General features: G+C 32.2%; 1 protein-coding gene across 1 annotated transcript; it reads left to right on the forward strand.

The window, feature by feature from the left end:
- The first annotated feature begins 23,317 nt into the window (after window positions 1-23,317).
- On the forward strand, window positions 23,318-37,855 carry LOC123659989 (cysteine and histidine-rich protein 1). The gene is made up of 7 exons (XM_045595140.1): window positions 23,318-23,509; window positions 30,660-30,826; window positions 32,042-32,210; window positions 34,104-34,304; window positions 36,476-36,581; window positions 37,171-37,295; window positions 37,586-37,855. Exons 1-7 carry the CDS (start codon window positions 23,476-23,478, stop codon window positions 37,669-37,671), a joined length of 888 nt encoding a protein of 295 aa, XP_045451096.1. The 5' UTR covers window positions 23,318-23,475; the 3' UTR covers window positions 37,672-37,855.
- Window positions 37,856-72,089: the final 34,234 nt, after the last annotated feature.

A 72,089-nucleotide genomic window follows, 5' to 3' on the forward strand; every position in this document is an offset into this window, starting at 1 on the left:
CACTAAATTAGCAATCTAACCTTTTCTATTTTTAAAATCAGTATCTTTGTATTATATATACATTATCAAATTTATACATACCAAACAATTTATAATCGTTTCAAATCTACTGACATCAAGTAATGTACATAGAAAGTAAAATGTTACTTTATAGTAAAGACGATAACTTAAAAAATATCAAATTCATATGTCAATACCATAATTTAATTCCATTCTTTCGTAACTTAAACCTTACCCTGTATCGAGGCTTTTATTATTGTCTGCTGCGTTTCCTAAGTTCTTTTTTTTTTTGTCTGCTTTAACCGTAGTTCATTTTTTTTCGAATAATGAAACCGTTTCAGTAACGAGATCGTCAAAACAGGACACAATGTATGACACAAAAAATGTGAGTTATTACGATGCATGTCGTTATGGACATTAGTGTTGTTGGCTCCACGTCCTCTTTAGTGTGATAAACGACAGTTTATGTACCATAGCGATTCATATTTTAGTAACGTTTCATTGTAATATTTTTTTTTATGTTGTTTATGGTTACAATAACTTTTACGTAAGTAATCTTAAATTTTAGACGAATATTCCTGCGTACTTACATGTGTGCAGTGCTTGCGTGTGTATCTAATTTTAAAACAATAATTTTTCTCTTTACACCCTTTTATTTAGTGAGGTAATTTTTTTATATATATGTATTTCGACTAGCCCGTTGGCGCAGTTTGCAGTGACCCTGCTTTCTACTCCGGAGGTTGTGGGTGCGATTCCCACCCCGAGTCTGGGTGTAATATATATATTTATTTATATATCTTTTATTTATATGGACTCGTATGTTTATCGAAAAAAAAATGTAGCTATAACAGTCGGCTGTTACCTATAACACAAGCATTAAGTTGCTTATTTTAGGAACAGATGACCGTGTGTGTATGATGTACGTAAATATTTATTTATTTTGTTTATTTATTTATATATACATATTTTTATTTTTAAATGTATGTATCTCTAAAGATGCATGTTATATAGATGACATATTTGGACACTAAATTAGTTCACAATAATTATAAAACGCCAGCTGATAATTTCTCAAAATAAATTTTTTCCAAAAATTGTAACGATGAAAAGTTTTTATGAAGCCCAATATCTAAGATAAATATGATATAAAGGTACTATGAGTTGTTTAATGAATAATTTGCTTAAACTATGCACACGCAAATAATTTTAAGAATAAGCAATTTTCAAAGAATCAAAGACATTGTAATATGTATATTGATGACAACTCTAATCAATTTACAGAATTAAACAGAAAAAAACAAGTTATAAACTTTTTTTTTTTTTTTAATAAATCATGACAGAATAAATTTAATCAACTATTTTAAAATCTTAATGGAATTAAATTCTAGTTTTACGTCGTCTTCCAGATTGAATGGAAGATGCAAGCTTGGATTCAGTACTAGTTTGGAGTTTCCTCTTTCTTGCTTTAAATTTTCACTTTAAAACTTCAAGAAAAGTGGTTTTGTGACAAGACACGGGCATGCATTCTGTAGCTCCAACTGTTACTACACAAAACTTATCGTATTTCATTGCATATTGCTTCAGCTTTATGTGAAACCTTCTTGGATATTTTAATCAATCGGCTGGTGTAATTTACAATAGATTTCTTTCTTAAATATTAAAAATATAACAATGTAAAGGTTAAGACCATAATTAATTAGTATTATTTCTACATTAACTCGTATTCTTACAATAATTACGCCATAAAAGAATCCGATTCAAAAAAAAAAAACTTGCATTAAAAATTCTATCACATATAATTTGCACAGTATCATGTAAATATAAAAAAGAATTTGTCATTAACGATATCGAACTATGGTTTCTTATTTCGTCACCCGCCGTTGGTTTTTATCTAAAACTCACATATTATGCATGATCCTGCATTGATAATCAACGTTTACGAGACTAGTTGCCTTTTTGTCCCTGTTGATATGTCATCCATCGAATTTAGAGCCTATCGACAACGAGCCCCGAATACTGCTGGTGGTATAAAATGTAAATGAGACCTAGGCTAGATTACGAGGAAAAAAAATACCTAAAATAGGATTTTAGGAAAGTCCATCTAAAGGTCCTTAAAGCTTAAATTTGGTCATAATTCAAGGAAGCTTAAACAGGGGTGAACATTTTTATAGAAAAGTTGTCATTTAAATATGATATTTCGTGTTTTCGTATATGTTTCATTGTTAGAGATTTTATTGTTTAGAGATTGAAGCAAATTTAAGCTATTTAGTGTGTGATTAATACGAAACACTACTTTTGATGTAACTGTCGATTTCATAGTGCCAGCAAAATACACTAAATGAAATATAAACTTTAATATTTTGCGTGCTTGCTTTTTATATCTGTGGTTCATATCTAATTACTTGTTTTTATTTTATCTGTGTTTATTTTTTCACAAAGGTTCTTTTGAAAATCTTTTCTTATATGGAGCAAGAGTAAGCAGCCGTGGTAAACGATCTGCCTTTGACTTAACTACTCTATTAAGCATTTAATCACCCACTTACTAGCAACTGTGCCATGTTACAAAAAAGTACATTAAAGAGCAAAGGGAAAGAATAGGTATCGTTATTATTTATATTTGTATATTTTATATTGATACAGTATCATATTTCCCTCCCAAAAAAAATATTAATATCTAATGCAAGTGCTTTTGAAAAATTATTTTATGTGTTAAATTAGGAATTATATTCGATCACTAATTAATATTGTTGTTATGTTTCAAAATCAAAAAAAAATTGATAACGATTAATTATGAATTTCGTATTCGTATAGTTAATTAGTAGTTAAATACAGTTTGTTTCTACAGTAAAATAAAATTTCATACATGTCACACTTGAACAGAGTTCTCTGTCCTAATAATGAGAAAATTTAAAAGTTACTACTTCATCGCTTCAGCCTGTAATATCCCACTGTTGGGCATAGGCCTCTTGCCCCGTATAGAAGAAGGATCAGAGCTTAATCCACCACCCTGCTCCAATGCGGGTTGGCTGATATATTCCTCACTATGAGTAACGATCGCTATCAGGTGTACATGATAACAACCGGGACCGACGGCTTAACGTGCTCTCCGAGGCACGGTGGGGAGACCCACAAGGACTGCACAAACACCCAGACCATGGCAAACACCTGTATGGCCAATACAAATTTCTTCCATTCAATCAAAATTTCTTCCATTGACCATGTTGAAAAACATGGTCAATGTGCTGCTGATGCTTTTTCTTACCACGATTTATTATATCTATCCTACAAAATCAAACCTCCTAAGCTTAAATCAAGAATTCTTCTGCAGCGTAGTTTTGGTGGAATGGATGTGGAACAACTGCGGAGGGATGCAGCTGAGATTGATTGGACTGCGGTTTACGATGCAGGTACAATTAACAGCCAGGTAGCTGTTTTCAGCTCTCTGCTTACACAACTTTACGATATTCACGCACCCATTCGACCAGTAAGAATAAAACATCTACCTGCCCCATGGATTACACCCGAAATTAAAAAATTGCAGGAAAAAAAGTTCGTGCTAAGTCGCGGTACAGACTGAATAACAGTGAGGCTAATAGAGAGGTATACGTAAAGGCTCGGAATCACTGTAATAGGGTGTGTAGAGATGCACATCGTCGCCATATCCACAAATCTGTCGTCGAAGAAGAAGATTCCAGCAAAGTCTGGAATTTTCTTAAATCACTTGGAATTGGCAAAGCGCGTCTAGATAACAGTTCTCAAAATCTTAATCTTGACGAGTTAAATCTCCACTTCTCTTCGTCTGTTGCCATAGATAGTGCAACTAAAGCCCATACAAGAAATCAACTTTCAGCTTTGTCAGTTCCTGATTCTCCCATTTTCTTTCTTGATCAGCTTTCTGAATGTGATGTTAAGAAGAATATTTTAGCAATAACTTCAAATTCCGTTGGTTCTGATAGCATTAGTCGGAAAATGATCCTTCCTCTCCTTGATATACTAACACCGATAATTACATCCATTTTTAATACTTCCATCTCTACCTGCACTTTCCCATCAATGTGGAAAGATGCTGAAATTGTACCTCTCCCAAAAAAAGCTAATCCGTCGTCCTTATCCGAATATCGTCCTATTTCCATCCTCCCTTTTCTGTCCAAAGCACTCGAACGGCTTGTGCATCAACAGCTCAGCAGTTTCCTTTTAAAACACCGTCTGTTGAATCCTATGCAATCCGGTTTTCGCCCAGGTCACAGTACGACTACTGCGCTTGTAAAAATAACGGATGATATACGATCAAATATGGAAAACCAACAGGTCACGGTATTAACGTTACTCAATTTTAGTAACGCCTTTAATACCGTGGACTTTGATATACTATGTGATATTTTACGTTCTCTTAACATATCTCCTGAGGTTGCTGATTGGTTTCTTAGTTACTTGCAGGGTCGCCGGCAGCGAGTTAAATTGAATGACTCGTACTCCAATTGGTCAATGGTCAATACCGGTGTCCCGCAAGGTGGCGTGCTCTCCCCTCTTTTGTTTTCAATATTTATAAATTCTATCTGTAATGTAATATCTTCTTTCTACCACCTCTATGCAGATGATCTCCAGATATACTCTCACTCCACTGTTCATAACTTATCTCAGTGTGTATCGCGTATAAACAATGACCTTTTAGCCATTGGTAAATGGAGTAAAGCCTATGGCCTAAATATTAATCCAAATAAAACGAAAGCTATTATTATAGGAAGCTCCAGACTGCTCAGCCGCATTGATAAATCTGAGCTATCTCCTGTTACATTTAATGGATTCACCATTCCATATAGCGAAAGCGTGAGAAATTTAGGTGTTATCTTTGACCAACATCTCTCTTGGGGTCCTCAAATATGTGAAATTAGTCGCAGACTGTTCGCTTCGGTTGGGTCTCTCCGCAGATTGCGTAATCTTCTGCCCATTCCTACTAAAATTGCTCTTGCACATAGTCTCCTATTACCAATTCTTGGTTATGCTGATACTTGCTATCTTGACATTACAGAGGAGCAGCTTAATAAGCTTGAGCGCATTCAGAATGTATGTATAAGATTTATCTTTGGACTACGCAAATATGACCATATTTCGGAATTTCGCAAAAAACTCAAGTGGCTCCCAATTCGCCTTCGCAGGAATACTCATATTCTTACCCTACTTTACTCCATTTTATTTAATCCCTTTACCCCTTCCTATCTGAAAGAACGTTTCAAATTCCTTGGTGATTCTCACGAACGCTATCTTCGTTCTGACAGTAATTTTCTTCTTGAAATTCCTTCTCACTCCTCTTCCTTTTATGACAAATCTTTTACAGTTCAAGAATCTCGCTTATGGAATACCTTGCCCTTGAATATCAGACGTGTACAAACACCTGCACTTTTTAAAAAGACTGTTTGGAAGCATTTTCTTCAAACTCAACAATAAACAAGTAATTCATAATTATAATGTATACATATATGTATTTACATGTATGTCTGCATGTACGTGGGTATATATGTATATATGTCAGTGTGTATGTATGTATTTATGTATCTATTTATGTATGTATGTATGTAGGTATGTATGTATGTATGTATATGTTTAATTATTTGAATATTTATAACAAATTTGTTGTAACTTGTACACCTATGCTGACGCTAGACCATTTCCTTTGCCCTAAGGTTGCCTGGAAGAGATCGCTTTTTAGCGATAAGGCCGCCCTTTGTACCTAATGAATATATTGTCAATATTTTCTTTCTTTCTTTGATATGTATTATTTCTGTTTTTGGTGTACAATAAAGTGTATTATTATTATTATTATTATTATTACAAACGTATGTCATGTGCGGGGATCGAACCCGCAACCGCCAGCGCAACTGGCACAGTCCATAGCTGTGACCGTTGCGCCAACGCGACGTCGCTTCATACTACTTCTTAGCTACTACTTCATAGCTTGCAAATTTTTAGATGTAAATATCTCAATCGTTTCGAAATGTCGTTCGAGTGTCGTTTTGAGGTGTCCTTTAGCAACACGAATGTTACACTTGAAAAGTTAAGGGTGTAATTCGTATTGAACTTCACGCGACTAGTAGTTACGTTACACCTGTTCTATTAACTGAGCCTACAAAGTAAGAACGGGTGATATTTAAATGCTAAAATAACCTAGAAATAGTAATAATAAAAATAGATAAGCTACAAACTACAATAAATCATTTTTTAATTAAGATTGTCTAAATTTGAAAGATAATACGACATAATTATATAACGTGCTACATGCGTTTACTTGAAGAGATCCCTTCAAAGAATAAACAAAACATGTTTATTAATGATAAACTCAAATGAATTTAACACTTCAACAACACATTTATGTCAATTTTACTTTGTGTATACCTAAAGCCTATAAAATATTTCATTTCTAAAAGATTAGATTGAATGAGATCGGACTACGCGATAAATGCAGTGCTGTGTGGCTACGGCACTAAAGAATTTAGCCACCCCCTCTCTTCCCGTGGGTGTCGTAAGAGGCGACTAAGGGATAACAAGGTTCCACAACCATCTTGGAACTTAAGAAGCCGACCGATGGCGGGATAACCATCCAACTGCTGGCTTTGAAATACACAGGCCGAAGACGGGCAGCAGCGTCTTCGGTGCGACAAAGCCAATACTGCGGTCACCAACCCGCCTGCCCAGCGTGGTGACTATGGGTAAAACACATGAGTTCACGTTATTTTTGGCGTAAACTTGTGGAGGCCTATGTCTAGCAGTGGACTGTATAGGCTGTAATGATGATAAATGCAGACGACTATAAAAAATAACTGACCATTTTATTTTTCATTTCTACCCACTAAGAAATCGAAATTTCCATCGGGAGTGAACTTAAGTGCAGTTTTGTTGTGATGCGAGGCCAAAATACTTAAAAAAAAACAGACGGACATGAGAATAATTTAATTTCTGACATTACATCATCAATTCTGTAGATTCGACTTATTTTATGCTTATACCGCGGAGCACTTAAATTTATGTTTGAAAACAATAAATGCATGCACATACATTTTTATATATACATTAGTCACATAGTATTGTCAAAAAGTGTTTTTTGATAAAGTTATTCAGAAATTTCAATTTTAAAAATATAGTAGACTTTGTAAAGAAGTTACTTGGAAAACTAGCTTTTCTCTAAGGAAAGTTATTACTGGCAATATAAAGGCGAGAAAAGGTGCTTTTTATGATACAGTTCTTTCATGTCGACATTTTAATGAGGGCTTTAGGACAACCTGGTCAATAGTTTATTATACTTCCTTAAGTCTTACTTCTATAAAATTTTGCATTTGTGCCACAAATGCTATAAACTCAGTGGTGTGATATTCCTTTTACAAACTGAAATGATTATATATTTAACTTCTAAGACCTGTATTTCACTGCAGAGTGGTGCTTGGCAACTTTTTTCGACTGTATTTTTGTTTATGTGTATTACTTAAAAACTTTTTACTGGGTGGACCGATTTCAATGATTCTTGATAATGAAGGTGATAGTTGCCATTTAAATTTAATCGAGATCTTACAAGTACTTTTTGAGTTACCTCTAATAATGCATATTTACTTGAGTATTTTTTCGTCGACCTTAGTTGTTATTATACGACCTACTCGTATGTTATATCATAACTTTTACGAGGTGTACCGATTTTAATGATTCTTTTTTCGAACGAAAGTTGGAGCTTGTCATGTAGTTCCATTTAAATATGTTCGAGATTTTATGAGAAGTTTTTAAGTTAATAATGCGTATTTACTTAACCATTTCTTTCGTCTATAACTGGTCGACTACTGCTAATTGAAGTCGGTTTTGTTTCGTTTACAAGCAAACACAATTATTTTATTTTATTTAACCTTTTAAATATGTTAAATTTCAATTAATCAAAAAAATAAAATTCAATTATCAAGTAATCCATCTAATGCTAAAGGATCACCGCTGTCCGTTATTCTGGTTAACTCGAAAGGAATAGAGAAGTGTAGGATGGAGCTAAGAATGGAAATTAAAGCAAGGACTTTGGTATCGACTTTCGCACTAGCCAGACAAAACGTAGCTATAGTAGCTATTTCCTTACCTTTGCGAAAGATATAGATTTTTTTTTCAAACATGTGTGTGTTTTTGTAAATTCAAAATTTTATTAAATTTCAATATTGGTATTTAAATATTAGGTTAAAAATTGTAGTATAGTAAGTTGTATACGTTCTAAGTATGTAGTATAGGTATGTTGTATACCTTATAATCCTTATATTTAAATGTCAGTAATAAACATGCAGTTTTGCTATGAACACGTCTTTTTAAATTAACACTCCTCAGTCCCATCCGTACATGGCGACCCTGCAAGTTGACGCGGCGCGTTTTCTCTAAGTGTATCAAATAACCGAGAACAATGGAATTGTGGCGGCGAACTTTTATTAAAATATATTAAAATGTAAACGGTGAACAGTATGATTCTAGAAACATGTGAGACTTAATTTGTGGCGTGATAATAAAATCCAGTTATTTCATTACATTTTTTTTTTTGAGAAGCTAGTGTGTGTACCTATACAAATCCGTCATAATGTGCCAATCAAAAGTTGAGAAAGAGGATGTATTTTTGGCCCAAACTGCATCAGGTGGAGATAACGATGCACATTTACAGCAGATCAAGGCGCACATGTCCTCTATGAACGTGTTGTTGATCGTAATAACGATAGCACTGCTACTTGGAGGTTTTTTCGTTCTATTGCGATTCTACAAAAAATGTCACCAGAGCTGGATGAACAGCGCTTTGCGTGATGAATCTATTCGCCGATCTGTGAGCCGTCGGTTCCGTGAAGCACGTGAACGTGGAGCCCGTCAATATGAGTCTGGAGCTGGACCGAACGTCTAATCGTCGATCGTCGAATCGTGAGTGTGTACTGTGTAACTATAGTGAAGTGAAAGGTCATTAAAGTGTTTTTTTTTTTTTTTTTTAACGCTAATAGTACCGCGTTTACAGTGTGTATGTCGAAATACCTACCACTATATTTTAATTAATACTTTATATTATTATTATTCTTAATTTAGAAGAATATATTTTGTACCCTAAAGTCTTTAAATTCTTAATTTAGATATTATAATAAGGAGTTTAATTTGTTAAATTGTTTCGAACTTATAGAATAAATAAAATAGATATTTTAGTTAAGTGATGGCTAATAGGTTAAAAGAAATATATGCAGAATTACAAATATTGAGAGAAGCTATATGTAAACTAGGACCGTTAAGGAGAGTAGAACAAGTTGGTTAGTATAATTTAGTAGATCAATTATAATTATGACGAATATTAAAAATATAATATGCGAATTTAATTGAAAATGTATGTTTAAGTATACAGAAGTTGTATCGTAAAATTTATTCTTACGCCCCTATCGAAAGCACCAATAAGGACAGCATAATGGCGAAATTTGACCTTAAAACTGCCGTGAGCTTAATTCCGGTGATGGATGGTTCTGAGGATATGACAAAACGAATAATAGATTCAATAGATTTGTATAGTACTATGATTGAACCGACAGAACAGAGTTCTCTTATCAATTTTGTTTTAAAAACACGTTTAACAGAAAGTGCAAAGTTGCGATTAGAAAAAACTTACACAAGTTGTTCAAGTTTAATTACTGATATTAGAAAGCATCTTCTTACAATAAAATCTAGTACAGCCTTGCACTCTCAGTTACTTACTTGTAACCAAGGATCGCGATCTATTGAAGAGTACGGTAAGTCGTTAGAGGAGCTATTTACGCAATTGACTGTATCGCAGGCGGATGGTAATATGTCAGCATATAATATATTAAAGCCACTAAACGAAAAGCTAGCGGTTCATCGTTTCGCAGACGGTTTGCGTAACAAAAATTTGAGTTTGATTTTGACAGCACGTAACTACGACTCTCTCAAGGACGTTATTCAAGCTGCAAAAGAGGAAGAGCTGTCTTCAAATCGCAGTGAGCCGAGGGAGTCCATGTTTTACGCTCGTCGAGTGGGTCGAGGAAATTTAAACCAGGTAAGGTACTTATCTTACAATCAGCGAGGTCGAGGTCGCGCAGCACAGCGAGGTAACCGTGCATATTTTAATAATTACTCGACGCGCAGTCCTTTTGGTCAGAGTAGGATCTCTCAAAATTCTTCTAATTATTTCCAAAATTACTCAAGGTCAAACAATCCTCATGGACAAAGACCTTTTGTTGGACAAAGGCCCAGAGGTGGTCAATTTTACCGATCACGTGGATCTTCGACTAGAGGCCACAATGTGCATTATTTACATAACAAAGAGCAAAGTCAAGTAACTGATAACAATAATACTACCGAAAACCAGTTTTTTCGATCCTAAATTTATAAATGCATTTACAAATAGCAATAGTATAGATACAATAGTAAACAGTTTACATTTCAAATGGATGGTCGACACCGGAGCGTCCTTATCAGTTGTGAAATATGAGGCGGTACGGCATCTACCTATAATTAATGATGTTCAAGAAATTAAAGGAATAGGTGGTACAATTATAACGAAAGGTTTTATTAATTTGAAAGTTTGCATGCAAAATTTAGGGTTTATTCACACTTTTTATGTTATTGAAAATATGAATTTCCCGGAACATGGTATTTTAGGCCGCGATTTTTTACAAAAATATAAGGCTATTGTAAATTATGAAACTAATACCGTTAATTTAAAATTAAATTCAGAAACAATAACTATTCCCATGGATACGGGTTATTTAGGAAAAAATTATTACATAGATATTCCGCCACGTTGCGAGAAATTTTATTTTGTGAATACTAACTTCAAGGACGATTGTGTTGTATTTCCGAAACAGTTATGCGATGGAGTTTTTATAGCGGGTAGTATAAGTAAGCCAAAAAATGAAAAACTTAGAATACAAATATTAAATTGTAGAGATGAAACCATACGTTTAAGTTACTTTAATCCGGAAGTAGAACAATTATCAGAATACGTAATTTGTAACTATGAAAAGTATGAAAGTGATGGGAATCGAGTGCGAAGAATGTTTGAAGAGTTAAAATTAGATTCGTTAAATTTAGAAGAAAGAAAATGTATAGAAAATATATGTGCGAAATATTCGGATATTTTTCAATTGAACGGCGATAAATTGTCAGCCACAAATATTTACTCACATTCTATACATTTAAAAAATAATGACCCGGTATATACTAAGCCCTATCGGTTGCCTTATGCTCAGAGAGAAGAAATTGAGTGTCAAGTACAAAATATGCTTAAAAGCGATATAATTGAGCCCGCAGCTAGCGAATGGTCGAGCCCAGTGTTACTAGTGCCTAAGAAAGATGATGGTAAGGAGAAAAAATGGAGGTTAGTGATCGATTTTAGGAAACTTAACGACCGCATAATAGACGACAAATTTCCATTGCCCAATATATCCGATATATTAGATGCTTTGTCTGGTTCAATGTACTTTACACATCTTGACTTATATCAATCATATTATCAACTAACGTTAGATCCAGAAAGCCGAAAATATACTGCATTCACCACCCACACGGGACAATACCAAATGAAACGTATGCCTATGGGGTTAAAAACAAGTCCCAATGCCTTTTCTAGAGCTATGACAGTAGCGATGTCTGGTTTAAATTATGAAAAATGTCTCATTTATTTGGATGATTTAGTATGTTTCGGACGAAATTTACACCAACATAATCAAAATTTAATCGCAATATTTGAACGACTCCGAAAAGTTAATTTAAAATTAAATCCGGCGAAATGTGTTTTCCTACAAAAAGAGTTACTTTATCTCGGACATGTAGTTTCGTCTGACGGAATTCGACCCGACCCAAATAAGTCAAAAATAATAGAAAATTATCCCATTCCAAAATCAGCAGAAGAAGTAAAACGATTCATAGCATTTGCTAACTATTATAGAAAATTTATACCACAATTTGCTAAGTTATGTATACCTTTAAATAAGCTTACGCGCAAAAATGTAATTTTCTCGTGGGACACAAATTGTCAAGAAGCTTTTATAAAAATAAAAGAATTATTAATATCACCACCTTTGTTGCAATATCCCATACTAAACAATGACAACATATTCATATTACGGACTGACGCTTCTGGATATGCAATAGGATCCGTTTTATGTAACCAAGACCGCCGACCGGTGGCTTTTGCAAGTCGCACGCTTAATAAAGCTGAATGTAATTACCTGACAGTAGAAAAAGAGTTGTTATCTATTGTATGGTCTATTAAATACTTTCGGCCATATCTATACGGGAGGAAATTTATAATTGAAACCGACCACAAACCTTTAATATCGCTTTTTAGTATGACAAATCCATCTAGTCGTTTGATGAAGTTTAGATTACAGCTGGAAGAGTATGACTTTATAATAGAGTATGTAAGAGGACGTGATAACGTAGCTGCAGACGCGTTATCTCGTATAAGAGTGACAAGTGACGAATTGAAAGATTTACAGGTTAACATTAGGATGATGGTAATGACTAGGGCAATGCGTAATAGAGCAAATAAAGCAACAACGCAAAATCAATCGGATGATGAGGTTTCAAATTACGATTGGTCTGATCAACCAAGAGTGGTAGAAGTTCTCAGAAAACCGAAGGATTATGTGGAGTTAAAGTTTGGTAGTAAGACAGAGTGGCAGAAGTGTAAAAGTAGTGTGACAGAAGAAAACAAGTATTTTGCGTATTTACCAAATGATAAAATATTATTTGTAAAACCAGAGGCTCAATCACAATGTACACGACGTGTCTTTGCGAGGGATCTGTGTTTAATAAGTAAAAAATTAAAAATAAATAATTTATATATTGTACGTACAAATGAAAATATAAAAATTATAAAGAAGTTAAGTAAATGTATAAATGAAAGTAAAGAATGGTCCGGACTAAGATTACATGTAATACAAGGTGTAAGAAAAATAATATCAAATGACGACAAACGCGTTATCTTGAATGACTATCACTTGTTGGCCACAAGTGGACATGCTGGAATTCGACGTATGATTAATAATATTAGACAGAAATATTTTTGGACAGGATTAGAAAAGGATGTGACGGAGTTTGTACGAAAATGTGATCAATGCCAACGGCAAAAGCATTTTAAGTACATTAAAGAACCCATGGTGATTACCGAGACCAGTGGGTCATCATTTGATCGTATACTTGTAGATTTAGTAGGTCCTTTAGATAGAGATTTATATAACTATACTTATATACTTACTGTTCAGTGCAATTTAACGAAATTTATACAGGCTTATCCGCTCGAAAACAAGGAAACAAATACCGTAGCATCAACATTGGTAAGTAAATTTATTTTACAGCATGGCATACCTCGAGAAATTTTAAGTGACAGAGGCACCGAGTTCGTTTCGCAAACAATGCGTGAGGTTTGTAAAATTTTAAATATCAAACCTATGTTTTCCACCCCTTATCACCACGAAACAATAGGATCTTTAGAAAATAATCATAAACATTTAATATCATTTCTCAGAATTCAGACTAAAAATGAACCACGCGAGTGGAGTACATGGCTACCATATTGGTGTTTTGCCTATAACACTACAGTACATAGTGAAACCAAATATACTCCATATGAATTAGTTTATGGAAAACCTTGTAACATCCCTAGTAACTTAGTAAACTCTTTAGAGCCATTATATAATTATTCAAGTTATCCTCACGAGCTTAAGTTTCGCTTACAAAAGTCTCAAATGCAAGCGAGAGAAAATTTATCTAAATCTAAGGATATGCGAAAATTAAGATATGATGGTTATGTTAATCCTATCTCATACAAAAAAGGAGATTTTATTTTAATAAGAAATGAAAATAGAAAAAAGTTTGATCCTCTTTATATCGGACCATATTTAGTTGTTAAGGAAATTAACCCTAATGTAATAATTTTATACAAAGGTGCTGAGAAAACTGTACATAAAAACAACACTAAGTTGTATTATAATTAAGCATATATTATATTTCTTTTCTTTACTTAGTACTTATTTAGATAAGTAGTATAAGTTAATCAACCCATGTACCGACGCTTTTTATTAAAAAAAAATACTAATGTAATTTTACTTAATTTCTTTTTGTTTATCATTTAAGCTTTTGTTTCTTTAAAACTAAAAAAAAAATACAATTATTGTATTATTGCATTTTTTTTTTCTTTTTTGGTTGGGCGTGTAGTATAGTAAGTTGTATACGTTCTAAGTATGTAGTATAGGTATGTTGTATACCTTATAATCCTTATATTTAAATGTCAGTAATAAACATGCAGTTTTGCTATGAACACGTCTTTTTAAATTAACACTCCTCAGTCCCATCCGTACAAAATAATAAAAAAGTACCTAATTATTTCTGCGTTATTTATCGTTGGAAAAGCCACTTTAATTGAAAATATGTTAATCAGTGTTTTTGTGTTATATTTGAGTCAGAACTAAACATATTGATTTGTAACTGATATACCTACTACAATTTTAATTCGATGTAGTGCAATGCGGAAAATTAATTTAAAATAATTAAATATACTTTGACTCATAAAGTATCGGTGGTAAAATTTCCATGTTTTAAAAACATGTTTGCGTTAAGGTTTACTGGTACAACGAAGGTTAGACCAACAAAATTCATCATTATAAAACTCAGACATATCTTAACACAGTATATCTCTATTAGTCGTTACGTTAAATAAATTGTTGTTGTAGTCTAAGTTGAAAAACATGTCACTACTGCTAAGAACTATGATGAAGAGAAATTTGGAAATTAGCCTGTAAAAATAGGTACTATGTTTATTATTAGGTTATATTTGTTTTATAATTAAAAAAATAAAATGATAAGAGCTATTTACGTTTCGCTATGTTTTTCTGTTTTATGTTAGTGTTTCGTATAACGTAGAATTTCTTCTTCCTGACAATACGATATAACAATACATTCTATCCCAACGTTATAGATAGATTGCTTTATCTCTCTCTCTCTTCGGCCTAGCGCAGTCCACTGCTGGGTATAGGTCACCCCAAGTTCGCGCCAAACGTCCCAGTTTTCCGCAATCCTCATTCAGCCTCCTTCGGCAATCTTACGTAGATCATCGGTCTAGCGAGCCGGAGGACGTCACGCACTGCGTTTGCAAGCACACAGTAACCAGGACACGTCTGCTCCAGCAACGGTCCTGCGATACAGGTGACCAGCCCCCTGCCACTTCAACTTGCTAATTTTGTGTACTATGTCGGTTACCATCGTTCTCTCGGGGATAGTCTCAGTACTGATGCTTTCTTTGAGATAGACCCCAAGTATAGTCCGTTTCATTGGACTTTAAACTTGTGGACTAATCCCTACGTCTTTTGTCTTGATTTTCGTCTTCAAGCATTGCGATCTACGAAGTGAAGACTCGACGAATCCTGCTAAATAGGGTGGATAGGCTTAATTATCAATACAAGTATTCTACTAAATTCAGTATTTAAATCAGAATATTTTTATGTAATTTGCCTTGTTATGTTAATACAAAAATTAACTTTTATCGGTAACTATTTTTGATTAATTGGTAATTAAGAAAACAATAATATTTACCTAAAAAATACCTAAAACAACGAAGGTATAAGAAATCACCATTTGCTGTTAACATTATTGATTTTTAGTCATATAGTATAAATACTATATATACCGGATAACCGAAAAGTTTTCGGGTTAAATGTAAAACAAAATATATTATTATCTTTCTCAAAAAATATTAGGGCTTAGAGTAAAATTATAAACGTAAAGATTTAGTTTAAGTTAATGAGGTAATTTTACAAAACTTACTCATTGTGTTCTAGAATCTGCTTATTGAGGATATAATGGTGCTATAAAATTTTACACATATACGTACAAAGTAATGACTGTTGTCAAACAAAAAAAAGGACTGAAATGACATTGACGCGTAAACATAGTTATATATATAATGATAACATCATCAACGTAATTAAATACTTATCATTTGACATCATCACTTCAGCCTATCGCAGTCCACTGCTGGACATAGTCCTCCACAAGTTCGGAGCCAAAAATGACGTGAAATCATGTGTGTTGCCCATAGTCACCACGCTTGACAGGCTGTTTAGTGACCACAGGGCTGGCTTTGTCGCATCGAAAGACGACACCGAAGACGCTGCTGTCCATCTTTAGCCTGTGCATTTCAAAGCCAGCAGTTAGATGGTTATCCCGCCATTGGTTGGCTTTATAAGTTCCAAGGTGGTAGTGGAAGGGACAACACATCCCTTAGTCGCCTCTTACGACACCCACGGGAAGATAGAGGGTGGCTATATTCTTTAGTGCCGTAGCCACACAGCTCACTAGATATAACCCTCAAATCTGGCTCAAATATGGTACATGACAAGCCCCAGTTTTCGAATATAAAAATAATCATCAAAATCGGTACACACAGTAAAAAGTTATGGGATAGTAGACATCCTCTTTTTTAGGGAGTCGATTAATAAAAGCTTGTGTGTGTTTAGCTTAAAATCTTTTCATGAAATTCAATTATTAAAACATATGAAACCGATTCGTTAAATCATTTACTCGGTAGACTTTTCTGAAGCTGGCGACAAAAAGTGGTATCGCGAAATGTACTGAATCGCGTTAACTTTCCTTCAACACGGCTGAGAGTTGGCTGTGTACCTACTTTGTTTTCTTACGAACTTGCAATTTCATCTATAAGTTTAAGCCAAGTTAAAGGATATCAGTTTTGTAATGCAAAACTTACTGAGCGAAATATTTTACTTTTGTATTAATATTTCCTAGTTATTGTTGCTACTTCATCACGTATATAATTCAGAAAATAAAATTTTATTTTTGATTTATTTTTATACGTTTTAGGTTTTAACTTAAAGCAAATATTTAAATTAAATATATTTTACTATATATGGTACAAATATTATCACAATTAAAATGTAGTATATTACACACATTGGTGATACATTAACTGTTTGAGCTACTAATACAAATCTAAAATGATAAAATGTTAATACTAGCTGACCCCGCAAACGTTGTTTTGCCATATATTTTATTAACCCCCTTAACCCCCCCCCCCCTTTAACTTAGTGGTATGAAAAATAGATGTTGTTCGATTCTCAGACCTACCCAATATGCACACAAAATTTCATGAGAATCGGTCAAGCCGTTTCGGAGGAGTTTAACTACAAACACCGCGACACGAGAATTTTATATATAAGTCAATTGTCAATAAATAAATAAAATAATAATTATACAGTTTTTTTTTGTTTGTGACAGTCACAAAGTGTTCATGGCTCGATATGTAACAACTTAAATGTAATTTTTAACCGACTTCCAAAAAAGGAGGAGGTTCTCAATTCGACTATATTTTTTTTATGTATGTTACATCAGAATTTTTGACCGGGTGGACCGATTTCGACAATTTTTTTTTTAATCGAAAGGTGGTGTGTGTCAGTTGGTCCCATTTAAATTTATTTGAGATCTAACAACTACTTTTCGAGTTATATCTAATAATGCGTTTTTACTTGACGCTTTTTTCGTCGACCTACTTTGTATTATACCGCATAACTTTCTACTGGATGTACCAATTTTGATAATTCTTTTTTTGTTGGAAAGGATCCTAGTTTAGTACCATGATAAGGAAACCAGGATCTGATGATGGGATCCTAGAGAAATCGAGGGAAACTCTCGAAAATCCGCAATAACTTTCTACTGGGTGTACCGATTTTGATAATTTTTAATTTAATCGAAAGCTGATGTTTATCATTTGGTCACATATTTTATCGAGATCTGATAACTACTTTTTGAGTAATATTTGATAACGCGTAGTTACTTGACTATTTTTTCGTCGATCTACGTTGTATTACACTTTGATGTAATTGAAGTCGGTTTTTTTTCGTTTGCGAGCAAACACAATAATTTTTATTTTCATTGGACCTTTTTCGTTTTAATTTTTCAATATCATAAAATAACTGAGAGTACGGAATGGATAAATGGTTATATAGGTTAGTATAAATAAATGATTGTTGTGTTTCTGTGGTGACTAAGGTGGCCAGAGCTCCTGGGTGGTGCGATTCGGGGTAAGGTCGGCAACACGCTTGCAATGCTTTTGGTAATCGCTTACCATCAGGTGAGCCGTACTCTTGTTTGGCGACCTAGTTGTATAAAAAATATTATAAATATTTATCATGTCTTATTTTTATCATAAAAGTTGGAATAATTTTTTTTTTTATATTATCTCATCTGTTATGCTACGAAAAGAGATACATTTTTTCGATTTTGGAATATTTTTATTTTATTACTCTTGTAGCGTAATATTTTATAGATTGCTTTCGTCAATGAATTGGCTCTCAAATATCATATCATATATTATATTAATACACTTATGTTAATTTTTTTTTCCATAGGCAATCCGACAGCGTTATGTTACAATAGTATATGTTACAATATAATGTACAAATATGGCCAAAATTGAGAAAGATAGATAGAAAATTAAGATGTTTGCCTTCCTATTTGGGAAAAATATCACAATTACTCCACATAAATTGTATCGCACTGTGAGGATTTATGGATTAAACTTGAACTGCTAAATACCAATGGTCAAACTGATTATCTGTACATTTGCACCGTTTATATTCCCCCACCGATACAGAAACATATCTTGGAACACTTCATTTTAAATACAAATCATATAATTGATAAACTTAGCTCCTTTAACATAATCGTTCTTGGGGATTTTAACTTGGGTGGTCTGTGTTGGAACTAGACGACTGGCCCTGCACTGACTCCGATAACAACGAATAATTTGTTGAATAACATGATTACTGATTTAATGTCATTAAATGCTTTTACACAGTATAATTGTTGTAAAAATAATAAAAATCGCGTTTTAGAACTAGTAATTAGCTCTCTGGTTATCTCCCAATTGAGCGAAAGCAAGGACCGTCTTTCCGGGATAGAACCATTACACCCTCCTATTGAGTTTTCCGTTAAAATTAACTTTCAGGAAAAGCTCGAATCTTGTATTGGGGCTAGGTTCCGCTTCTACAAAGCTGACTTTGACAAAATTACAAGTGCCCTGAATAATATTCTTGGGAGAAGAAATTGTCGAGTTATGATTGCTGTTCTGAGAATTATCATTGCTAAACATGTGCCCAAATCCAAAACACGGTCTAGTAAATATCCGCTATGGTTTTCTGCAGCACTGATAAAAGTCATCAATGAAAAATTTAAATATCGTAAAATTGGCAACCCTCGTGATTTAATTACTTTTAAGTTGCCCAGGGAGCGTTGCGCGAAGCTTCATAATCTAAACTATAAATTGTATTTGAATAGCCTGGAAACAACTTTGTCTTCAAACCCTAAACTTTTTTGGAGCTTTATCAAGCGCAAAAAGGGTAAGTCAATTTCCTATCCTGCCACGATGTCCTTAGATGGCGAAGTGGCTTCTTCCGGACCTGGACAGATATAATATCATAAATAACGGTTCGTTATTAAACAGGTTTGTTATTTTTGTGGGCGTCCTGTCATGTTGGCGCATTGGCGCGTTGCGTTGGCACGTTGGCGCATTGGCGTGTTGGCGTGTTGGCACATTGGCGTGTTGGTGTGTTGGCGTGTTGGCGTGTTGGCGTATTGGCACATTGGCGTGTTGGCGCATTGGCGTGTTGGCGTGTTGGCGTGTTGGCGTATTGGCGTGTTGGTGTGTTGGCGTATTGGCGTGTTGGCGTGTTGGCGTGTTGGCGTGTTGGCGTGTTGACGTGTTGGCGCATTGGCGTATTGGCGTGTTGGCGTGTTGGCGTATTGGCGTGTTGGCGTATTGGCGTGTTGGCGTGTTGGCGTATTGGCGTGTTGGCGTGTTGGCGTATTGGCGTGTTGGTGTGTTAGAGCGTTGGCGTGTTGGAGTGTTGACGTGTTGGCGTGTTGGTGCATTGGCGTGTTGGCGTGTTGGCGTATTGGCGTGTTGGCGTATTGGCGTATTGGCGTGTTGGTGTGTTGGCGTATTGGCACATTGGCGTATTGGCGTGTTGGTGTGTTGGCGTATTGACACATTGGCGTGTTGGCGTATTGGCGTGTTGGCGTATTGGCGTATTGGCGTGTTGGCGTGTTGGCGTATTGGCACATTGGCGTGTTGGCGTGTTGGCGTATTGGCGTATTGGTGTATTGGCGTGTTGGCGTGTTGACGTGTTGGCGTGTTGGCGTATTGGCGTGTTGGCGTGTTGGCGTGTTGGCGTGTTGGCGTATTGGCGTGTTGGCGTATTGGCGTGTTGGCGTGTTGGCGTGTTGGCGTGTTGGCGTGTTGGAGTGTTGACGTGTTGGCGCATTGGCGTATTGGCGTGTTGGCGTGTTGGCGTATTGGCGTGTTGGCGTGTTGGCGTATTGGCGTGTTGGCGTGTTGGCGTATTGGCGTGTTGGTGTGTTAGAGTGTTGGCGTGTTGGAGTGTTGACGTGTTGGCGTGTTGGTGCATTGGCGTGTTGGCGTGTTGGCGTATTGGCGTGTTGGCGTATTGGCGTATTGGCGTGTTGGTGTGTTGGCGTATTGGCACATTGGCGTATTGGCGTGTTGGTGTGTTGGCGTATTGGCACATTGGCGTGTTGGCGTATTGGCGTGTTGGCGTATTGGCGTATTGGCGTATTGGCACATTGGCGTGTTGGCGTGTTGGTGTATTGGCGTATTGGTGTATTGGCGTGTTGGCGTGTTGACGTGTTGGCGTGTTGGCGTATTGGCGTATTGGCGTATTGGCGTGTTGGCGAATTAGCGTATTGGCATATTGGCGTGTTGGAGTGTTGGCGCATTGGCGTTTTGGAGTGTTGGCGTGTTGACGTATTGGCGTGTTGGAGTGTTGACGTGTTGGCGTGTTGGCGTGTTGGCGCATTCGCGTTTTGGCGTGTTGGCGTGTTGATGTATTGGCGTGTTGGCGTATTGGCGTGTTGGCGTGTTGGCGTATTGGCACATTGGCGTGTTGGCGTGTTGGCGCATTGGCGTATTGGCGTGTTGGCGTATTGACGTGTTGTCGTGTTGGCGTGTTGGCGTGTTGGCATGTTGACGTGTTGGCGTGTTGGCGTGTTGGCGCATTGGCGTGTTGGCGTATTGGCACATTGGCATGTTGGCGTGTTGGCGTGTTGGCACATTGGCGTATTGGCGTGTTGACGTGTTGGCGCATTGGCGTGTTGGAGTGTTGGCGTGTTGGCGTATTGGCGTGTTGGAGTGTTGGCGTGTTGGCGCATTGGCATATTGGCGTGTTGGCATGTTTGCGTATTGGTGTGTTGGCATGTTGGCGTGTTGGACTGTTGGCGTGTTGGCGTATTGACGTATTGGCGTGTTGGCATGTACGAGTGTTCGCGTGTTGGCGTGTTGGAGTTATGGCATGTTGGCGTGTTGGCGTATTGGCGTGTTTAAGTTAAGTGGACAATAAAAAAAAATGACGATGTTTCCGATTTTAGTAATTTTCCAATATGCAATGAAACAAAACTTATGAATGAAAACTATTTAACGGACGTCAGATGTAGCCCGGACGACGACCACTGACTACTGCGCTCAGTCAGGCGTTATACACATTTGTAGAAAGCCAGTAGAGATAACTCTAGAAAAAGTCTCTTTCAGCTAACCTGCGGTAGTTGTTTTATTTATTTTATTACTGGACTTTCATTTGGACAAAATATCTGTGTTATTACGGCAATAAAATATATAGCCGCCCCCTATCTTCCCGTGGGTGTCGTAAGAGGCGACTAAGAGATAACATAGTTCCACTACCACCTTGGAACTTAAAAAGCCGACCGTTGGCGGGATAACCATCCAACTGCTGGATTTGAAATACACAGGCTGAAGACGGACAGCAGCGTCTTCAGTGTGACAAAGCCAGCCCTGCGGTCACCAATCCGTCTGCCTACCGTGGTGACTATGGCAAACACACATGAGGAGCTTGAACTTGCGGAGGCCTATGTCCAGCAGTTGTCTGGTCTGGGTGTTGTCCATCGGACCTTGTTGTTATAATACACACCTGCTAGTAATAGTTACTAATTTTAGAAAAAAAAATCGGTGAAATAAGTACCAAACCTTGTATAAAAATGGGTGACTCGTTATTTTATAGTAAAAGAAAACAGTTGAAATACATGGGGGATGGAAAAATTCGTAGGTTGTCTGAAAAGAATTGCGCTAAATAGCAAAAAGAGCGACCTGTTGTCATCATTTTCTTTATATATATATATATATTTCGTGTCACGATTTATGGGAGCGATAAACTCCGAAACTACTGAACCAATTTTTTGTCTAATTTTGTAAGCATCTGTAAATCTTTAATCTTCGTATAATGGCTCTAAAATCCAACTTGAGAGATAGGGTAGTTTTTATCTCAATTGGGCCCAGTAGGTGGCGCTGCCATCGGTATGTAAGCAATCAAATTTGGAGCTGTTTTCCGGGCAGGACAACGTCTACCGGGTCCGCTAGTTTTAATATATGTTATCATTATATATATATATATATATATATATATATATATATATCAATAAAGTGTACAATATATAATAAATAATGTTTTTGACAAATAAGACAAGGAAATCTGTTTTGGAGTAGTTACATTTCACAGAATCATAAATATAATAAAGGAATCGTATTTATCCATACTTCACTAATCAGATTATTAGTATTTATATATAGATAAACTTGTACATACCAAAATTGACACGGTTCTTCAAGGTAAGGAAACCTTTATCTTTTATTATATCTTGATATCAGTTGATAACTCTGTAACTTGATATAATTTGATAACTCTCTAATGACGTAAATACACTGCGGATTTTTAATCAGTTTAATAGTAAATTCTTTTTAATATGGTAATACTTTAAATCTTTGTGAGCTACGAATAGTTTTAGCGTTTTGATACCTATTAGGTACATAAATTTCACTAAAATGAATACCTATAGCGTTGGTATGCTTTGTTAGCTATTTTAACAGTGTATTAGCGACTACAACGTCAGTAATATCAGTTATTACATTCATTTTTACAAAAATCTGAATTCATAGATATATAACTAAAAGATATACATAGATTTAGATCATTTCAGGTAACAAAAATAAAAGAAAAAAAAATAAAAACTAGTGATGCATATTTTTATAATGTTTTACGTGTATGCTAGAGAATTATTTTTTAAATACAATTAAGTTTATTGCTTATTTCTTCACATAACAATGCAATTAAAAATAGTCGATACTAGACTAATCTAATTGGTCAGTCGCCCGGCCCTTAGCTGACCTTGTAGTAAATATAGCGCTGCCGGCGCTGTCGCCAACTCGCTGCTAGACCAACACAATCACGTTCAAGATACACATTGTCCGTCTTATCACTGAAAATGGCTGAACGATTGCATCGTAATCGCCTAACACTAGCTCCTGTCGATCTAAAAGTGTTTATCAAGTGCAAAACAGTGTTCGATGTTGTGTAGTTACGTTAGTGCTCCGTTAATTTAGAAAAAAAAATGTCATCAGCGTCGTCGGTAACGGGAAGGAAGTGTTAGTATTAATATAAGATGTGTAAAAATAATTTTGTGACGTGACACAAGATTTTTGCTATCCAATTTTTACATGTTAAGTATATATTTATAGTATAAGGTCTGTGTTACTACATATACGATCAATTAATGCATAGTACGATACAATTGGATTTTAACGTCGCTCGTAATGTTCAACGTAATATTATTGGATATTTTCTTAACTTGTAGTTGACGAAGTGTTAATTTTTTGTTGTAATATTTTAATTATATTTTTTTTTATCAAACCGTACTTCATTCAGGAAGTGTTTATATTAATATCATGTCTGAAAGCGTATCGATGTGTTATAGCATATGAGTGTTAGGTATATTCGTCCAGTTCTAGTTCAGTTCTAAAATCAGAAACGTTCGTCCAACGAAAATTTCTATACTTCGACGAACACGTTAATAACTACTAACCTTTGAACTTTATGTTTTATTAAGTGTTACATTCGTGCAATATTCGTGAATAGTCATTATTCAAATAAATTTTATTTTATGTGACTGTTATATGATACAATCATATAAAATATAATTATTTTCGTGACAATAGTTTAAGCAATATGAAGCTTTTTTATTTTGATTTTCTGCACACAAATAATGTATTTTAAGGAGTAAGTATTTTTAAATATAACGTAGATAAGATATTAGAAAATACACGATGTATTTATTTCATAGTTTCGAGAAGGATTCTTATCACATTTAGTGTATAAAATAATTCAAATATATACTTTATAAATACATACTTGTTATAAATGACAATTCAATAACCGTTAGCAAAATGTAAGTTTACGACTAATGATTTATCAAATAATGACGATGATAATGTAAAGTTCACAAAAGTTTCCCTACCACTAATGGTCACCGGTCCGGCACCTGTTCGAGTAATAATATTTAACAAATATTTATTTCTGGTATAGTTGATTTGATCTTGTGAGTTATCCCTCCATTCCTAAGAGAGTACACAAAGTCGGTGATCCCGAATTTTATGGTAAATATGTGTTTTATAACAATAATTGCCCTTGGTAAGAAAATTATCAGCCAAATTGTGGAATGGATAGTCTCAACCTATTTTCTTATGTGTAAAAATCCTTTCTTCAGGAGTAGAATACGTATATTATGGACTGTTTCAGTTCTGTTCAATTTAGTGGCTAATAAACCGTTGAATCTATGAAATTATTGGGTCTCATTCATTTTTTGCAATCTTATGGATATATTTCGGTTGGAATAACTCTTGATAAATTTCTCTGACAATGCATGATAGCAAAATCTTTTAAATTTGATAGGTTGAATTGACAATCACACTCTCCTGATAAATAGTTAAAGCCCTCTATGTAGGTAGTCATACTTTATATAGTTCGTTGTTCTCACAGATACTCATTATACAATCGACCCATACCATCGCTTTTCTGAAACTAGGCTTCAGCCGGGATTATCTATACCAACACTTCAAAAAGCAAAGAATTTGTACACGTCTCATCTATGTCTGCTATGGTTATTAGAAGACACGTTGAATTCTTGCCAAACAATCGAAGGTCAACGGAAATCATTTGCATGAAACGTAAGCCATTTTAAAAATTTAACAAGTTTTCATTAGAGTTGTCAAGAATTTTTATTTTGATCCACGTGCAATTTAAGGACGTATAAATATGTGCGTCCTTCAAAAAGTAGAAATTTGAATTTAAAATGAATTCAAAATATTAATATCTGTGTGATATATAATATATTTTATGTTGATTTTATATTCATTTATTTTTTCTTAATTTAAGTATTACCTGCTGACCCCGCAAACGTTGTTTTACCATATATTTTATTAACCTTCGTAATCCCCCCCGAATGAAAAATAGATGTTGGCTGATTCTCAAACCGACCCGATATGCACACAAAATGTCATAATATTTTATTATCCCTATAACCCCCCCCCCCCTTTAACTTAGGGGTATGAAAAATAGATGTTGTTCCATTCTCAGACCTACCCGATATGCACACAAAATTTCATAAGAATCGGTCAAGCCGTTTCGGAGGAGTTTAACTACAAACACCTCGACAAGAGAATTTTATATATTAGATTATTATTTAAGTAAGTTTGTTCTTTAAACATACAATCAATATAACTGAAATTTCTCTATAAATAAAGGCTATAGATTAAAAATATAGATTTTCCACTGAATAAGTACATTTCTTAATTGGATACGGCATTTAGTTTTATTGAAAGAACACGTTGTTCTTAATCCAATTTAAAGTGACAACGTTATATCGAGGAAAAGTAGGTTATAGTAAATGCGAATTGGACTCGATTAAAGGTAACCTTACATTGAAATATATTAAAATCCATTTCTTTTAAACATGTCTTGCAATCGATATATTTTTTTATCAAACTAAAAAAAAAAAAGAAAACGAAAAACACGTTTCACTTAGGGGGCAACTTCTTTAAATTAGGTATTTGTTATAATTTTTGATTTTGGTCGTTATAGCGGCCTTACCAAAAATACTCTGACTAAAGTTTCAAACGTCTTTTTACGATTTCCCTAATATATGACATAGCGGATGCCCTGAGGGAGAGTCCAGCGCAACCCAGCCGGCAGCCACTTTCACGCCTTAGGACAAGCGACTGTAACAGCCCGACCACCCGCCACTAGAGGGGGCTTGGGGGGAATCTCGTCCTCAGTTCTTCGCGCCTTCATGACGTCACACCCTCGTCTGCACCTTAGTGCCTACCACGTTTGCTCTTACAAGTTCACTCAAACAGTAGTTAGATACGATGGGCAGCACTTCCGCAGATCCAAAACGAATTCTCCTATCAACTTCCTTATTGAAGTATTTTCGGCGTAGTTGAATAGTGTGGCCTAGGTTGACATAATGTACTCGTCGAGAGGACTCATTTAGGCCACCCAGTATTTGGCTTAGCTCCTTTAACGTCTCCACAAAGATGACGATATCATCGGCGAAACGAAGATGAAATGAGAGATGTATAAGCCATTGACGTTGATGTCTTGCCCCAGAGTAGTTTATAATATTGTTTAATTTTTTATATAGTGGCCATTAAAATATACATATCTGTAAAACTTACAAATGCCTCTCCGAACTATTTTGAATGAATTCGCTGTTGAGTAAAGGCTTCTTCTCCGCATCTTTTAAATGCTATATGAGAAGGTACATAATCCAACAAGCTTCTCTACGATAGATTGACAGATTATTTCTCCACCATAAGTAAAGATGATGAAAAGATGAGCAGGTCTGATCTTGTTATTGTCTTTGAATGTTACCAGATTGAAGCCGAGAGAGAGATTTTTTTATATATAACACAATGTACAACGTAATAACATTGGGGTTCACAATACTATCCTTGCTTTTCCTCTTAGCGAAGAAGCAAAACAATTGTATAAAATTGTACAACTATATCTTGAGCGTCGTGTGTAAGATTTTGTGTGTAAAAACGAGGGTGACATGTTCAGCCTTGAACAAATCCTCTATAAAAAATAAAGATAAAAAAAAACATAAGTAAAGATCGCTATCAGATATCTATGATTTAAATCAGTACTAACGGAATTACGTGCTCTCCGAAGCACTATGCGAAAGACCCCCAAGAGTACTAAGACCGAAAAGAATGATTTAAATTGTAAATCCAAATATCTAAGACGAAGTATTTGTCTTATTTAATTTAAAGTACAGCCCTTAGGGTTCCTTATACACTATTTAAACTTTATTTAAGTAGTTATCATACCCTCAATTACAGATAATTGTTTTCAGGCGCTTAGGAAATTAGAAAAATGATAATGACATGTTTTTTAAGACTTTAATTTTTGAAGATTATTCATAAAAACTCAAATTCAACTAACAATGTGTATGAAACTTAAGCGTGTCTTTTTTATCGACGTAACCTAATAAAATCGTCTTAATGACGTCAATTTAACGTTAAGTTACAGAAAGATATTGATAAATAAGAATCAAGTACTTATTTAAAGTATAGATCAATATTTTTAATTTACTAATATACTTCTGTTATTGATTTGTCAAAGTCTAAATAGAATTATAACTTGTAAGTGGACTTGAATAAAAAAAAATCATTTTCTTTTAATTTTGATTAAAAAAAAACACTAATCTATTTTTCTCTTTGAGATTGTTATTAATTTTATATTGCTCTAGATATACGCTTGAAATCAATCAAATTAAGAAATCAAGTAAATTAAATAGTGAAAAATAATATGAACTGAGATTAGTCGCATGTCAGTAGTAATAATTTGATCCAAGTATATAGTATAGTAATGTACAGAGAACCCACTAAACTCGCGGTATTTCTCTTTCTCGCTCCGTAGTTAGATCCTATGCTATAATTTGGCAATCTGAAGATCCAGGTGATGCTGTAGCATCAGATTAGCAACATTACAACTGTGTTAATGTAACATATTACGGAACATTAAATTGATCCAACCTGTGGAAGCTTTTCATATTTTCACGCAAGAAACCTTATGATCTTCGAATCGTTAATAAACTTTACAAAAAGTAACTAAAATATTCAAAATCCACTTGTAAAATCTTGGATAAAAGAAAGAATAATAAGTTAACTTAGGTTATTTATAAGGTAAAGCATCCCTACCCTCCAGCTCCCCCAGGCTGGAGGCATCCGTTAGAGTAAAGAATCCCTAATATAGTATGAACACCTTTACAGGAGTGTTTTAAAAAATAAAACATATTTTAAAGTTGTTTTTTTTTTCCCTTTTTCATAACTTTTCAACCTTTCAAATTTAGAACTCGAATGCCAATAAATGCTACGAGTATTGGAATTAAAACTTTTTTTAGATTAGATTAATTATTTATTGATTCATTTTTATTTTACCCATCATTCAAACGTTATTATTTTACCAAATTACTAATAGGCATTTTATCAAACTTCTCATTTTTAATTCAGTATGCTTATAGATGGTATTTATATTAAAATACCTCGACGCAAACAATAGAGGACGACAGTGTACAATAATTATTCCTCAAAAAAAAATCCATACACATATACCAGAGTATAAGATTTTAATAACTATTTTTATTAAGTACTAGCTGTGCCCGCGTCTTCGGCCGCGTGGAAAAAAATATATTGTTCAGCTCGCAGAGTCACAAAATAAAAATATTTCTAAAACAAAAGTAACCTAAGTCACTCATTAGTACATCAACTACCTGCCAGTGAAAATCCCGTCAAAATCGGTCCAGTCGTTTCAGAGATTAGCCGGAATAAACAGAAATTGTAAAAAATGTCAATTTGTTATAATTATGTAGCGTGTATACATCCATATGCATTTAGTAAAAAGCGGTTATTTTAATACTACAAACAGACACTCCAAATTTATTTATTTGTATATATTGTATGTTTTGATAATCTTAACAATGTAGAAGAATTTTAATTATTTACCATATTATTTTGTATTTCTATTACAGACCCTTTATATTAAGATGTTTTTTCACTTGATCGAGTATACGTCAAGATAGAATATAAGTTATGAAATATACAAGCCTAGTGTAAGAAAAAGAGGGCTAGATGGATGATCGTTCATCCATAGTTTTGTTGTTTGTTAATTGATTCGGCCACGCATAACCCAATGATTTAGATTGCTTCCATTTTATTCAATATTTCGATCAGAAATTATCTCAAGATCTAATAAATATTTGGAAGCTAAAAACAGACGTGTTTCAAAAAATATGGCGAAATTGTATGTTTACCAAATAAGTTTTTCTTTTTAGTTAAATATGTTGTTACATTTTTTTATTACTGTTATACAACTGTATATATATAATTTACATCATTACTGAGAATAAAATCGATATAATTACAAATTTTTTTAATGAAAATTGGTAGGTTGGTACGAGTAAATGGTTTTATTTATTTAAGAAATTATCATACATAGAGAATTATTTAGAATATTTTTCATTTAAACATATATATTAAGTTCTAATTACGCGTGTGTACGAATTCTGATATTTTTGTAATAACAAAAAAACAGTCAAATTGCACTGCGTATAGCAATTAGTGTTTTTATGATATGAACTATATCTATTGATTTAACATGAAAATTATGTTTATTTTTTATTTATTTTTTTCTTTTTTTTTTTTATGGAATCCAAATATAATCGCCATTTTAAACAGATAATTACAGTTTCAGAATTCTGTATGACGAAATATATTTATTTATCGCTGAATAATGTAAAGTTTATGTTAGTGAGGTAAATTTAGGTATTATATAAAAAAACCTTTTCAAAATGGTTGCGTTTTTGTCACCCCCCATACATATCATATAACTTTAACGACCATTTTCTCACGATAGGCACCATAAATACCATGTAACGCACATGAAACGGGTATTATACGTATTACATAATTCTATGCTCTATAGCATGCGTTGTTTGCAGATCAAAAATACCGCATCTAGCCTTACAGGTATCATAAATATATAAATAAATTACTTTTAAAGCTTTTTTTATGAAGTGATTGAAGAACATGACACTAATCAGCAACGCCTACGGTATCCTGTTACCATTAGACAGATCGTACGCCGCTTTGTTACCTTCATACATACAAGTATAGGTATACATAGTATAGAAAAAAAAAACAATTAATATAAACTAAATCTTAATAATTTCCAGCTAATAATTCAAAAGTCGAATTGTCACAATTACATTGCATAAAACTGTCGCTTCCCGCTGTCTGTATGCTTAAATCTTTATTATTATATTCTTAATTTTGATGCGGTTTTCTTAATAAAATGGAGTGATTCCAGAGATAGGTTTATATGCATAATATAGTAGAGAAACACTAACATTGCGAATATTTATTTTATATTTTATATTTAGTATCAGCATTTCACCCGTGCGGAGCCGGGGCGGGTCACTAGTAACTTATAAAACTCTCCTAATTATTATTTTTTTATTTTTCTTAATTATTATGTTATAATTAAGCTGCGGAGCGAACGTGTATTGTTATAGAAAAATCTGTCAGTACAATTTCATGAAATAGCTATAAAGTCGAGCGGAATTGTATCCACTTTTGAGTTCACACTAACCAATTATATCAAGATTGGCGAAACGTAGAAAATGCAGAGAAAATATGTGTTAACTTGATATTTCTGATACACTTGTATTTCTTTCAGTGGTACTGAGCACTCTCCTCGAAACCGACCACTATGAGAGTTTGATAAAGGATCTTACTTGTACAAAGTGCAACCGATATATGAAACCACCGATATATCTCTGTGTGGACGGACACAGCATTTGCGGTCCATGCTATGATAAGAGCTATCAGTGTCATATTTGCAAAGTAAGTATTTTATCTGAGTAAGAATATCAACTAAGTTATAAAAAAAACAATACCCGCCACAATTATATATACAGCTATAAATGTAATATAATGTAAAATCATAAAGCTAAACAGTTTGTATGTTTGTTTATTTAAAAACTAATCTTAGGAATTACTGGTTTGAATTGAAAATTTATTTTTGTGTCATGAATGAATGCACGTGAATTGTCTACTCAGGAACAAATCACAGCGTATGTTTTTTTTTAATTTATTTAATATTAGATCCAGTTATTTCAAATCGAATTGACAACAACGAGAACAAACAGACTTACGATTGCTCAAATAAGGGTTCATGTTTTTTATTTTATTATGCGGATCCCTAAAACGAGACAGTAGATATGTTAAGTATTCAGTAAACGATTCATTCGATGATTATTTTAATTTGTTTGTAATTAATTCACGTTCGTGACAATTACAATACAGTCAAACAATTGAAATTAATTGTTCTGCGGTACATTCAATGATACATTGATTTGGTTGAAAATGAGTAAACAATTATTTGTTTTCGTCATTGAATGATTTATTTTCACATATTGTATAAACGATAGTTATTTATAGCTATATCTTAAAATATAATTGCAACTACATTAATAGTCGCGACGTATTTTTCAGCAAAGTAATTTGAAACGTAAGAAATACATGTATCTTTGCAAACCATTACAAAATAACTTTGAAAGACAATGAATCTATTACTAATCTTTAACACTTTTTGTATTAGAGTATACATTAAGGAAAGTGATCCATGTGCGCGCCCAACCAAGCGTTATAAGCGTTATAAGAGTTAAAGCGTTCACTAAGACCCTATCTGTTCTACTTCATACACAAAATGCATCATCTGCCAAACATTGGAAGTTTTCTTGACCTATTAGCTTACTGCCATGTTTTGAGTACTAGTAGCTAAACAACACCACAACACTACAAGACTAAAAATACATTTTGTACGTCAAAAATAATATTCTGTTCTTTTGTTACATTTATTTATTTATTTTTATTTATTTATTTTATACTTTATTGTACACCACAAATATATTACAAACAAAGCATAAAGATTACAGACAGTGAAGTACAATGGGCGGACTTATTGCTAATTAGCCATTTCTTCCAGACAACACATTTATTTATATTTTAAAATATTTCTTCTAAATTTGTCTCGATATAAATAATATTTTTTTACAGAAAGAATTCGCGCAGATTCGTCCAATGGTACTGGAATCCCTCGCTAACAAAGTGCTATTTCCTTGCACAAATGCTGGCTGCCCGAAACACGCCACGCTGCCTCAATTGGAAAAACACTCTCCTCACTGCCAATACCGCATCATTAACTGTTTTATGGCTAGAGTTTACGGTAGTATACTTTTAAATATTTGGAAAGTCAAAAGTGTACACCTCCACGCCCACTAGTCTTTCTAAGGAACTAATGATCGACCGTACAACGACTATAAGTTGATTAGTTGATTTGGTTCCTTGTAATTAAAAATATTTAGTTTCAAAATATTAAAGAGTTTTTCAGTTTTCATATTTAATAAGTTTCTTAGTTAATGATTTCCTAACATAATAAAAAACAACTTATTTCGTCAACCGGTTTTCGCGTTATTTTACTACCATCCGTATATCCAAAATTTTGACGTCCAACATAATATTTATTTTATCGATAACTAAAATAATATTCAAAAAAGACTTCAAATGAAATTTATTTATATTTTTGTAAATATTCTGTATAAAAGCTTGGCTAGCTTTTACAGCATATTAATGTATCGTTATAAATTATAGAGGTTTAAGAGTAAGCGCTTCCCTTACTTTTATGAGAATAAAGCATTATAATCCTCCTTGGAGGCGTGCAGTACAATCATATACATACATGTAAATTTCAAAAGCTAGACAGTATATCAAAAAGATAAAAGCAATTGAAACAAAATACTTTGGAAAATATATGTACTACGAAAGCGCTAGACCGACTTTAGTAAGCGACTGAAGAAATCCAGTGATTTTTCTCTTAGCGATAACGTACCAGCGCAATATCCTCTACTATATTATGCGTAACAAATAGAAGACGGCAAGCAAAGTTGTTACAATATATGGTATAATTTATTACTAGTGTGAACTAATACTTCCTTATCTAGTATCGAACTGACCTCATTGTTCAACGGAGTACATTCCACAGAGTGAATCGAAACTGTAATTTATAACTATAATTATTGTGACAACGAGAAAGTTATAACTATAATTATTGTGACAACGAGAAAGCGATATCTAATTCAATGGTGGTAAATATTATTTGGTTACGAAAATTCTATATTAAAATTAAACATAAGGGATCGAATATATAGAAATAATTCAATTTAATATTTACAGTACATTTTTCTTACTGTTAGTCACTCGTTAGTATACTGATATATAACCTAACCTAAGATTCTTTTTTGAATGTCTTAAGGTTTTCCAGCAAATAAGTATAACTTTAGTTTAGCTTTAGGTCCGCTTTTCGCTCAACGTATTTTACATAGCTGTGCAGTAAATTTTAAATAAATAGGTAATCAATTTAAGCTTTAATTCAATGTAACACTTCAGATGTTCTAAACAATATTAATTATGTTATAATTTGCGTAACTAATTAATCAATTATATACATATGAATGAATTAATGTAAAACAATTAGTGAACAGAGCTTAAGTGCTTCCAAACAATGTAGTCATTGACGTAGATATGTGATATTGAATGTCTTGTGAGATTAGCTATGGTTTCTTTTCTAATAACAAAGTTATGAACAAAATAATAGAGTTTTCATTAATACGATGATATATACCTACTTTTTCATTTTATCGCACAGTTAAGCCCACAAAGAAAAACTCGCTATCACGTACGATAACATATTAAAAGTTTCAACGCTGAGACATATTTTATAGAAATACTAGCTTTTACCCGCGGCTTCGTTCGCATTGAATTTTTCTTAAATAAAAAGTATCCTATGTTACTTCTAATACCTCCAAGAATATGTGTACAAAGTTTCACGGTGTTCGGTTAAGTAGTTTTACCGTGAAAGCGTAACAAACAAACTTTGATTCACATTTATAATATTATATTATATTTAGTAAGATATATTTTTTATTGAATTTACTAACATTTAATTATTTATCAAAATAACCATCTAAATTATCCTTAATAAATGTCGCGAAGCCTTCATGCCTAATTGATATTTAATGATAACAGTGAAGAGCGTTAATTTTTTTATATATAATTTTAGGTGAGTGTAAATGGGAAGGTCGCGCTGGCGAATGGATGGATCACTGCTTCGTAGATCACAAGCAAAGAGTAACAGAGTTGCCATTCATCACTGTTAAGGATAAGTGGGACGCTAAAAGAACGGAACCGGTCCTGAATTATTTCCTATTAAAATGCTATGAAAAAGTATTTAATGTATATCAAATTTACGACAAGAGAGGGGGTGAGTATGAAATATTTTAATATGTTCGGTATATTGTATTACATAAATTCAACGCTTTTTGTTAATGTAATCAGATATTGGAAATAGAATACAAAAGCTCTAACAATGGCTGTTTATGAAAGAAAACTCGGTCTTTGTTGCGTTGTAGACATTAATAAAGAGAAATATTTTTAGAATAGGTAATATGAGTATTTTAAAATCAAAATTAATTTTAATGAAACGTTCCAACTATTTTTGGTGTTTACTTCTTAAGAAACGATATAAGGAATGTGGTATGAAAAAGTAATGGGAAGTGAAATCGTGGGGGAAAAAGCTGAACAAAGACGCTGAAATTAATAAAAAAAATAAAATAAATAAAAATCATTTATTTCTCTAATTGACGCACAGACATTGACTAACATAGCTTTTATCTGTTTATGCAAGATATAAATAAAATACTATATCAGCATTAACTGTGCACATTTTATAATGAAGTCTAGATAACATTAAAATTGATATAACAGCTTCACTAAATCAATCACAGTAGTGCGCTACAATACTTCAAATGAGGCTAGAACAAAAGTAAAATTAATAATAATGTATTATACTTTTGGAATAACATTTATAAAGTTAGTAGTCTATTAAAATAATACAAAATAAATGAAAAATATTTTATTCTCATGACAGTCTGTAGTGAACTTTGGCCTACATAGTGCCTTTTTTTACATATATACCTTTCATAGTGTATAGTTAAGTAAATATTTAATCACTTAATTGTACCAACGTCATCGTCACTTTACCCGCCCACGTATATTTAGCGTGAATATACAAGGTAACTTTTGTGTATACAAAGCTATTGATACGTCAAAATTAATGATTTGTAGCAATTACGCATGTCACTAAGCAATACGTCATATATTAACATACCTGTATTCTATCTTTTTAGCATAAAATATTTGTAATATTTTACTTTGTAAAATTTAATCTTTCTCTTATGTTAATAATTAATGATAATTTGTACTCTGAAAACTTTTAGCTATTTCAAAATTTCGTTGAATAAGTTTAAGCTCTAATTAAAATACCTGGGTTTTCACACAGTATTCATTAACGTTAAAGAAGTAATTGCAGCAAATTATTCTAAGTTTGAAATTTGCATTTTATTTCGTGGAATTGCATTAATTATGACAGTGAATTTAGTTTTCCATGAGTGTTAGTTTAAGACTCCGTTTTTGTTCATCTCTTCCCATACAATATTATTCTCATCTATAGTTTCATTGGAATGAGCATATATGAAGAAGTATAAGGACATAAGCGCCTTACAAGCAATGAATACAAACATATAATTCTATTTACTAAAAATATGTTCATGTATCTTGAATTTTTTTTAATTCGATTCAATTGTCATTGTTGTAAAGTTACAACATCTGTCTATCCTGTTTTTGTAGTTTAACATATTGATGAAATATTATATCTAGGAAATGTCAACATAAAAGTTCACAGTGGAAGTAATAAATAAATGTAAAAAATATGATTTCCAAAGATCTACAAATTAAATATTGAAATAATTTTCAACCATATAAGAAAATTTTAAAGTAACATTTTCAAACGATTTATAGTTTTTCAGGCGATTTTATAATATCTCTAAATAAATATTTAATCAAATATGTAGTTTATTAATTAAAAAACTGAAATAAAAATATTATATCTGCTCGAATATTTAAAAATTTAGTGTTTTACTCAAAAGAAATAGAATGTTCTACGTTCTACGCGCGAAGTGTTAATTGCTGGGTCAGTCAGTCAGTCAGTTCAGCCTATTGCAGTCCACTGCTGGACATAGACCCCCCCCCCCCAAGTTCGCGCCAGACATTCCAGTTATCAATTGCTGAGTACGAAGATAAAAAAGACAAATTAAAGTTCACACAGATGATTAATATAGTTATTCATAATTTAAATTGGTAATGAAACAATAAGAGTAAGCAATAACCTTAGTGGTAATACGAGAAGTAATTAACTGTAACTCCATATAAAATAACTATAATGACTATTTATGATCACTTGATTATAAGACATTAAAATTAACATCTAAAAGCTTTTACAATATTTTATAGTATTATGAAAATTTATTATTAGAAATTATTTTTAATTTTAAATAATAGATATCTTCATACTGTTAACTTTATTTCATCTTTCAGGAAGAATGATGTGGACCGTTTTAGTCAACGATGACAACGCTGAGAAGTTTTATTTCGAAGTTGATATATTTCTGCCAAATATTCCATGCAAAAGAATTGTATATAGGTAAAATTAAAAATTGCTTCAAAAAAAAAACAGTGGCCACAAGAGTTGGTTGTCACTCGTAACATTTACACAAATAGGTCTTACCTGCTAAAATCCATCAAACCTGCTATGCTAGTACCACATACGCTAAAATCCATCAGATCATACCGTATATAACTGTGCCAAGTTTAATACAGACATCTTCATCCATATACAAACATACGCGTATACATACATTCATATGTTCAAAAATCATAACCCGTCGTTAATAGTCGGGTAAATATAAATTCATCACTCGAAGGATTTATGGGTGCTTAATAACATTTAACCTCAGGATCTTTGCCCAAGTATGAGTATTGTATCCATTGGGTCGCATCCTCTATAGGTATAAAGAAACTGGGACAGCGCCGTTACGCGTAACAAACGGAGACAAAAATTTATGGCTTGAATATCCTTTTTGTAAATGATATCTTATCTTATCGTTTAGTAAAGTTCGTTGAAATTTAGTTCATTTCCTTAAGAATTTTCGCGATTTAGTTAAAAAAATAAGTCGTTCTTGCTTATCACGATAAATTGTCGACAAGCATCTAATTAAGACTAATCCTTTTAGGCGGCCTTGCAAGTGCGAAAAAGACGCTGATTTCCTAGAGCACACACAAAACGTGTACGTTCCGGTTGAAAATGTTTTCTCAATGCTGGACGAAAATGAAGCTATGAATTTTACTGTCCGAATTGGTAAGTATATAAAGTTAAATATTTTATGTATCTATTTATCTATCTATTTACTACTGACTGAATAAATCTTACTATACTGACTTATAATTAATTATCAACATTTAGTCTAATTTTTTTTTTTTTTGTAACTTTAAAAGTTATTGTTAAATTTACAATTATATAGATTACAATTATTATTTATAATATGTGATTATCAATTATTTTAACACATTAGTATTTTTACACATTATGCAAATCATATTAACGTACTATTTTTAAAAAATAAATATATAAGGTAGAATCTCTTACAGGTGAAGTCGAAAACTTGCCTTTATTGGAGACGCCCTCCGCGAGCGAGAGTCTTATACTACTTAACGACGAATCAAAAGAGAACTAATAGAAAAACATTCTATTGTACGAGAATTTTTAACAATAATAACCAGATATTTTATTGTATAGATTAAAAGCATTGTGAATAGTTCAGATGAACAGGCATTATTTGTTACGTTCAAGACTAGATACTGTATATTTCTGCGAATTGTGCAATTTAGCTCTGAATAAAGGCCTATTTTGAATAAAAATAGCTTGATTTTTACTAAAATAGCTTGATCTCTACAACACACAAATGTTAGTATTATATAAATTGAAAATGTGAATATCATATAGCTCTAAATTAAAGGGCTATACCAACCCTTCAACTTGGAAATTTAGTTTAGTGGCGCCATCTGTTGTCGAGTATTTGAACTTCATTCAGAACAACGATAATTTGGGTTGCATTTCGAAAGGCGCTGCGAGCAATTGCAGCATGTGTAGAAATGGCGCAAAATATAAAATTCCAATTTCAATAAAGTCTTAAATTACATTTGTTACTGTAATATACTTATTAAATTTTATGTATTTATACAGAAGTAGCTAACTTATATTTTGGACTTAAAGCGACATAATTTTAGTTATTCTAATTAGTTCTGATAACGTTTTAAATTTAAGTTTTTAAATTTCGCGCCCTTACTACGTATGCTACAGCTGCAGAACCTATTGTTACAAAAGGAAATTTTTGTTAAATACCCGTGCGAAACCGGGGCGGGAAGCTAGTAAATAAAAAAAAACGAACTGTTACTTTTTTATAACTTTTTATGATGGTTACGTGACATGTAGCGATCAGATTCCAGATAATTATTACATGTTTAAATTATGACTAAAATTTTAGGAATAGTAACCTAATCATTAAATGAGATTAATGTTTTTACTTTTGTACTAATCACATGACTATTATTACATTAAAAAATGTATTTTAGATAAATTAAAATGATAAATATTTGCCTAAAATCATATTTTTGAAACCAACAAAGAATGAAAATTATATAATTATATGCTATAGATAATCACCAAAACAATTGGTATGAAATGAAAATAGCGAAATGCTGAAGGACATGTACGACAAAAAAAATCATAATTATTAAAATACTTGATTTTAATAATTATGATTTTTGTGAACCTTATTAATTGTTCTATCTTTCAACATTGCCTTTTTATTAGAATATCGCCCTCCTACCCAAAAATACACGACCACTAGAAAATGTCGAACAAGTCTGATGAAACTCAAAAGTTTATACATATATTTTAAGGAATGATCATTTAAAAACTATATTCCGTAGCGGTTTGGTTAACGACTAAATATATTATTAACTGTTGAGGCTTCGATCCACGTGTATGATAGGGGTTTTATACGCCACAAAAATGTTGTAATTTTCTTTTGTATTTTATTGTATTTATAACCAAATTATTTATCATTTTAATTCAAATGTAATGCCACAAATCAAGATTTAACTTATTTGTTTATAAAAGAATATAATCGTTAAAATAATTAACACAAAAAAATATAAGGTGCATCGCATGCTGTAAACAGTACACTTGAAAGGAAAATTTACAATTAAAAGAAATAGGTGTATTAAACAAAAACGAAGCCTTACCTTAATCTATACTTGCTAATAAAAGTAAAAAAAAAAAAATGTTAGTGAACATTTCGAACACAAGTTACAACGCTCAATGAAAAAAAACCACTAACACCGCTAGAGTACGTAAAGAGGACATTTTGCAGCTTCCACGAAGTACGCGTAATTAGGAAAATTTAAGCTGAATGAGACAATGCCCACAAATCAATGACAAATGTGTCTTTGTAGAAAATTCCATATTTTCGTTAAAACTTGGTAAAAACGGTTTTCAGTCATATTGTAAATCATGCCGCAAAATAATGGGAAGACGAAATTTATTACTCTTGTTTCCTGAAAATTTACAACGCGGAATAATTTATACACAATACGAAATTAATTTATTATTTTCATCTTCGAATTTAAATAATGATTAATATCATATTATATTAGATAATCGGTTTATCATTACCACGTATTATTGGTTATAAAACTCTGATACTACTGCTTCTTAAACATAAGCCAAACAAAATATTTTGTTTATCGTTTCGCTTAATATTTCATTTGATTTTACTCGTTGACAGTAATTATAAGAATTTTCAAAACAAATTCAAATAAATATGTTCACGTCATCATTTTAACTGATTGTTAATTGGTAATATATGATTTTTTTAGAGTTGTGGGGCAGACCAAAGCTCATGAACAAACTCAGGGCTTACTTTGTGTGGGATTGTGAAAAATTCGACATGATGATGCGGGACAACATCCATTTTGGATTTGAACAATGTGCCCAATCCTTTGACAGGTTTTAGTAATTTCTATGTCATGATTTCTATGTCACGATTTTGGCTATTCCGTTTTCTCAAATTAAAGTATACCTTATGTCACACAGCTATAACGTAGCATTTTCTTGGCGAAAGAATTTTTAATATTGGTATGTAACTTAGAACGTAACCTTTACAAATATTCAAAACTACAAATATTTCCCCTTTATAATAGTAATAGTATAGAAGTATGGATAAAGTATGTTCAAAAGGCGTAAAGTACAGTAATGTTATTCAGTATATATTCTGAGTTAAATTGAAATGAAAAGCTTTATACCATGGATTCACCTACGCTTAGTGTACTTTATTGAATATTTGTTTTAAAAGCTGAACTGCCGAAAATCTTTACATCGACGCACAAATATTTGCGAATTTGGACATATAGATAGACTTTGTAGATTTATTCGTATTGAAACTGCGTACAGTTTAAATACCTATTCGTTGTGTAGAACGTAAAAAAAATACATCGAAATAAATTGAAATTTGCTTTGCTTCGAATACTTTTATGTCGAATATCCAACAAAACGTAAACTTGTTTTGATGTAAATACAAAGGCTTTGTATTTGTAACAAATACGTTAATTTTTTTGTATTTGTAACAAATGCGGTAAGTCTAAAAAGATGTTTATTATTTTAAACCGTTACGTCTTAAAATACAATTTAGTATCCTTATAATTTAGTTTTAGTTTAGTTTAATTAAATTAAAGCAAATATGAAAGAAATATATATATACGCGTTAAGACTATATACGTATTAGCCCTTCAATGTTCCACTTGTCTAAAATACTGTATTTAATTATAGACTAAGAAAAGACAGTAGACCTGATTACCAACGCGGGCACATTGCAGATGGCGTGCCATCAGCTGGATATTTCCTCATCCTCCAAGAATTAATTTCGCCAAAATTAATTCGGTGCCGAGCATTCACCTTTGTACGATTCGTTTTTATTACGTATCCACAATGGATATGGCAGTGTAGGGCTGTCTGCGAACAAATTAATTTATCCTTATTGTTCCGAACTCGCATTTTGTATTCGAAGAGATTGGACAAACTTACTTACTTTAGAATTCTAAGATAATTCTTGTGACTTTATAAATGAGATTAAGTTAATAAAACTTCGATATAACGTATTTCATCGTATACTAACATTATGCTGCAAAATAATGAAAAATATAAAAAGAATTTTCATTTACGAGATTACCACAAACAAAAAAAATATATAAAACTAAAAATATTTATATAAATGAGATTAAGTTAATAAAACTTCGATATAACGTATTTCATCGTATACTAACATTATACTGCAAAATAATGAAAAATATAAAAATAATTTTTATTTACGAGATTACCACAAACAAAAAAAAATATATAAAACTAAATATATTTATATTTAGTTTATAATATATATAATGGGGCTTTCCGAGTCCAGAGAGAGGTCTCCAGTCCGATTACTTTTTTGTATTTTTTTTTAATATACTTAGATAAGAAGCGTTGATGTAGGGCTCCCAATAACAGCTAATCTTATAGATGGTGGGGCAATTTACCTTCGTATTCTAATGATAGTGTAGCAGTTTATCATTTCCTGAAAACACGGATAAAACGACATTTTCTTAAAATGAATTCTAGTTAGATCGATTTCTCGCCCCCGCATTAAATTTTATGAAAATCGTTGGAGCCGTTTCCGAGATTCAGAATATATATGTATATAAATACAAGAACTACTCATTTCAAGTTATTAGATAAAGTAAAAATTGCTTAGCGAATTTATTGTTTAACATGACATTACATTGACTGCGGAAAATGAAGAAATTCCCAGGGGATATTAAAAATATTTCCATATTAAACCGAACAAAACGAAATTATGAGTTAAAACACGTACACATTTATTTTTATCATCGTAAAATCCCGTGACATTCGAAATCAATCAAAAATATAGGTACGGCCTATTATTTAAAATTTAGTAAAAAAAAACACGTTTATAATTCATTTAGTAACCTGACCCAGCAAACTTTGTTTTTCTAATGTTTACGCGAATTTCACTCATAATAATAAAACAACTTTTTCGGAATTTATTATGGTTTATTAGGTTTTTACATGCCTGACGTTTTGGATACTTTACATCAACCATGATCACAGGAGGTTTTAATCTGTATTTTTTTTTTACATCAATATATCGAATTTTTTGAATTTACTTTTATACAAACGAAACGGAAATAAAACAATTGTGTAAGTTGGTGCAGTGGTTCGAAATTTAAACGCGGATGTTATGTATGTATGTACGTGACATTTTAGCAATTAATATTTATTTGTATGGTTTTTGTTGATAAATAATCCCACAACATTAATAGTATAATTGTTTTATAGAACTAATATTATAGGTACTAAATAAGATTTTACTTTTTAATAACATTACTCATAAAGATTAAATCCATATACAAATGTTTACAATTATTATTGATGAGAGTGGTCCAATCACAAATTCAAGTGGATTTTATAATCAAATTAAGGGAGAGTCTCTGTGGAATCATCAGTCGATTCTCCAAAGAACGCTGCGAGACGAGAAAGCCAATTAATTAACTCGCTTTTAAATTGTCTGTTTTGTTTCAATTAAGTGTCGAAAACATTTTATCATTTGATATTACAATGTCAAAGGCAAATTTTTGATATAAAAGAAAATTTTATATTTAAATAAGAGATAGTACGTAATATTGTTTATACAAATAAATTTTAAAAAAACGGTATTTAAATTTTGCATAACAATATATTAACATAATAAACTATTATTATAACGAAGACTGAGTTTCACTTTGTTACATTTCTGTTTGGATAGAAACGAGTAGTAGATTTTATATTTCTCAATCAATTCAATAATTATATTCCCAAAACATACAAGCTATCTCATTCAATGTTGTGATTAGGATAATTCAAATGCAGGTAATACAGATTTATTTAAAACGAATTTTAATAGCTAATATATATTTAGCTTTTAAAATGTTGTCCTTAAAAAATCAATATTTTTGGTAACAATTCGTTATACATATTCAAGTAAATACACAGGGCAGCAGCGTCTTCGGTGCGACAATGCCAGCCCTGCGGTCACCAACCAGCCTGCCCAGCGTGGTGACTATGGGCAAAACACATGAGTTCACGTTATTTTTGGCGTAAACTTGTGGAGGCCTATGTTCAGCAGTGGACTGTATGGACTGTAATGATGGTTCAAGTAAATAGTCTGTTTAACATCTTATTTACATTAAAAACTAACTTAAAGCATATTATTTTATTTCTTTTGTATAAATGGTGTATATAACGGTACGTATAATTATTGATACATTTATATAGCAACAGACATTGCTATAATGCTACGCAAACACCAAAAGCAATTTCTCTGTAAAGCACATATATCTTGTTGACGGGAACCGCAGTTTCATTTCATATTCAAACTTACATTTACTTGATAACACAGCTAACTCATACTTTAAAATGAAAACAATTGTAGTCAGTCAAAAAAAAAAAAGTTTAACGCTCTAAGTAAGAAGAGAAACGATGAAATTGTTTATTGAATCTTTCACACATCACATTACACAATCTCACACAGTTAAGATTATTTAGACAAAAATAATTTGAGATAATAACATCACATCTTACATATTATGTATTTAGAACGAAGTTCCTCACAGACCACAGAAATACTAGTTCCTTATCAAGCGGTACACGCAGCGATGAGCGGGATAGGAGCGAGATCAAAAAAAGCGTAACAAGACTTTGTCTCGACACTTCTCGCTATTCTACACAATTAGATCTCAAACACGAGTCTTATTTTAGTTACCACAAAACCATTATTACTGTGATTGTAAAAGATCATTAAAGAAGTCTTAACTTTTTTTTTATGATACATAAGTTATTGTTGATTTCTAAAATAACACAATTATAATTATTAAAATTAAATTTTCACAATTCCTAAATGTTTCCAAATTTTTTTTAGTTGTTCCTTTTTAATTTTATTTATTTATTTCATGCACAGCTTTGAGCTTCTTACATACATCCTTTACTATACCAGCCTTTACATTAAATCATTAAAAAGAATTAAATATATATAATACTTATATTATTTTATTACTTATTTTTGCAAAAAAGAAACTTCGTTTCGACCGGGTTCATGGATCTTTTACGACTTTATATATATATATATATACAAATTCTGTACAAATAAAGTTAATTTTACAATTCATCACATAATCTTTAAACTCATCGCTATTGTTAATTATTACACGAATTCACTTTTACTAATTACATAGCCGTTCAGGTTTTTAACCTATGAAAAAACATAGTGTATGTAGTATTTAAAACAAAACCTCGCAAACTGTTGTTTTAAAATGACCTTCTTGTTAAATTTAAAGCTGTATTGTATTTCAGTAGAATAAAAGACAAAAGTCTTCAAAATTGAAACAAAAGAGAAACTATTTTCATTTAAAGATTTTCAAGCATTCATAGCAGCCGCAAAATATTCATAAAGAGATTGTGTCAACGAAAAATATTGTATTTTAATGGAGATTCTATGTAGACTATAACATGTTCTAAGTTAAATGGTAACGTTAACATTTTATTGAGGTTCGTTAAAATATCTATTGTGCAAGCCTCGTCCATTATTCAGAAGGCTCGCAGCTGTGGTTGGCGTCTACCCAAGTAGCGGATACTTGGACCATGTCCTATCATGTCAGTTTTATTGGCAGATAAATCCATTATAATTATTTAATGGATGAAATAAAATTGTACTGTCCTAAGAGTATAAGTAAAATCAAAAAGATTATTTCATAAGTCTTTACTTTTACTATTCATTTCTATGCAAGGAAGTTCAAATATGTAAAAAACATAGAAAAAAATGAAACTTTTTTTGTATACTTACTAAATGTTACTACTGTTACTAAATTAACCTTCGGTGTACTCAAACAAAAATTCACAGAAAATCGTAAATAGATACGACTTCTTATTTATTTCTCGAGTTATTATTAACAAGACTTAGTTTATCATGGATGGATTAGAATTCATAGTTATGATAGATTATTAATTGCATTAGAAGCAACAATTGCCCTCTCGCTGATCTTAACCTTTTGATCCAATAATCTTTTGGAATAATTTTCTAATCAAAAGTTAAATACATTATAACTTGAAACGTGTTTTATGTAAGAATCAATTACTTAAGGTCAATTCCAGAACATTTGGTTATAATGACATAGATGTAACTAAAGAAAATGTTTATATATCAAGCGTAAATACTTTGTTGATGAGAATAAAACTGTAATCTTCGATATTTCTTCAAATAAAAGGGATGGAATGATGTTCCTTATCTATTATACTTTTTTAATCTAAAGTACATTTGTATTATACTAGCTGTGCCCGCGGCTTCGCCCGCGTTGAAATCAGTGTGTCACAAAGTTTTCCTGGCAAACTTCGAGTGAAACTCTCATCAAAATCGGCTTAGCCGTTCCCTAAACCTTCTTCTGGCCAATGGTGGAGCCCTCTCTCCAATGGTGAAACCGCATGAAAATCCGTTCAGCAGATTTTGAGTGAATCGATCACATACACTTTTGGAGACTTTGTTTGACTGAGTAACTTTTTAAAAGGCACTAATTTTATAATTTAATAGTTATTTTTTATAAAACCTCTCTATACATCACATTTTTAAATTTACTTTCAGGCTGTATATGTTTCATACGAACTATCAACCCCAATTAAAGCCCCTTAGCAGTGGAATATCATAAAATCCGTTCTTAGCGAACGTCTGCTAACTATAATCTACCTCCCTGCCAAATTTTGTCTTTGTCCAACCTGGATGGATAGACCATCCAGCGGTTTTTGAGTTCTCGTGATGAGTGAGTTAGTGACCTTTCTGTTTTATATATAGATTACGATGCATTATTTGGAAACCTCCTCACCATATATAGAGCATATATTTTAAATTTCAAGTCTCTTACTTCAAAAACATAGGACTTTCATACAAACTTCCAACCCCCATTTAACCCCTTTAAGGGTCGAATTTTGTAAAATCCGTTCTTAGCGGATGTCTAAGCTCTATAAAGAGCCTTCCTGCCAAATTTCAAGTTTGTAGCTATTATAGTTTCGGAGATTTCGCGATGAGTGAGTCAGCCTACCATCGCCCGTTTTAACCCCAAAAGGGAGTTAATTTCTAAAGATACATTATTTGGACACCTTTTCACCATCTATAGATCTTACATTTTAAATTTCAAGTCTCTTACTTCAAAAACATAGGACTTTCATACAAACTTCCAACCCCCGTTTTACCCCCTTAGGGGTCGAGTTTCGTAAAATCCGTTCTTAGCGGATGTCTACACCCTATAAGGAGCCTATCTGCCAAATTTCAAGTTGGTAGGTGTTATAGTTTCGAAGATTTCGTGATGAGTGAGTGACCTTTCGCTTTTATATATATTATAGATTAACCTCTGGCCGCGACTTCATCCGCGTGGAATATAAAGTTACTTTGAGCTAACTGGGGAACTCCCAAAAGGAAAAAAGGTGTGTGTGTCTGCTCCGACACACGACTGGAATTTACTCCTTCAGATCGGCTAGGCACAAGAAAGGCTTACTAGTCAAAGAAAAAGATTAATACCATATCAAATGGTAAATAAACGAATCAAATAACGCCATCTGACGGTACGATGAGATGGCGTTATTTGAAAAGTTCGTTACGCCTTTAGACATTACACGATAGATGGCGATACGAGATGGTACCCTATTGGGTTCCGATAGATGAGTTTATTAGAAAACGTCGTAACGCTATCTCCAATATCCGATAGATAGCGTTAAAAAACGTAACGAGGTCATTCGTTAAGTAGATTTTACTCCTTTTATTTTTTTTTCATACCGGGGGCCTTATACTATATACTATACAAACAGCATAGCCTATATGTCTTGGCCGTTTGAACGATCGGAGAGAGAAAATGCTTAGTAGTGGTTATTTTGATGCCCTAAAAAACATAGTACTAAAAATAGTTTCGACTTTTTTTTCAGAATTCTATAATACTAGTGGTCACCGAGTGGTCGAAATTCGACCATAATTAAAAATTTAAATTTAAAAAAAAAACAAAATATTATGAAAATATAGAACCTTATTTTAAATTTTTCAATTTGACCAAAGATTTTGACAATCAAAACAAGAGTATAATATGCGTACGTGTGTCAAATACACGGTAGTGTGTGTAATGTTTTTTTTTTTTTTTTATTGATTTAATATACTTTTATGCACAATTTTAAAAAAATATTAACGTTATGCACTCCGTCTCTATATAAACTATGAGTGTACGAAATTTCATACTCCTCCGTCCGGCAATTTTCGAAAAAAAGGGGAACAAAGTTTTTGCTTCTCGTATTAATAGATAAGAATTAAGAACACTTCCTAAACTCAGATCGCCCGTAATTTATTTTTCCTTTAATTTTCGTTGTATTCTCTTCCTTTTCCAATGTGTTTCATCCTAATATAATTTTTTTCACTTTTTACCATTTTCAAAGACTAAAAAGCACTGGTCTATAAAGAACTTACGAGTCAATCAAATTGAGAATAGATTTTAGATAAGTGTTTTGTCTTTACTAAATGCCAAACATAATAACTAATAAGTAATATATATTTCACACTCACAATCAGGGGTCAAGATGGGAACATTATAAAAGGAGAAGAATGTGTGTTAAAGAGATGGAAAGAGTATTTTTAAAGTTTGTTCGAAAGGGAGAAAGTGAAGGTACAACATACGGCACCTTCCATGGAAGCGAGTATAAAAGTTGATGAAAGTGAGATAAGCATGGATGAAATAGTGAAAGCGTTGAAAAGTATGAAATTAGGTAAGGCTGCAGGGTTATGACAGGATTACCGTCAAAATGCTAAAGGCTGGACATGGCATAGTGGCTAGCCAGCTGTACCGCCTTTTCAATTTGTGCTGGCAAAACGGGCGAGTACCGGGAGACTGGTGCAAAGCCGTAATCGTCCCATTGTACAAGGTAAATTGTATGCAAAAGTGTTGATTAAGAGGTTTGTGAATGAAACAGATGATAAAGTATGGGATACACAAGCGGGATTTAGAAAAGGAATGGGATTTACGGATCAGGTCTTTTCTTTGCGGTGCATAGCCAAAAAGTGTTTGGCAAAAAACAAAAAAGTCTATTGCGCGTTCGTGGATTTAGAAAAGGCTTATGATAGACTGATGAGGAATGAATTGTGGTCAGCATTGTCTGTGGATGGTGTGGGCAGTGTCCTCATACGAGCATTGCAATCTCTTTATAGGGATTCTAGTGCTTGTGTGAGGATAAATGGAGCATACACTGAATGGTTTAATATCGAAAAAGGTGTTAGACAGGGATGTGTAGCGTCACCGTGGCTGTTTAATCTATTCATGGACAATTGTTGGACAGATTTAAAACAGAATGAAAATGGGTTGAGAATGAATGAGTTACTCGTCAAATGTCTTCTCTATGCTAATGATCAAGTATTACTTGCGTCTTCGCCCGAGGAGTTGCAGGAGATGGTAACTGATATGAGTGGAGCCTTTGTAAGAAAGGGAATGAAAATGAATGTAAAGAAGACGAAAGTGATGGTGTTTGAAAGAGATGAGGCAGTGACAGACTGCACTATCGTGATTGGAGATGAACAAATTGAACAGGTGAATGAGTTTGTGTATCTGGGTTCAAAGTTTATAAGAGATGGAAAGTGTGAGAGTGATATTGAAAGAAGAGTGAATGCAGGAAACAGGAACAGGAATGGAGCTTTTCACTCATTTATGAGCAGTCGGAAGGTGTCTAACAAGGCTCGTTTGGCTGTGCATGAGGGGGTGTTGGTTCCGACACTCATGTACGAAAGCGAAAGTTGGGTATGGCAGAAGAAACATGAAAGCAGAATAAATGCAATTGAGATAAGAGCATTAAGAAGTATGATAGGAGTTAAACTGAGTGACAGGATAAGAAATAGTGAGATAAGGAAACGTTGTGGTCTGAAAGAAGATGTAGTGACAAAAATTGAGAAAGGTATGCTCAGATGGCTTGGTCATGTCGAGAGAATGAGTGAAGAACGATTGACGAAAAGAGTGTATAAGGCGAGTGTAGATGGAAGGGTTGAAAGGTGTAGTAGACCTAGGCACACGTTTCGAGGCCAAAAAGGGGACGTCTTGAAAAAAAGCCAGGTCAAGAGTACCCTAGACCGAAGAACATGTATTAAGGGAATAATGAAAGTGGACGAAGCGAAAGAAGTATGTAAGGATCGTAGCAAGTGGAAAGAAGTGGTCTCTGCCTACGGGAAAGAGGCGTAATTATATTTATGTATGTATATGTATGTAATATGTAATTTTTATTTATTAGCTAAGCCTGCGACTTCGTCCGCGAAGAATTTAACAAATTAGTTATTGTTCAGTTCGCAGTTATAAAATAAAATAAAAAAGAACTTAAATAAAAGTAGCCTAAGTTACTCCTTATTATATCAGCTATCTGCCAGTGAAAGTCCCGTCAAAATTGGTCCAGCTGTTTCAGAGATTAGCCGGAACAAACAAACAGACACAGACAGACAAAATTCTAAAAAATGCTATTTTAGTATATGTACTGTGTAACAGACACTCTAATTTTATGTAAATATATATATATAAGTTTGAACATATATTATATGTTCAAACTTATAATTTAAATTAATTATGGTCGAATTTCGACCACTGGGCGACCACTAGTAGTAAAGCAGTGACCGTAAGTGTCGACTGATCTGTCAACATAATGAATATCGACATTGTAACTTATAGAAAGCACCAAAGACGTCTAAAATGTTATAGCACATTTTATAGGAAGCGATATATTTTTTAATTCGTAGGCGGAATGCCTAAGCATCAAAGCCTCCCCGTTCTATCTGCATGACATTGCTATTTCGTTCATGCGCTGTACAAAATTTAATGGAATTTTCATGCTTGCAATTTCAACCTATTATAGAGGAAAATCTTAAGCAACACAATATCAAAAATTTACTGTCAACAATTCTATTGTACTGTAGTGGAACAAAGTGTTAATGGGCAAGTAAAGAGGGGAACCCGACCCAAAGACGGTGAGGATCTTTTTAGCTATTAGTAAAAGGGTTAATGCTTGATCCGTAAAGCTATTCAACTGCGAGTAATAAGATATAAATGCATATACACTTCATGGAATACAAATTTTTACGGTGTTTCCTTTTACCGACTTTCTCAACTCATGTTTATACATATATATTTAAATATTAAAAAATCTAGATTGTCAGCTCTTGTTTCATATTTATATTGATGTGAGATTATTTATGTATGATTAAGTTTCACCCTTGGCGATTTTTTTTGTTCAACGTTAAATCCGTAGATTAGGCTTTAATTTTTTTAAAGGCTTTAATTTAGCCTTTCAGGTAATTCGTCATAGTCAAACCACAACATTCAAAGTAGTACAGTGCTTTTGAAGTCGCGTCAAATACCGTTTTATGTCGGAGGTGCTGGTTAACCGTAAATATTAATTTTATTCATTTTTACTTCCGTAAACTGTCTTTATTTTACCTTTTGGTAGAAAGGATACCAGTTTTGATAGTCTAAGTAATTGTATTAAATACTTATGTACATATCCATAATATATAAATAGATTTAAAAAAAAATAAAGTTTACATTTTCAGTCATATAACAGTGAAAAAAAACACATCTACCATTACCATTACAAACATTTTAACTAAATTTAGATACGCCTGTAATATACATTAATAATATAAATCGTTAAGAGCCATTTCACAAAAATCGGTAACAATCCGCGAAATTGTAATATTTTGACGTCGTTAATCTCAGTGTTGAATGCAATAATGTAATTTATATTCTTGAAATATAATAGAGCAACCTTTGTTGTAGTCCATAGTCAGATCAGAATTTTAATTTATATTATGTGTATAAAATTATTAACCTTTTCATCAGCCTCCTCCCTGGGTAAACGGTCGCAATGTATACTTTGAAGTCCTACTTTTCAATAACCTCTACGTTGAAACCATTTAAAAAAAATATCATAATATGTGGAATATAATTTTTTTGTCCATTATCATAGATTTTTATTCCATTTGTATCTCTATTAAACGATAAAAAAAATTTAAAGTTACGAATATTTTCCAAATAAGTACAATTTTAAAAGCGATATTTCTCTTAGAAAACTAAGAAATTTTAACGAACTATCTTCATCAAAGTAAACTTACATCATTAAGGAATACAAAAAAAATAATTAAAAGATGTAATTATTTTTAATACATTTTATATTAAATAATAAAAAGATAGTATATATTGCCACGCATCAAGCCCGGTAAATCAGTCGAGCGCTAGCGCTCTTAGAGGTAAGGTCCACGCCAAATTCTGCGCAGCCGTCTCTTTCGGTCACACGCGCCAAGCGCCTGTTGTTATAGCGGATAAAACGCATTTGATACTTTCATAATAAAATAAACATATTACGAAAATGACTGTAAAATAATATAATGATAATTTCTGTAAACAAATGTATAATTTAATTTTCTTTTCTCACACTATCAATACAAATAGGCATTTCAATCTGTTTGTCTTGTTATTTGTTAATTAATATGTTTGTCGGTGTCGATGTCATTGAATGCTTTTTTATTCATATCGTAAATATTAAATTCATTCGTAAACTGAAAAAACTAAATCAATTTAAAAAAATTGTTTCATAAAATTGATTTTTTTAATTTTATTTTAAATTTATTGACTGTTGTTATATAACATACTTGAAATTTTTAACAAATTAATTATGTAAAAAACATTTTATACCATAGTTATAATTTTTATTATACATCAGAAAATGATCACGATGGTCTTTTGGTTGTCACACTATACGTACTAGCACAAAGATCGCGCGGCTCGTACGACTCGCGCGATGCGACCAAATTTACCTAAACTTGCAGAGCGTAAAATTGTGAAATGGCTCTTAATATAAATCGTCACGTACAAAATTCATTAGTATTTTTATATTTTTTTGTACGTTTAACTGAACAATAAAATGAGTAAGCTTTTCAAGTACTTCAAGTAAGATAATATGTTAGCTATGTCTTGATATATCAGTTGGACGGATTGTAAAGTTTCTTGAGATACAGGCTAACGATCTACATATATGACAACAACAAATTCTTTGTTAGTCGATGACCTCTGTATTGCCGAACCGCTTTTCATATTTATTCTCTAATACTCGTAGTATACAGCAATAAGCAGAAATGTTCACGACGTTCACGCCATTAGATTCTTTACCAGTCATAGTCTAATCCTGGATAAAACTTCTAAATCCTTATTTGCAGTATATTCTCAGAAGTTAATTATTATTTAATAATTTAAAGAAGTTAATAATTATTATATTTTTTTAATTATTAAGTTAAATATTTAAAAAAATTAAATAATTAATTGTACAACGACAACGTTCTGGTGTAGTGTTGCAAAATTGCAATGCCAACGCAATAGATATTTTTATTTAAACAGATATTTGTATTTATAAAATCAGTGGTTTATTTTTTGGTTCTTGTGAATCTCTGCATTGCTCCTCATAGAGCACAAAAACACAATGATTTCAGTTTTATCATAAACAACTGATGGCAATCCATATTCTTGATAGATAAGTTATTGCTAATTCACAATTGAACAGAATATTGGATTAATCTACACACTTTTTCCTTTATTGAAGAGAAGGCTTTTGGCCAACAGTTAGATTATTGTATGGTGTTTCAGCTTGATAATTTAGTTTAATTAAATAAAATAAAAATAAATCGTATAAAACAAAAGGACAACTATATACAGTTACGTATTAACAGATATATTTGTTGCATTCGCATTTATCGAGAGGCATTCAAATATCAATCGCCTGAGCTTCGTCCATTATTCACGAGGCTTGCAACTGAGGTTGGCTTCCATCCAAGTGGAGGATACTTGGTATCATGTTCTATCATGTCTATTGTATAGGGGCATAAATCAATATTTTTAATTTTATATCACTAGCATATATCAGGATACTGACAGGGTGTCGCTTCACATGCTTATTTTCTGGTATTAACAAAATCGATTTGACCTTTTATTTATCAATTACTATATTATTACTTAATATACGCACAGATATTGAATAGCTCAAAATATTTAAACTAAAAGAAAATAAGAACAAGATGTTTTTTTTTTTTTTTTTTTGTAATTTTAAAACTATAATTTTAACCCTCGCTCAAAAAGCTCGAAGTTTATTAATGTAACAAATGATTACTTATCTACTAACCTATACGATTGCTTAACGTGAATTTATAAGCAGTATAATTTAGATGGTTGTTTTTTTTATATAAATATTCCACTGCTTAGCAACGACCTCACCTTTTTGCCAGAGTTTCTTCTTAGAACGCGTAGGTTTCACCAGATTTTTTTTTTTTTCATTATTCGTTACCGGTTACTGACGTATTATTTAAATATCAGTCGAAAATTACCCGTGCTAGCCTGTTTCAAATCAATAACAATCTGATCCAATTTCGCATTTCATCAAATGAAACATTTTTATCCTTTGGCATATATCAAATAAATATATCGTTGTAATTATACATCATAAACCAACATAACTGGCTTCCCTTTCAACTCGAATGTATATTCAGTTGATAATAATTATGAACGTTCTTTGATTATAAATTATGACAATGAATCGGATAATCCGAATTAATTACAAAATTAGTCAGGACAGCATCTACATCAGAATCATTAGCGGTTATTGTCACATGTTTTTGCCGGACAATGTACTCAGTGATTCACTGGGAATACCGCATGCAAATTCGAACGACACAGTTCCGGCTGAAAATTTGTATCGAAGGCATATTGAAATTGCATTTTTCCGCTATTAAATTTGCGATACATACTATGTAAAGTGCATTTATAAATACAATTTTTAAATGGAAAAAAATTAATCGACTAAAACACACAACACACGTGAATCACGTTATAATCAATAAAAAGAGGTAGCCACCCACCGGAACAAACAGGCTGAACAAATACCTAATTCTGTTACCAGGCTAAAGTAAAGTACTGTATCTTAAGATTTATTGTTAACGTTTAAATCTCAAAGATTTATTAAAGGCTTACGTAAAGTATTATCGAAATTTAAGTCGAGTAAGAAAAGACAGATCAGTATTGTTATATAACGTAGAGACACCACGCATTGAACATTAACACGTTGAATTTGTAATAAACCTTAATTAAAACATTAAATTTTCAAATGAATAATGTGGATAATAAGCCTGCTCAATATATACTGACCATTGTTAGTTATATGCTTATCCCTAAATATTAGTATTTAGGACCTAAATATTAGTATTAGGATTTTAGAAACTTGGGAAAATATCGTTAAACTAGATACACTCCTACTAAATCGTTCAAAAATATTATTTACATATTAATAAAAATAAATATTTTATCAATTACAAAACCAAATGTGGGAATTCGAATTTGATTTCAATTGTTAAGCTTGTAGACTTAAATCGTGTGCGGGATATTTGTGTGGTATTTATTTTTGGTAAATTGAATTACATTTTAAAAGCGGTGTGACTATTTATTTTGCAATGTTAATAAAGTAATGCAAATAAGTACATTTGTTGAAACACGCTAATTTCAGCATCTATTTAGCAAAAAGCATCATTAAAAGTTCATCATGAATAAAGCATTATTATTATTATTATTATTATTGTGTTACAAAGTATGTCTGTCGGACATGGCTATTACATCACGCTACAATGAGTGGTTGTTAGTAAATATTGTCAATCTTTCAAAAGCATATTGATCAACAAAATGGTGTCGGTAATACAAGTTACTTAACTATAGATTAACTATAGATTAGTTACTTAACTATACATAGAAGCAAAATTGTATTAAATTAAAAAGACATCGTTTTTTACTTTATAAAAGGTTATATTTTTTATTTTTACGATATCAACTATTGAATTTTGTCTTAATCACAAACTTAACTTACATATTAATTAAAAAATAACGAAGTATATTTCTTTATAAAATGGTGATTTTAATAACTTATGAAAATAATTTAACGTAATTACGCATATAATGCGATACATATTATACTCTCCAATTAGTAACGTAAATATTAGATTCAAGTTTAGAACAAATAAAGTTCGTACCTTCTGGAACACAAAATTGTTCCATAAATAGTATACACTGTTTTCGCTGCAATCGTGTGCCGCACGAACCTCATTGATCTCTGGTATTCAAGTTAGATATACAAGTATTTACGTATTGTTTTTTAATATTCACACGAATTTTACTCATTAAAATAAAACAACTTTTTCGGATTTTATCGCGGTTTATAAAATTTTTTAAGTTTGTGACTTATCGGATACTTTACAGCAACCATGGTCACGGGAGGACTTATTTTATTAGGGTGGGAATTTAAAAATAATTTATTATAGTATTTTATATTTGATACCGTCTAGTGTCTGTCTTATTATTCTGCAGTTGATCATAAAATCCTGATTATGTTAAACGTCGATATTTGCACGAAGTTTAATTTGAATAAAGAGAAAATCCTAGTCCTAATGCTCAAGGATTCAGACGTTCTAAGTCGAAGTAATTACAATAAAGTCGTTCCTATTAAAAAGACACTGAAATAGCTTTTCAATTACGTATTGTGTAAACTGAATATCATACAACACTATGGTAAGCATTGGTATAAAGCGTTAATGTGAACTTACTTCACGATAGATATCGCATTATGAAAAAAATATTAACCCCAGTAATTAGCTTAATACTACATTGATATTCATCTCATATACAATGAAACTCAGATAATTTTGTGCCTCTTTATTTGCCTCGTGACGTGCAAGACCATTAGGATTTTAATCTGTCCGAAATTTGGTTTGACACAAATTATATAGACAACAAAATACTACCAAAATAATATTCCAATCTAATTGTACTAAGTACAAATAAAACAACACGGGTTGTACAGTTTTGAATAAATAGCAATAACTCCAGTTGTCAAGTTACTTTATTTACAAGAATAACTAGACCGCTATTATCCGTCACTGTCAGTAACCTTTATCAAATCCATTTATCTCTGTTTCGACAGGTTACCAATTTGAGCTAAATGCAACGTTGCGGAAAAATGCAACCATTACTGGAACAATACTGCAGCCGCAGCGACATGTCATGTGCGCGTTTAATCCTGTTTTATGCAAAACTTTAAATCGCTTTATTATTGGTAAACTAGATATCAATACGTAGAGATTCGTGAACTGAAACTCATTTTCGATCTTATTTGCATAAAAGTAGCGTTCGAATAGTTTAATATTTATCGTAATTTGGAATTTATTGTAAGACGTAATTTTTTTTTTTTTTTTTAACTATTATTTAATTATTATTTTTAAGAATTTCAAATATCAAATAACATCGAGCTATATTTTTTTTACAATTCGAACACAGATTATATAAAAAATCTATTTGTAGTAATCTCAATTGATAACCGTTCTGGTTTAGTGATGCGTGTAATCTTGCCTTAACGCGATCGCGGGCTTAATTAGCGCTTGGGCCAGATTTTTGCATAAATACAAATATTTGCTTCTGGTCTGGATGTATGCACTGATGGGTCTCCAATTGTTTCTTAGAGAATAAAGGATTTGATTCCGATTTCAATCATAGACAATGATAGGAATCCTTACGTATAGTAGCGTATTCGCAAACCCGCTGTAGTACAGTATGATACATTAAGCTCTAAAACATCTCCTACGTGAAGAAGAGACCGGGGAGTCCGGGGGGAAGAGAGAGTGGGAGAAGGGTGCATCTGCTTTATTCCATAGAAACCAGTACTTACTTAATAATATACTATTAATCCGACTTCAAAATAAGAAAGATTTTCTCTATTCGACTATTTTTTATGTTACATCTCAGAACTTTTGACTGGGTGGACCGATTTCGATGTTTTTTTTTTTCAAATCAAGTTTTTGCTTTAATTTTTGTTTTAATCGAAAGCTGATGACTGTCTTGTGGTTTTGTTTAAATTTAATCGAGACTATTACGTTCTTCGTATTTTTATAGGTACTATTATATTCAAACTTTAATATTTTTTCGTCTACCTACGTGGCATTACTTATCAATGTGATTGAAAACGGTTTTTTTCGTTTGCGAGTAAACACAATAATAGCTAAAAATTAAACTATTTAGATAAACCAAATTTAATATTTTATGTTGCAGTCCAGATAACCAATAAATATTGACCAATAAATAACAATTCTATTAGTTAATTTTGTTACGAAAACGTTTCTTGATTGCGTACAAAAGATCATCTAAGTTATCATAAATATAATGATTAGTCACTACCAAATAAATCTTTGTTGGAAATAAGTATAAGAGACATAATTTAATTTGAGTAGACTTCCGGTCTTATTAGGGCGATGACGAGATAAAATTTCAAAAAAAGTATGTCAGATTATTACATTATCCATACGGAAGCCGTATTAAGCCTTCAATTCAGCTAGAAGATACTCTATTCATACAATGTGCCATTCATTTATCAATATGTCACGTTCTATCCCTGAGACGGCATGCGTCGTTAACACCTACATCAATTTGTTAAAGTGATCATTAGTATGATTCAGGTTCACGGTACGTGCCAAGAGCTTAGTATATACACGTAACAATGCCAGTAATCACACTAAACTAAATTAAATCCTTTAAACTATAGCGTACGTGTAATATCCCTAGCTTCAACGAGAAATAAATATACAGTAGATTTACGTGCTCATATCGCGGTTACCGCTAAGCATATAAGACATGTAATAAATATGTTAAACATTCAGTTGTATAGGGAAAACAAAATTCTCGCGTATAACACTTACAACCTGCGTTTTTAGTTCTCCGTTTTTAACATTTTATCCGCCAACGCGCAGTGGTGCAGTGTGAGAAGGTGGTCTCAAATCTCAATAGATCAATCAATTCAGTTATATTATATATGTACATTCAGATAAAAAATAAAATATACACATTTATCCAATATACGTTTTACCTACTCTATGTTTTTTTTTTCTTGCTTGACTTGTTAAAATTTACCATTTGGCGACCATATAACATATAAACTTTTTAGAGTTCAATTACTGAAGAATTTAGAACGGTCTGTCTGTCGGCCCGTCCTTTTATCCAGCTATTACAGTGCGTCCTTGTAATTATGGTAGATATTTGAAATTCTCGCAGAGTTTACATAGTAATTACTACATTATTATCTTCTACAATAAACTGCTGTGTAAATATACATTTACAAAAATAGAAGAAATTTACACACACAAAGTGCACTACTAAATGTTGGATAAAAACACAAAGCGCTTGAGTTAGAATAGATGTCTGGACTAGAAAGTTACATCTTATGTATTATTCTGAATACTTACAATAGTGTGAGGGAAAGTTGTGAAGCGCTTACCTCTGACTGTGTGACGTTTTGTCCTTGCAACGCAACAAGTCGTATTGTAAGTTCGTGAAACGTTTGACGTTTACGCGCGTCGAAAATAAAATAAAACTCTGTGATGTATATGGATGTTATATCAAAACCCATTTTAACTTTAAACCGATCACAAGATGTGTTTGTTAGAATTACTTGGTTCGGTAAACTTTTAGTTTATACCTGTTGTTTGAAGCTTGTTTTAAACTAGTTTATAAGATTATCACCAAAAGTAATTTCAGCTTAAATATTTTGAGTAAAAATATCCAATCCAATAAAATGTTGATGGATTCAAAGCCGTTGTCAGTGTTTAAAAAAATATTAATTGCAAATATTTTTCACACAATTCCGAATAATATTTAGATCACAAGTTAGTAAAGAAGTGGTAATGGCTAATTTATTAACATATGGTAGTCCTAACTAAATTGTTCTTTCGTACACATTACACCTATACTTTACGTTTTTTAAAGATTTTCTTTAAGAGCCCGATCAATGATAATAATTTATGTAGTTTTAAGTTAGGTATTGGCTGAAGCATAATAATTAAAGATCGTGATATTACAAATTATTCTTATCACATTTTTAATAAATTGTTATTTAGACTGAAATTCAAATATGGTCGCTTTTAGATTTACCAGACATCTTTTCAATTACAAATGTCTAGGAAATACTATGCTATGCTATGCTGATGCCTTTGAACATAAGGTAATCTAATCTGGTCGTCTACCACTCCTTTTATATGTAACATGTATAAAAATATTATAATTTTTTTTTTTACGTAAAAAAATCTAAACGTACAAAAATTGTAATAATTTGCTATTTAAATAAAATGTATAACATTTAAGCTTATATACAAATACATATTAGCATTAATATAATCGCTTCTTCTTTACATAAGATCTCGCTTACGGTATGAGGAATCACATAATACGGTCATTACTACCTTCTTCGCTCTTAAAGCTCAGAGATTCTTTCGTTTATTACTATCGAAAAGGCATTACAGAGGCATGTACGAACTACAAATACGTATTTTGGCAGAACACTTCTTGTAATGATAGTATCGGGGAGCAGTAACGATCTATAAATTACTTCTAAGGGTTGTGAGTCTTTTAATTTTGCTTATAATACGCTGTTGATAAGACTTCGTCAGAACCTATTTAAATTGTTATTTCTAAGTAGCTGTGACTTTGTTCGCGTGCAATATTGTAAATAACTAATGTATTAAGTTGTATGGTTTTTAAGGTCGGCTTCCAGCCATACAATTACGAAAACTGCATCAAATTTCAATCGTTTTTTTGCATCATGCGCGGGCAAACATAGACAGGCAAAAGTTCTTAAAATAATATTTTTGGTTTCTATTGGCGTAATTAGGACCCTTCATACATTTGTTTTTTTCAAATATCTCAATTCTAAATTTTTTGCCGCCCGGAACCCACCGAAAATTTGCCGCCCCTACCAATTTTTTTTTTTTACCAAACTAATTTAACCTACTCCTTATAAGCACAATTTTCATTCTGTTCCTTAACCGACTTCAATAAAGGAGGAGATTCTTAATTCTGCTGTATTTTTATGGGTGTATGCGGAAGTGATTTAGAATTTTTTGTCAATTGAAAACAATCGTGGTGATTATGCCGCCCCCCTTTCGTGTTCTGCCCGGGGCTATTCCCCCGTCCATCCCGCACCCCTTACGCAGCGCCAGTAATTATAGGTATATCTAATGATAGTCAGGACATGAACCAGCGTTTTATCTGATCTTAAGCAATCAACACTGTTGTAAGTACTTAATTTAACAGAAAAGCAACAAAACGTTGTTGGTTAAGGAAAGTAAGTAAACTAGAAGGGCGATAAAGGTGAAGAAGGGAGGAAGGTGTATCGGCTTCCGGCTCTTTCGCTTACCAAGAAACGTTTGTAGCATGAAGAAGCTATTATTGTTAACTTAAAACCGTTTTCCTGTAATAGTATGATAATAAACCGATTGAACTAAACATACCTATACGACCTGCGTCAATTTCTTATTTTTAACCGACTTCCAAAAAAGGAGGAGGTTCTCAATTCGACTGTATGTTTTTTTTTTTTTTTTTTTTTTTTTTATGTATGTTACATCAGAACTTTTGACCGTGTGGCCCGATTTCGACAAATGCTTTTTTAATCGAAAGGTGGTGTGTGCCAATTGGTCCCATTTAAATTTATTTGAGATCTAACAACTACTTTTCGAGTTATATCTAATAATGCGTTTTTACTTGACGCTTTTTTCGTTGACCTACGTTGTATTATACCGCATAATTTTCTACTGGATGTACCGATTTTGATAATTCTTTTTTTGTTGGAAAGGAGATATCCCTAGTTTAGTACCATGATAAGAAAACCAGGATCTGATGATGAGATCCCAGAGAAATCGAGGGAAACTCTTGAAAATCCGCAATAACTTTTTACTGGGTATACCGATTTTGATAATTCTTTTTTTGTTGGAAAGAAGATATTTCTAGTTTAGTACCATGATAAGGAAACCAGGATATGATGATGGGATCCCAGAGAAATCGAGGGAAACTCTTGAAAACCCGCAATAACTTTTACTGGGTGTACCGATTTTGATAATTTTTAAATTAATCGAAAGCTGATGTTTATCATGTGGTCACATATAAATTTTATCGAGATCTGATAACTACTTTTTGAGTAATCTTTGATAACGCGTAGTTACTTGATTATGTTTTCGTCGTTCTACGTTGTATTACTCGTCGATGTAATCGAAGTCGGTTTTTTTTTTTCGTTTGCGGGCAAACACAATTATCTTATATGCTTGTGTGTGCGTATAATATCTCACTAACCTATTTTGTTAAACTTCAAATAATATTACTTGTTATGTTGTACAGTTATTCTGGTATTATAGTTTCATAAGTGTATTCAAAATATTTGTAGCATCACAGTAAATATTCGCGATCGTTTCTCGGTCGAATACATGATCACAATGCGGAGATAGTTTCGGGTGACAAAGGCTCGTAAACATTTGTTAGCAATTCCTTTGTTCTATCAATGGCGTTCACCGAGACATGTCTGGGCGTCTGTTGGACGGTAAATGTAGATACGGAATGTGTGATTACGTAATGGCCTATTGAATACATTACTTCATGTTTTATAAATTCGTTATAAAATACTTATATTTGTATGATAAAATCTGCTCACCTTTTTACTCTATTATTGATTTTTTTATATATCACAAAAAACGTGTTGTAAGTTAAAGAGATCAATTTTAAGCCCGCTTGGTTACGATCTAATAAATTATTTTATAAAAATTAATTACCAGAGAATTATCACTATCACTTTAGCCTATCGCAGTCTACTGCTGGACATAGGCCAACGGAGAATTATTACTAGAAAATAAGCTGCAGTTATTAACAAAACTCCTAATAACTATCATTTCATTAATATATTCTAGTTAATAATATAAAATACTACGCAGTTGCCATGTGTTGTGTCGCATTATATTATATATGATATAATTAGTCTAGTCTCAAAACTGTCGACGCAAAGAAGAAATACTTTTTTTTCCTTGTACACAAAATTCTATTTTATTCAAAACTAAATTAAGGATTCCTTATTTGTATTCATAATAAATCAACGAAATAAGAAAACACAAATATAGGTGCCATGTACATAATATTAAATTACAGTTATTAATAGTCCGTACAGGCATTTAATTAGGAGACGGAATTGTATACTTCCCATTCATTATTTAACTTTAAGTAATATTAATATGATATAATTTTTATGTTTAAAAAATGTAAAAACAAGTTATCTAAAAAAAAACATTAATTTGGTATTTCTTAGTTCCTCTTCATCGAGTATTGTTCGAAGCTATTTTCATATTTCGAATACAAAACGAATTACGAACTTATCAGAAAGAAGTTGGCTATTTGACTTATATCTGCTAAAATACTGCATTATTTCTATTTTAAGCCATTCATAAATTGTTTAATTATAAGTGGTCGCTCAGTGGTCGACATTTGACCATAATTAATTTAACTTATAAGCTTGAACATTAAACAAAATAGTATGTATGTGTGTGTAATCTTTTTTTATTAGTTTGACGTTTTTTATGCATAAATTAAAAAAAATATTAGCATTCTGCACTTCTTCTCTATTTAAACTATTATATAAGTGTGCGAAATTTCATACTCCTCCGTTGTGCAATTTTCCTAAAAAAGGGTACAAAGTTTTTTGCTTCACGTATTAATTTAAAAGACAATGTAGTATGTAGTTAGTTAAATTTTAATCCTATTGAAAGCCATTTTAACCAGAAGAAGAAGATTAAATTTGAATTTTTTTAACAAATACTTCTTTTAGCTAAAATTAACAGTAAACACATTTGCAATAGATAACAGTAATTATACACGTATAATATTTTTTGTCCAAAAAAATAAAAATGGCTTTCTAACTTTATAACTTAACAAGTACAAGAGCTCTTTCGTTCAAAATTTACGTAGAAAGAACAAATAAGTCTAAAAATACTGTTCATTTTTAAACCTGTCGTCTATCGAAAAAGAGCAAATAATGGCCAGTAGAACAAATGCATCACAAACAAATAATTTTTTTAATACAAGTTTGTGATATAAAGTTGTGTGATAAGTGTGATATAAAGTAGACGCCGTGTTGGCGCAACGTCACAGCCATGGATTGTAGCTGTTGCGCTGGCGGTTGCGGGTTCGATCCCCGCACGTGACAGACAATTGTATTGGCCATTCAGGTGTTTGCCGTGGTCTGGGTGTTTTTGCAGTCCTTGTGTGGGTCTCCCCACCGTGCCTCGGAGAGCACGTTAGGCTGTCGGTCCCGGTTGTTATCGTGTACACCTGATAGTGATCGTTACTCATAATAGGGAATATATCCGCCAACCCGCATTGGAGCAGCGCGGTGGATTAAGCTCTGATCCATCTCCTACATGGGGAAAGAGGCCTATGCCCAGTAGTGGGATATTACAGGCTGAAGCGTGATATAAAGTACGAGTATATAAAAATGCAATGTCGAAATAAATTTAACTTGATATTTGAATTTCCTTTAAAAATTCCATTTTTATTTCATCCAACATATCATTATTAGGGTGATATAATAAATTAAAATCAGAAAAAAATTTGAGCCACTAAAAAATAAGAAGACAATTATACGTTCGTTTTTATACAATATCTTCTAACATCCAATTTTAACGAATTTCGAAACACATTTTTTAAATTTAAATATAATTCAGAAGTTGTTTCATTTTCACCCATTTAAGACATGAAGGTTTGAGGTAATAAGCAGATATTATTTAACAAATAACACATATACCTACTGTGCGGTTTTGAGACTTCGTATACCAATTTTTTGGAACTCGGGTAAACTTTTTTTTTATATATACGAGTATATACTTACTATGTACTAAGGTGAAAAAAAATTTCAACAAAAATCATTTGTTTAACGGTTACCATAGACGTGTTTAAAGCAATATAATATTTTGTTAGCGAATTCTAAAAATATTCCTTTTCGATGCATTCGACTATTTTCTTTTAAAAACATCGAATTCATCAGTATTTTGTAATATTTTTTAAGGTTTTCCTTAAAAACTTTTTTGCAGCATATCATTAGTTAAAAATAGAGAAGTTGTTGTTTATATTTTTTACCGATTAAATAAAACGGCTGGACCGATTTCAACGGAACTTTCACTGGCAGATATCTGATGCAATAAGACGTAACTGAGGCTACTTTTATTTTAGAAATTTATTTATTCTGTAATTCTGCGAACTCGACAACAATTTTTTTAATTCCACGCGGACGAAATTGCGCGCACAGCTAATAAGAAATAAATAAATAATCCTATTTAATTACCCAATTTGAAAAAAAATCTATTAAATTGTTATTAATTATATTTTCATTTAAATTGTAGACTATTAAGACGTTTTATTATTCATAAGCCAAAAGGAGATAACAAACTCATCAATCAAGGTGGATTTCGGTTGTCAACATGGAATAAATAATGGAGGTCTTCACCTTACAATAAAACTTATCTATTGTGATTCCAAAAGCCTCTGAAATCCAAGTACTTCTTAGGTTTGTATTAAAAAATAAAAATTAAAAATCATTACAGAAATCAGCAATACCAGAGTCAAGAAAGAAGTAGATCTATTCATGCAAGCACCTTAAGAACTGGTAAAAGATCAGTTGGTTTTAAATAAACTCCAAGTGTGTTTTGAAAAAATAAAGGGTAAAGTAAATGTTTGTACAGACGCAAAAATCAAACGGTTACACGCAAGCAATAAGCATAAGTAAGATTTGAGTTATACTTTATTTGTTTTGTTTTGATTCATTAATTTCTAATTTAATAGAACCAAGGAAACCGTTAATCGAATAGAACAATTTAATACAAAAGGTTAGACTTTTAAAAGTTGATGAAGCTAGGTCGTGACATACAAATATATAGTCCTAAAACTTTACTAAGCATTAACACGTACATAAAAGTAATTAATGAATCTACTCCAGCAACATTCATTGTTTTTAAGATTATTGAATTATATATAAGTCAACTTTTTAAATATACTATTTTAATTGAATATTTTAAATTCAGTTGACGAAGTAACGAAACGAAATTTAATAATGTAGGACCGTTTTTGAAGAACGGTCATAAAAATCACGACAATACGAATTCAATACAAACATTCGTTAGGGATCAGTGTATCTCCTTGTTAAACGTGACTCGCCTAACGAACATTAAACAAGAATACGAAAATGTGAAAGGTGCTGAATTCAGTGAATCCACTTATACGCTACAAGCCTCTCCTACGACTTTGCCTGTATAATTTTTAGATTATTTTTAAAACTATGAAACCTCTAGTTTCAAACTTTTAAATTTTGTTATCGTCTACCGTAGCATTTCTATGCGTTTTATTAATAACTTTTCTCCACTGCCCGGACTGACCGTATACCTACGTTTATGTTTGCAAATTTTTCGCTAAAAGCAAATACACGTAGTTCTTTTTCTGCCGTGTTTCCCTGTAATGCATTTTTAATGAAATTCTCGGTTTAAATAAATGCTTAAAATCTCATAACCTACCATCTAAATGGAGTTTTTATGAAAATATTAAAATTATTTTTATAGCACTAAAGTTTATACGTATTAAATTAGCCATATTAGTTCAAATAAATATATCAGCAGTGAAAAATTAGAAATTAATTGATTATTCAACGACTTTTAAACTAATATCTATAAGCAGGTTTGTGCAAATTAAAGCAAACACATTTAAGCAATGTTCTCATGCCACTTAATGCTTTTAAAATACACTGCTTTTAAAATAGGCTACACAAAGTTCATACTCTTATCTGCATGTGACGCATTTTTACGAGTAGGCCTGTTAAGATTTATAAATTTACCGTTACCGAGGCATTTAAGAGATGAAACAGGTGAATCGGTACTAAAGTGTTGTTGCTTCAAAGCTTTTCTGGCACAAATTACTCTTATGTTCGGTTATGGAGAATCATAAGGAAACTTCCATTTTCGAAAGAAATTCTGACATAGTTTTATTTTTGCCCCGCAGTCACAATGATTTTTTTTTTCGAACTGTTAAGTGCTGTTGGCCCTATTGGCCTTTACAGCGACTGGGGTAGTACCTTGACCTTACAAAAGATCACAGCTAAATAATATTGCTTTCAAGCAGTGTTGTGTTCCTATTGATGAGTAAGGTGACTAGAACTCCTGAGGGGAATTGGGGATAGGGTCCGCAACGCGCTTGCGATGCTTCTGGTAGTGCAGACGTCTGGTGAGCCGTACGCTTGTTTGCTGACTGTATAAAAAAACTTGTTGTATAAAAAAAATCTTTAAAGTAGTTGCTCTTTAATCAAACATTTCGAATAAAAAAATTATGAAATGTATATTCCATTTTTTTTTTTATTGAAATACGGTTTTTTTTTTAATACAGATTTCGACGTTTCCGTTCCAAAGAAAACAGGGCTGAAATTTTCGGATAAAAGTATCGAGTGTCCTAACTCATTGATTAAACAAAATGTATTGTCAGTTTCTATTAAACCCATTTAGAAAGTTTGGCGTAATTCTCGGTCAAGTTACAGATAGAAACTTGAAACTTTAACAGTTTCATTATTATTGATTTTAATTTAACATTTATCTTAATACAAATAAAAAAAATATTAGTAAAAATTCTATCTCTAGGAGTAGTGATAACGTTATTTTAACGTCACATATTTATTTTTTATTCTATAATAAAATCAATAGCATACATAGGATAGTAATAAATTCAAGCAAAGATTGACTGCACGATAAAGAAACTTAACGATGATTAAACCGTATCTCTAAAGGCTTTTACGTTAAGTCTCAGTTTACTGTTAAGCGTAGAAAACTGGAGCAGAACTTGATTTACCAACAAAGCTAGTGGGCACTTAGCATCTGAGATAATTATAAAGTTCATGCACAAAGCTAGGAACTACTGTGATAAGGTCATCTACATTCCAAGTTGCAGCACCCGATTAAACATCTACTTGCATGTGGTATTCAGATTTCTAAGCAATTTCTCTTTATTATATAATATATACACGTAAGGAATTTTTTTCATAATATATTTATTTATAATTTAGTTGACTCTACAACTTCTAGAAAACTATTCTATAATTTTAATATTCGCTTCACTAATTTTAGTAACCTAGGCCAGGTTTGCACCGTTTTTAGAGTCTGGTTTTCGCTCAAGGGTCTTGGGTTCGATTTCCGACCTTAATTGTAATATGTACATATATAATATATAATTATATATGCTATTATTTTTATTTTGGTCATGTGTAACCTAACGCATATACATTAATTTGACTTCTTTTGGTATAAACGACCATTTTCTGCCAAGCATATAATTTAATCATTTTTTCAATGATATTTAACAAAATATATCTACAAAAGTCATTGCGGCGCACATCACGGAAAATCTATTGATTATACCTTCCGTTAAGTCTTCTAAGGTTTATTTCACAAACACTAAGCCCTTAACTATAAAAATTTGCAATATTTTTATTTACTAGAAATTACTAGTTAGTACATTAGTAGTTGTCGTTAAAATATTGTTACAATGGGTTCTATTTGTTTTAAAAAAAAGGACTCGTAATGTTCATGAATACAACAGTTGGCGTAACTACGTATTATCATATTTTGTAAGTCAAGTCTTTAATAAATAAAGATAGTATTCACTAACAAAATATAATTATTTTATATAACTGCCATTCGTTTCCATGGTGACACTCAGTAAATAAATTTGTAATTAAAACAATATTAATTTATAATTACGAAGATTTTTCTTGAAGGTTGTAGTTCGAAACTTGTCCTAAAGTGCATTTTGCTGTTTTTATTAAAACTCCGCAATTAAATACTTGAAAAAGCTTTTAAGAAATGTTAAAGTTAAGTTCCACTTTGAATGAGTTACATCAAGTGAAAGTGGCTTAATTAGATTGATTGTATCGTAAAAGTTGTTGAATTATATATATTGTGTAAAATTAATAGACTATTTGGTAGTAGGTAAGAATACTATAAATTTTAATAACATTATAAATTACTATTGTAATTATTTTTACTGTTTTCTCATTCATTAAAATACGTTGATGAAGAAACTATCGTAACATTATTAATAACAATAAAATAATTAAAAAATCGCTCATCTAACTAGGCTCAACGTATTTCGAATGACTTTTCATACAATACTTGTACAATATTGGAAGTACAGATGAATTAAAACAATATAGTCACATTCATTTTTGTCGGATATCAAAGTTACTTACGGCAAACGAATACAAATCGTTGTTAATTTATCGTGTCATCAATGTAATTATTTATATCTATATTTTTAAAATGAACGTTTGTGATTAAAACTTTCTATTTCTGTCCATTTCACAAAAACATAAATCGTGCAAAAAGTTTTTTTTAATATTTTTATGGAACAATTCTATAACAGGCTTCAAGGCGGACTTTTCGAAACTCGAGATTGCCGCATCAGCTCCGGTTACACAGAGATACAGCTGTATTCCTCGATATTTATTTTGTTTGTTAATTTAAATCGTGCTCAAAGCTATTTAATATCACTTATTTATTACTTTTTAATATTAAAAAAATAAAATTATTTCTATCAGACAATCACTGCACACACACTGTCGTACGTGAGTGGAATGTAACCCTCAACCATTGCTTTTAAGACTAAATAAACTGGTGCTGCATGATCTAATACAATTAGAAAGGAATAATTTTATTTTACATTGCCTAAATAATTAATTATTTTGGTCTAGAAACTTTGCAAATTGATTTTACTTAGATAAAGGCTACATTTTTAAACAGTCTATGCTCTGGGATCTCTTTTATATTAAATATCATTAATCAATGCCACTTTAGTTTTTAGTTAAATGATTGAAAAGTGTTTGTTAAAATATAATTTATTTTTAAATATTAAAGCTAATCCTTATGAAGGTAAAAAATTATTCCATATAGTAAATATATCTTATGTTCTTAGAAATGGAGATCAAAATTGCGTCCGTTAGCGAAACAGACAATTACTATGCCTTCCACGCACGTCGGCAGTCTCAATAAAGCCCGATTTATAAAGTTTTTAAATAAAATGATATGTAAATTTTTTAACCGACTTCAAAAAGGAGGAAGTTTTCAATTCTGTCGCTATGTTTTTTATGTATTATGCCGAGATTTTAAATCCGATTTATGTGACTCTTTTTTCTTTCAATGCGGAATAGTTACCATTTAGTCTTATAAAATTTGATTCAGTTTAATTCAGAAGTTTTTATATTATGAGTATTTTTGCTAACTAGGATGATGTGATTTGTATGTGCATTGCCACCTAACTTTTTTATTGGGTGTATCGATTTTGATAAGTTTTTTTTTTTTAAATCGAAAGCTAAAGATTTTCTTGTGGTTCCATTGAAAATTAATTGAGATCTGACGAATACGTTTTGAGCTATCTCTAATAATGCACATTTACTTAAATATTTGTACTCGTCTACCTAGGTTGTATTAAGTACTTGTCTATGTAATTGAACTCTGTTTTTTTTTCGTGTGTGATTAAACACAATTAATTCAAAATTTTATCACAGATAACTTCCAAATCATACAAATTATCCTTTATTTAACACGCATATCAGATACTAAAATACGAACTCTTTGTGCAATTAATATTTAATTTCAATCATTCGAATAAACAAAACTGTTTTCCGTGTATCTAATTTAAGTCAGATCGTTTTCAGTGTAATTAATAATGACAGTAACTTCGAAAGAACTATGACAAAATATAAAAAAATGCATCTATTGTTGATTGGTGATCACTAATTCTTTTATTACAAACTGTTAATTACAACTAATGAAATTTCTTAGTAGCCACACTCTTAATTAAATTATTAATCTCGCTATTGTTCCTGAATCGTAAACATTATACTCGTATGCAATGCGTTGACCTATTTGCTTATACTAGATAATTTTTTTAAAATATGTTTTCATTAAGATTTATTTTAAAACATAAAAAGCTATTGTCTTTTTATAAAATAGGAATATGCTTATTTTCTGCTTATCTAGGAACGCATAAAGAGAAAATGATATCTCCAGCCCAAGGCGTGAGTATAATTACTCTTCCAAGATTTTCTTATGTTCATAAGAGATACGTGTACTACATTAAAATGTATATAATTTTGTGTAAAATTGTTATGAAAATATACCGATTTTTACCGATTATTATCTATAATCTATAATATATATAAAAGCGAAAGGTCACTCACTCATCACGAAATCTCCGAAACTATAACACCTACAAACTTGAAATTTGGCAGGTAGGTTTCTTATAAGACGTAGGCATCCGCTAAGAACGGATTTTACGAAACTCGACCCCTAAGGGGGTAAAACGGGGGTTGGAAGTTTGTATGAAAGTCCTATGTTTTTGAAGTAAGAGACTTGAAATTTAAAATGTAAGCTCTATAGACGGTGAAAAGGTGTCCAAATAATATATTTAGAAATTAACTCCCTTTTGGGGTTAAAACGGGGGATGGTAGGCTGACTCACTCATCGCGAAATCTCCGCAACTATAATAGCTACAAACTTGAAATTTGGCAAGTAGGCTCTTTATAGGACATAAACATCCGGTAAGAACGGATTTTACGAAACTCGACCCCTAAGGGGGTAAAACGGGGGTTGGAATTTTGTATGAAAGTCCTATATTTTTGAAGTAAGAGACTTGAAATTTAAAATGTATGCTCTATAGATGGTGAGAAGGTGTCCAAATAATATATCTTTAGAAATCAACTCCCTTTTGGGGTCAAAACGGGGGATGGTAGGTTGACTCACTCATCACGAAATCTCCGAAACTATAATAGCCAAAACTTGAAATTTGGCAGACAGACTCCTTATAAGACGTAAACATCCGTTAAGAACGGATTTTACGAAACTAGACCCCTAAAGGGGTAAAACGGGGGTTGGAAGTTTATATGAAAGTCCTATGTTTTTAAAGTAAGAGACTTGAAATTTAAAATGTGTCCTCTATAGATAGTGAGGAGGTGTCCAAATAACGTATCTTTAGAAATCAACTCCCTTTTGGGGTTAAAACGGGGGATGGTAGGTTGACTCACTCATCACGAAATCTCCGAAACTATAATAGCCAAAACTTGAAATTTGGCAGACAGACTCCTTATAAGACGTAAACATCCCTTAAGAACGGATTTTACGAAACTCGACCCCTAAAGGGGTAAAACGGGGGTTGGAAGTTTATATGAAAGTCCTATGTTTTTAAAGTAAGAGACTTGAAATATAGAATGTGTCCTCTATAGATAGTGAGGAGGTGTCCAAATAACGTATCTTTAGAAATCAACTCCCTTTTGGGGTTAAAACGGGGGATGGTAGGTTGACTCACTCATCACGAAATCTCCGAAACTATAATAGCCACAAACTTGAAGTTTGGCAGGTAGGTTCCTTATAGGGTGTAAACATCTGTTAAGATCGGCTTTTACGAAACTTGACCCTTAAGGGAATAAAACGAGGGTTGGAAGTTTATATGAAAGTCCGATGTTTTTGAGTAAGAGACTTGAAATTTAAAATGTATGCTCAATAGATGGTGAGGAGGTGTCAAAATAATGTATCGTAATCTATATATAAAAGAGAAAGGTCACTGACTCACTCATCACGAGAACTCAAAAATCGCTGGATGATCTTATCCATCCAGGTTGGTTAAAGATAAAATTTGGCAGGGAGGTAGATTATAGTAAGTAGACGTCCGCTAAGAACGGATTTTGCGATATTCCACCGCTAAGGGGGTTTAATTGGGGTTGATAGTTTGTACGAAACATAAACAGCAGCTATAAGTTCGCCTGATAGGTTATTTACACTGCAGCCTGAAAATAAAGCTAAAAATGTGGTGTATAGAGAGGTTTTATAAAAATAACTATATAATTATACTACATTGTGCCTTTTAAAAAGTTACTCAGTGTGATAAGCATTTCAAGTGGCTGAAATAAATATTATAATAAATAATATAGTATATAATAATTATAATATATAAAATAGTTTGCGTTAAACATCTTAATAGTAATGCATATCTT

This window comes from Melitaea cinxia, chromosome 14 (genome assembly GCF_905220565.1).
Source record: "Melitaea cinxia chromosome 14, ilMelCinx1.1, whole genome shotgun sequence".
In the NCBI taxonomy this organism is placed as follows: Eukaryota; Metazoa; Arthropoda; class Insecta; order Lepidoptera; family Nymphalidae; genus Melitaea; species Melitaea cinxia.

Excerpts from the sequence above, each read along its gene's own strand:
- LOC123659989 (XM_045595140.1), top strand. The coding sequence starts at position 23,476 with ATGTCATCAGCGTCGTCGGTAACGGGAAGGAAGT. Across the intron at positions 30,827-32,041 it reads ATCAGTGTCATATTTGCAAA|AAAGAATTCGCGCAGATTCG; the intron begins GTAAGTATTTTA and ends ATTTTTTTACAG. Across the intron at positions 34,305-36,475 it reads AATTTACGACAAGAGAGGGG|GAAGAATGATGTGGACCGTT; the intron begins GTGAGTATGAAA and ends TTCATCTTTCAG.